The following is a 70,958-nucleotide window of genomic DNA, read 5'->3' as shown; positions in this document are numbered from 1 at the left end:
TTTTTTTTTTTTCTGGTTAATTGAAGATGAGCATCTTGTAGACTTTCCTGCTTAGCATGGCTTTGAACCTCAATTCCCAGATCTCAGCCTTCTGAATAGCTGCAGGAATAAGCTGTTGGCTCCTGTCTTATTTCCCATGAATTCTGTTCTTGGACTGTATCTGGAATCTGTTTTTCCTTTTCTTACTCCACACAGTTGTTATCTGACTATAGTCTAGTCTGCTTTTGTTACCCTCCCCTGATTCGTTACCAGTTGATTGATTACTTGCAAGCCAGAGCATTCCTCTCTTCTTAAAGATCCTTCAATGGCAGAATGCTGGTGGCTAACACCTGTAATCCTAGCTACTCAGGAGGCTGAGATCTGAAGATCCCTGTTTGAACCTAGCCAGTGCAGGACAGTCCATGAGACTCTTCTCTCCAATAACCTACTCAGAAAAGGCCAGAAGTGGAGCCCTGGCTCAAATGATAGAGTGCTAGCCTTGAACAAAAGGAGGGTCAGGGACAGTGTGCAGGCCTTAGTTCAAGCCCCAAGATTGGCAAAAAAAAAAAAAAATCAATGACACTTCCCTTTTCTTCCTCCTCCTTGTCTTGCTCTTCTTTCTTTTCCTCCTGTCTTTCTTTCTTTTTTGTTTTTCTTTTTTTGGGTCCGGTCGTGGGGCCTGAACTCTGGGCCTGGGCGCTGTCCCTCAGCTCTTCAGCTCAAGGCTAGTGCTCTACCACTTGAGCCACAGTGCCACTTCCGGCTTTTTTTCTTTTTGCTTATGTGGTGCTGAGGAATCGAACCCAGGGCCTTGAGCATGCAAGGCAAGCGCTCTACCACTGAGCCACCTTCCCAGCCCTCTTTTTTGTTTTTCTTTTGAAGCGTGATTTCATAGCATAGCCCAGGCTAGTGATTCTACTGTCTCCTAAAAGCTGAGATTATAGATGTGTACCATTATGCCCAGCTACCTACCTTCTTAAAATCCCCCAGAAGAAAGTTTAAACTCTATGATTTGGTGGCAGCTTGTATTTGCCATCCTGACTACAGGTGCTGTCTTCTTTTTCAACCTTCTGTGCTCTTGTTTCCTTTCTCCAATATTGGTTTGGTGACTTCATTCTATGGCCATCCACAACATCCTTTGATAATTTCTAACATGACACTAAGCCTATCTTGTTAGGAGATTTTCTTGGCTGGAGTTCCCAGCCAGGAAAGGCAAGTTCTCATAATGTAGCCCATGATGGCCTCAAATTTGTGATTCTCCTGTTCTTGCCTCCAGTTGTGTGCCACCATGCCTAGCTATATTTTCTACTCTGTGTGGAGGAAACCTAAGTTTCATGAGTATACGAATGTGTTTATTTTCATTTTTTTTCCTAAAATAGTGGCAGGTACAAAATAGAACTTAAATAATATTTCCGAAATAATACATTTTTCTGGAACAATTGAGTAGATGAATGTTCCCCAACTCTCCAGTGACATCCATCCTGTTTAACTCATTTCACGCATTTGCTCACATACTTACTTTATGCTGGAATGGGGCACACAGTCACTGCTTTCATGGAGCAATGATAGGCCATGAATGCATACATAAAGAAGTGGAGTATGTCAGGGACTCAGTATTCTGGTTGATGGAGAATAGTGCTAGCAGAAAGGATCAGGAAAGGCCTTTCTAAGGATGTGACTTAAGCTTAGATTTGAATGGTGAGGAGACAAACTATAGGATCACTGGCTATGATATTGATAATGATAGGAAGCTGAAGCAAAAGCTCTGTGGCAAAACAAACTTGTTCTGTTGTCTACACAGAGGAAGAACACCAAGGTGATGGGCATGATGGAGGAGAACTTAAGGAGCAAGGAAAACGGACAATGGCTGCACAGTGACCTTAAACAAGTCAGTGGGGTATGTGTGTAATGGCAGGCCTTTGAGGCTTTTCAGCAGGGATAATATGAGTTAAATCATACTTTCAGAAGTATGAATTAAATGGCACCTATGCAGAGAATAACTTGAAGTAGTGAGGGAAGAGAAGACCATGAAGTCCACTGCAGATTTCCAGGGTGATATGAACAGTGGCAAAGGAGGAGGAGGATTGTACTGAATCAAAATTGGAGATTTGCTCTTGAATTGGCTGAGAAGAATGAGGCAATATAAGCTTTTAAAGATTGATATGAGTCTAAATCCTTTACTCATCTTTGTTACCAGTGTTGTAATCAAAATAATAGCGAGAGAGAGAGAGAGAGAGAGAGAGAGAGAGAGAGAGAGAGAGAGAGAGAAGTGTGTACTGAGATGCAAAGACCTTGTAGCTCTTAAACCAGTTGATAGTTGACTTTAGATTGTGGCTGTCCCTGAGAATCTTGAGAATATCCTTAAGGGGGGAGAGTACCCTGGCTATTGATGCTTAATATGTCCAGTCCAGCAGGCTGGTAGGAGATACCTAATATCTGCCCCAAACAGCATTCTCAAAAGTAAAAATCCCACACAAAAAGATCTTCTTTCAGTGAATTTGTGACAAAGGATATGGCAAGACAATTCCACATGATTAACTAGTGTGTTTCCCAGCTGTAAGAGAAGATTATCAGGCTGCCACGGTAGTGTTTTACTAGTCAAATAAGGAAAATGTGAAAGCTCCAAGGAAAGGGAACTTTCCTTGAGCCACAGAACCACTTCCGGATTTTTCTGTTTATGTGATACTGAAGAATCAAATCCAGGGCTTCATGCACACCAGGCAAGCACTTTATGACTAGGCCACATTCCCAGCCCCGCTAAGAAACTTTATATATTTTATTTAGTGGCATTTTTTTCCAAGTATGTATCAACACATATTGGGAGGAGTGGAGGGATGAAATCACTGTAGAGTTAATGTTTTGCAAGTGAGTTTAAGTATTTTAAAATAAAATTAATATAATTATTAAGCAAGGAAAATTTAATTTTTGGTTGAAATTACAGTGTATTTCTTCTTTTTATTCTTTTCTATGAGAAGGAATAAAGTTATTTTAGAAATAACTTTGTAAGCCAGGTATGGTGGCTCATGCTTAAGATATTGATGAGACGTGACTGTAGTTTGAAGCCAACCTGGGCAGGTTAGTCCTTGAGATTTTTATTTCCAATTAACCACCACAAAGCCAGAAGTGGAGCTGTGGCTCAAGTGGTACTGTGCCAGCTTTGAATGCAAAAGCTTAGGGACAGTGCCTAGGCTATGAGTTCAAGCCCCAGTACCAGCACACACATACATACAATAAAATTATATAAAATAAAATAAAAGTAACTTTGTTGTAGAGGAATGGGAATGGGGATGAGATACTGAATGGCAGCTATTAGTGAGAGGGGTTTGGGCTAACAAAGAGGTGAAGGAGGTTGAATATAATTCAAATAGATTATTTGCAACTATGAAAATAAAACAATGCAACCTGTTGAGATTGTTTTTGGAAAAGGAAACAGGGTAGGAAGAGTGATTAGAAAGAATGAGATTGATTGAAATGTATTGTAAACATATGTGGACAACTAACAATAAAATCCTCCTGTACAACTAATATAAACTAATAAAAATTTTGTCATTCAAATAAAATATTTTTTGTAGTCTGTGAATTCAATGTAGGACCCTGTATACTACCCTACCACTAAAATGCTTTTTATAAAATGGAAAACTATTCTATGAGCTTGACAGAGGAATTGAGTAAAAAAAATAGTTCAATTAAAGCAAAATTTCAGGCCAATGTAAGAAACAACTTTGAAGAGAGAGTTTAGACATGCAATGGACATTTCTCTAACACTGATTTTGTAAATGAAGGCAGAATATTGGAATTTCTAAGGCCCATTGGACTGCAATGATTAATGTACAGTACTTCTTGGAATTTAGAGAGTCAGATTTGTAGACTGATTACCATCATGTTTTTATCCAAAGCGGGGTATAAGTGTGTTCTGGGGAAATTCATTCATTGTAGGAGTTGATCTCAGCAACAACAACAAAATGTTAATTCCATAATCAGAAGTCCTTCTCTTCCTTCTTCCCAATTTTTCTTCCTCTTCTTTGAATTCCCATATGAAGTAACTTGAGTTCACTTCCCACATAGTGATGGGAAGATCAGATATGCAAAAATCTGTTTTGCCTTTTTCGAAGATTCTAAATACAATATATCTTCATAAAGACAGAGACTAGTTTCACCTACATCTTTTACAATAGTACACAAAATCTCACACGAATATAATTATGTTAAGACAATATGTAAGGAAATTTACCATTAACCATTTTAAGTGTGTAATTTGATTGTATTAAATATATCTACAGTGTCGTGAATCATTTTTCCCACTCATCTCTAAATCTGTTCATTTTGATGCCTGAAACTCTATGTTCATTAGACAATTCACTCATCTCTTCCTCAAGCTCCTGACAATTACTTGTACTTTCTGTCTCTATGAATTTGATTCTTCTACGTACCTCATATAAGTGGAAGCATACTGCACTAGACATTTTGTGAATGACTTACATCACTTAATACAAGTAAACATTTATACTGGTACAAGGTTCATTTACACTGAAGCCTAAGTCAGATTTTTTTCTCTGAAACATAATAACCAGTTGGGGATGTACTAAGGGGAATTTAATTCTATTAAATGCATTCACTGCTGGGCGCCAGTGGCTCAAGCCTGTAATCCTAGCTACTCAGGAGGCTGAGATCTGAGGATCATGGTTCAAAGCCAGCCCGGGCAGGAAAGTCTGTGAGACTCTTATCTCCAATAAACCACTTGAAAACAGGAAGTGGCGCTGTGGCTCAAGTGGTAGAGCGCTCTCCTTGAGCTGAAGAGCTCAGGGACAGTGCCCAAGCCCAGAAAAAAAAATGCATTCACTGTATTTTGCTTATCCAGTCATCTAACTAAAATTTCTTGAGTGATAATCCTGTAATCTTTTGTTCTACTAAGGATTCTATTTGGAGGTCAGGAAAAGGAACACTGTACCACTTAGAAAGTTTCCCAAAATTTCCCAATTGCGTGTGTGTATGTGTGCATGTGTGTGTATGTGTGCATGTGTGCATGTGTGTGTGTGTGTGTGCATGTGTGTATGAGAGAGAGAGAGAGAATGGGAGAGAGGAAGGAGGGAGAGAGTGTATGCTGAAGCTTGAACTCAGGGTCTCACACTTTTGCTTTTTTGTTCAAGGCTGACATTCTACCACTTGAGTCACACCTTCACTTCTGGTTTTTATTGTCTAACTGTATATAAAATCGTATGGACTTGTCTGTCTGGCTTGACTCTGAACTGAGATTGTCAGGTCTCAGCATCCTGAAGGATTACAGTCATGAGCCAGTTCATTTCCTGATTTTCTTGATAGCCTATCGTTCTTTAAGATGTTCCTTATTCTGAGACATATCTGCTGTTCTCCCAGGGAGCAGAGCATGTTAAGGCCATGGTTCTAGCCATTAATATATTCACATTATCTAATTCAACAAGCTTACATAAATCACTCCTGTGAGAAGTACACTTCTTAAGTCGCTATGGTAGCCATTTTGTCCACACTGGCTAGATGGCCTTTTTAGTAGAGACAGTCTAGTAGACTGGGCCTTATACTGCTTAGATGCCATCTCCAATCCAAGATCAATGCTTAGAAAGAAGTTGTGCAGGTGTGGTTACAAATCAAGTCTCCCTCATCTCAACCCAACTTGCTGTTCTCAGCAGTGTGATTTTGAGAGTGTGTTGCAAATTAGCTGTAGGAGACAGGGGAAAATGCTTTCCCTAATATTCTTTTGTTGTGCTATCTAAGCCCCACAGAATCTCTCATTACCATCACAATATTTTCAGAAGATTGATCCACCTGTGATGAAGGGCGCCACACTTAGAGAATGATGAAGACTGTGAACATCTTACCTTCAGACACTTGCGTACGATCTCACAGTCATCATTGCAGACAAGAAATCAGGTTGCTGTTGACTCACAGCTGGTTCCATTGCACACACTGTCTCCTACATGGGTTCAGAGAACTGATGTAATTTCTGTAGAAATTTCTTGGAAAAATAATAACTTTTTTTGGTGTGTCTCCTAGCAATATTACTTTGGTTTATAGCCAGAAAAATAATAAGTTGGCTAAAATCTTAATTAACATGTGTTGAACTATTTCTTTTCTTATTATTTTCTTCTGGGGTGCCCTTCTGTGAAGCTTTGTGTGAGCCAAGCCCAGAGAGAATTCTCTATGGCAGTCCTCTGGCACTCTGGTTACAGCCTTTCCGATAGTTCAACTTCCATGCCAGCCAGAACTTGCAGAGAGTGGAAACCAATCCAAAGATGAATAGCATTTAAAAGTCTTTCTACTCCCTCCCCACAATACTGAAGTCAATCAGAGTGAAATATGAGAAAGTGTAATGTTTCTACACTTTCAAGTTTGTACCATGGCAGGGAAATTCCCTTATAAATAAGTTTTTTTTTCTTTCTTCCAAAAAAAAGTTTATTACAAAGTGGTATACTAACTGCCTGTGGGAGTTGGTGAAAGTCCCATCTCTTTGACTCATGTGTGTAACTCAGTGGGAGTCCATTTCTGCAGAGATTTGGTGGTGATGATTTCACTGTTTTTTAATCTCATGTCTACACTTTAGTTTATTTAGCAAGTTTGCCTAGTGCAAAAAGTCCCATCTATGACAAAGCCGTTCTTGCATTTTCATTTGTTCTTTTGTCCTTTGAGCTAGACATGATTCATACACTCCACACTTTGGTAGGTGGTACTTATGAGTTAGGCCAGCCAGTAAAAGATGGGTCCATTCCAGACTGTTACTGACACTAGTTTTTTGACATCCATCAGTGCAACTGGTCATGTCTGTGCATAGTCGAAACCCTCAGTCAGCAGTGCAGCCTTCTCAGTGGACACTGGTGAAATTTGCTGCTTTTCTGTCTCCCAGGGAGAGGCCATCGAAAAGCTACTTAGAAAAGATGCTCTAGGGTTAAAAAAAATCAGCTTTCCTGATATTGGAACCAAGGTCCACTCTTAGGTAAATGTTTTTGCTCCATAAATTTCCATTGAAACTGAGGTCTGTAACCCAGATTTCATGAGCTCCCAAGAGTCTTGAATGACTTAGGGGATAAATGAAACAATTGAAGTTTTATGTAGAGCTCTATGTACTTGTGGGTGTTTCTGGGGAAGAGAATTCCTAGTTTCCTTCAGAGTCTCAAGTAGGACTGTCTCTCAGTGATTTAGAATGGTTGTATTATGATATAAATTGTTACTAATTATTTTATTTTATTTTTGTCCATCATGAGGCTTAAATTCAGAGCCTGGGAGCTGTCCCTGAGCTTTTGTGGTCAAGGCTAGAGCCCTACGACTTTGAGCCACAGCTCTACTTCTGCTTTTTATTTTTATTGTTATTACTGGTGGTTACTTAGAGATAAGAGTTTCAGAGGTTTTACTGACTTGTGTGGTTTTGAACTGCCATCTTCAGATCTTAGTCTCCTGAGTAGCTAGGATTACAGATATGAGCCCCAGTGACCAGCATTGTTCCCGATTATTTAGTCAATCAATATCTAGTAAGAAATGAAGGGTAAATAATCACTAGAAAAAGACTATATTAATCAAGGTGTTTCAGAGAAAGTCTATATATACATGTTTATGTATACACACAGATTTATTATGAGAGATAAGCTCACATAATTATGAAGGTTGACAAATCTCATACTCCATCATTTAAAATGTAAAGGCACAGAAATCCAAGCTCAAAAGTCCTTAAATAAGGATCTCTAATGTCCAAGGTTAGGAGAAATTCATGACTTAGTTTAGAGAGAGAAAAATCACCCTTCCTTTGTCTTTTTGTTCTGATTAGGTCCTCCAAAGATTGGATGATTCCCATTCACTTTGGTGAGGGTGATCTTCCTTACTCAGTTTACTAATCAAATCCTAATTCTGTCTGGAATCTTTATTTATTTATTTATTTATTTTTAATTATTTATTTATTTTTTTTTTTGGGTCCGGTCGTGGGGCCTGAACTCTGGGCCTGGGCACAGTCCCTCAGCTCTTCAGCTCAAGGCTAGAGCTCTACCACTTGAGCCACAACACTATTTCCGGCTTTTTTCTTTTTGCTTATGTGGTGCTGAGGAATCGAACCCAGGGCTTCATGCATGCAAGGCAAGCGCTCTACCACTGAGCCACCTTCCCAGGCCCTGGAATATCTTTATAGACATATTCCAATGAAAATGTATCAGCTATTTGGGCATTCCTTAGTTCAATCAATAAAATTAACAGGCATTGTATTGGTCATTTTTTGGAAGAAACAAATATACAGTATAATCTTGTTTTGAAATGGATTAACATTCTCTAGGGGGAATGAATAATCTAATAGTTTTCTCCAAACAATGAACAGTGCAAGACTGCAAATACACTTAGTAGGTGGGACAGATACAGTGTACTAAAAACTTCCATGAGGAGTCATCATAGTAGCTTAAACTTAAGCCTGGAGATACATCAGCAAAGCCCAACTGAGGTGTTTGCTAGTGTAGTGTGGAGGTTTACACTAGTTGCTAAATAATGAAACCTTTTTGTAACTAAGTAGCATGATTTCTCCTGCCTCCATCCCAGTATACCTAGCCCTGGCCACCAGGAACACCCACCTCTTGTCCCCTCTACCTTCCTAGGATCCAGCAACTTATGGATTCTGCACTATGCTGCTGGAATGGGCCATTCTATTTGTATAGGCCAATTGTTAATATTTTTAGTATTAACATTGCAATTAAACTGTGCAGTCAATGCATGTGTGTTTAAAGTATTACTGAAGGATAGAAAGAAAAATGGTGAGAAGAAAAAGAGGCCCTGTTTGTTCAGAAGCTGGATAACTGACTAATTCTGTCAGATATAGAAAATAGGAGTAATGAGGGGCTGGGAAGGTGGCTTAGTGGTAGAGTGCTTGCCTTGCATGCATGAGGCCCTGAGTTCAATTCCTCAGCACTACATAAGCAGAAAAAGCCAGAAGTGGTGCTGTGGCTCAAGTGGTAGGGCGCTAACCTTGAGCTGAAGAGCTGAGAGACAGTGCCCAGACCCAGAGTTCTGGCCCCATGACTGGCAAAAAAATAAAAAAATAAATAAAGCTCAAAAAAAAAAGAAAAGAAGACTAATGAATTATAAAATTAGAAAGTCACGTGGAGCTATTCTGCATGGTAATGGTTTGGCATTGGGACTACAGGAAGGGCCAGTACATTTTAGAAGAGACAGTATATTTTAGGCTTTGGATAAATTTGATGTCTTGGATGCCATCTGCAAGTGCTTACCATGTGGAATGACATGATGAAAGTAGCATTTTTGAAGGATCATCTGGCAAGGGGTGTACAGGATGAAAGGAAGTGGGGAATTACTAGCAGGATGAGTTCCAGTTGTAAACTAGCCATCACAGAAAGTTCTGTGGGAATGAAACAATCAACTATGAATTTTCATGTAAGAGGATCTGGAGAAAAAGAGACACTGGCTATGGCAGAAGGATTGAACCTAAACATAACTGGATATAAATGGATTCTTTTTTTTAATTAGCATACATTAGTTATGTTAGAGTGAGATTTTATTGTGACATTTCCATACATGTATACCACGTATTCCAAGCAATTTCACCCCTCTGTCACTCTCCTTTTCCTGTTTCAATGGGGTTCATTGTTCTGTTTCCATACATGCAAATCATCTACTTTGATAAATTGTTTCTCAAGAAAACTGGACCATCTGGTCACATTGTTCTCAGAAGGAGGAGGACAGTTTAGATTAGGGCCCAAGAAAAGGCTCCAGGAAGATCAGGGACAATTAAGTGCTGTTTGGGTTATTTCAAAGCAGTAGGATAGATGCAAGATTGAAAAGAAAATCACTCCAATTACCTGTCCCTTTATGTGTACTTCATGATCAATATGACAAAAACAAGTACGTGTGAGAAGCAAAGAGAGAGGGAAAGAGAGAGGATACCAAAAACTTGTTATTTGATTTCCTTGTTCTTCCTTGCTCTATTCAATTCTAGATAAACAGCCAAAGAAGACTTGGCTGCCAGACTCCTTCTCTAGCAAACATTGCACAATTCTAGGGGACACCAGAGGGCATGTGTAGTGCACACCCATGTCATTTCATGCAGTTGCTTTGGTAAACTGACTCAGGTCCTAAATTTTATGAAGTCATTTAGTTGTTTTCTCCTATCTAACATCACCCCTTTAAACCTCTCTAATGGTTATTTAAACTCAGAAGAAAGTATTCATATTAAAATATTATTTAAATTTGCATTGGTTGTTTAAAAGTTTTTCTTTTCTCTCTCTCTCCTTCCTTCCTTCCTTCCTTTCTCTCTTTCCTTCTTCCTTTCTTTGCCGTTGTTGTTGGGTTTCTTTTCTTTTCTTTTTTTTTTTTCTTCAGAGTTGGCAATTGAACCCAGGATCTTGCATAAACTAGACACTCTACTACTGAGCTATATCCCCAGTCCCCCTAAATGTTATTGTTTTTGTTGGTCATAGGTCTTGAACTCTGGGCCTGGTTGCTATCCCTCAAGGCTAGCACTCTACCACTTGAGCCACAGCACCACTTCTGGCTGTTTCTGTATATGTGGTGCTAAGGAATCGAACCTAGGGCCTCATGCATGTAAGTCAAACACTCTACCACTGAGCCACCTTCCCAGCCTCCCCCTAAATGTTTTTATTTACATTATTTCATTTAATCATCATACACTGAAACTGTTAGATGAACATTATTATCTTCATTTTTTTTCTTCTGGTCCTGAGGCTTAAACTCTAGGCTTGGGTGCTGTCCCTGAGCTCCTTTTGTTCGAGATTAGTGCTCTACCATTTGAGCAACAGCACCACTTCTGACATTTTCTGTGATTTAATTGGAGATAAGAGTCTCACAGACTTTTCTGCCTGGGCTAGCTTCAAACCATGATCCTGAGAGCTCAGCCTCCTGAGTAGCTAAGATTACAGATGTGAGCCACCAGTGCTCAGTTTATCTTCATTTTTATTGCAGTGGTTTGGAAATATTCCCTGAAAATCCTGCGTGAAAGGCTTGCTTGTTAGTCTATCATACTAGCAGGAAATGATGGAACCTTTAAGAATTTGGGCCTACTGAAAAGACATTAAGTCATTGGGGAAGTGTGCCTTTGAAGGGACATTGGGATCCTGGTCTCTTTCTGACTCTCTTTTTGCTTCTTGGCTGCCAAGAGGAAAACATCTACCATGCACTTCCTGAACCCCAAAGCTATATGGCCAAAAAACATCATTCAATGACACCTATGGAACCATGAGCTAATATAATACTTTCTTCCTTTTAAATTGATTTTTCTACTCGGCCCCCAGAGCTGGTCCTGTGGAGCCGACCCGGGAGCCACGCCGACCCGGGAGCTGCCGCCGCGGCCGCAGGACGAGCCCCGGGATCTGTTATACCTATTGAATAACTATGGAAGACTATATCAAAATAGAAAAAATTGGAGAAGGTACTTATGGAGTTGTGTATAAGGGTAGACACAAAACAACAGGCCAAATAGTAGCTATGAAAAAAATCAGACTGGAAAGTGAAGAGGAAGGGGTTCCTAGTACTGCCATTCGGGAAATTTCTCTATTAAAAGAACTTCGTCATCCAAACATTGTCAGTCTTCAAGATGTGCTTATGCAGGATTCCAGGTTATATCTCATCTTTGAATTCCTTTCCATGGATCTCAAGAAATACTTAGATTCTATCCCACCTGGTCAATTCATGGATTCTTCACTTGTTAAGAGTTATTTGTACCAAATCCTTCAGGGGATTGTGTTTTGTCACTCTAGAAGGGTTCTTCACAGAGATTTAAAACCTCAAAATCTATTGATTGATGATAAAGGAACTATCAAGCTGGCTGACTTTGGCCTTGCCAGAGCTTTTGGAATCCCTATTAGGGTATATACACATGAGGTAGTGACACTTTGGTATAGATCTCCAGAAGTATTGCTGGGGTCAGCCCGTTACTCTACTCCAGTGGACATTTGGAGTATAGGCACCATATTTGCAGAGCTGGCAACTAAGAAGCCTCTTTTCCATGGGGATTCAGAAATCGATCAGCTCTTCAGGATTTTCAGAGCCTTAGGTACTCCTAATAATGAAGTGTGGCCAGAAGTGGAATCTCTACAGGACTATAAGAATGCATTTCCCAAGTGGAAACCAGGAAGCCTTGCTTCCCATGTCAAAAATTTGGATGAAAATGGCTTGGATTTGCTCTCGAAAATGTTAGTCTATGATCCAGCCAAACGTATTTCTGGCAAAATGGCACTGAATCATCCATATTTTGATGATCTGGACAATCAAATTAAGAAGATGTAGAGCTTTCTGAGAAAAAAGTTTTCCACGTTATATTGAGGACGGATAGTTGTGTTTTACTGTTGGCTATATTTTTGTCTTATATATGTTTCTTCTCTGTGTAAAACCTCAGCTGTATCTCCACCTTCTGATTTCAAAAGTATAACTTAAATGTAAATATTGTTGTATATGAATTTAAATATAACAATTCTGTACAAAAAAAAATAAATTGATTTTTCTCAGATAATTTGTCATAAACAGGGAAGACTAACATATTTACCTTTGAGAAAAGGAAATATAATCAACAGTAATGTTTTGAGAATCTTTAATATGTGAAACCTAGTACATATTTTCCAATCCACATAGCCAGTAAAGATCAAAGCAAAGGTTTATCTCAGTTCTGATTCTTAAGGTGGTACAGTTTCTATCATGAGCTAGCCTACCAGCTGTGTTGGTCCAACTCAGATAACTTTCTTTGAATATTGGCACCAAGACTGAAGGTCTTATTCTTCAGAAGGTTGAAAACAGCTGAGGTCAGCCTACCAAAAGGGGAGGCTGATATTATTTCCATTTCAATTCATAAAGTCCCCAAGCAATAAGATCTCAGGGACACTTTTTTTTTTGTTTTATTTTTATTGGGGCTGAAGCATGTTTTTATTTAAAATTTCCTTGGAGGAGTTTAAGCCCTGAGCAGGATAAATTAGCACTGACTTTATACATCAAACAATACTAAACTACTCCACGCAGAAATTCATGTTATTAAAATGAGTCCTGTGTGTGAGATCATTCTATCTTGTTACATTGCACACTAGGGCAAGCTAGTTGGAATGAATAAAAATGAATAATTAATGAAATAGAAAAAATATTCCTTTTAAGTTCCAAGATACGTCTGTCCTGTTCTTCTTTTCCTGGCTTTCCTTACTTCCTTTTTCTATGATTTTGTGACATTTTGAACCATCCATTCTCCTATAATGGCAGTCCAGGCATAGGCAAAGAGCTAGCACTCTCTGTTAGGACATGGCATAGGAGACCAGAACAAATGCTCTTCTTTCTTCAGTAAAGGGCAGCAAGGACTTCTAGAAATACTTTACTTTCCAATGATGGACCCACCAGTCAGGCTGGTAAACAGGAAGAAGCCCTGGAGCACCCTAACTGAGATAAGACAAAGTTTAGATAGAACCCTCCCACTGCAATGACTGTTTCTGGTTAGTCTTTGAGTTAGTATATGGTTAGTCTACAGCCTGTTAGTCATAGTACAGTCGAAACAGCACCATGGGCTGGAAACCTTATTAATAAAGAATCTCCAGGGGGCTGGGAATGTAGCTCAGTGGTAGAGTGCTTGCCTTGCATGCATGAGGCCCTGGGTTCGATTCCTCAGCACCACATAAGCAGAGAAAACTGGAAGTGATGCTTGGCTCAAGTGGTAGAGCACTAGCCTTGAGTTGAAGAGCTGAGGGCCCAGAGTTCAGGCCCCACAACTGACCAAAAAACAAAAAAGAATCTCCATTCTAAATCTGCAGGATCCCAACATGTGATTTAACAAAATGTTTGGCAGATTCATATGGACATTGAACATGATGGCCTTCCAGAAGTAAGTTTAACCCTTTTTTGAATCTATGGCACATGTTTCAAAGGAAATTAAAAGAGATCATATCTACACTAAGATGTGTATTAGCAGAAGTTCTGTTCTTATCTATAACTAGGTTCACTAAGTCTCAAATAGAAAGATAAAAGTAGTCAAGTAAAATGATTTCTCCTAATATTCTTTCTCCTCCTCTTTTTCCTCCTCCTTCTTCTGTGCTAGTACTAGCATTTGAACTCAGGGCTTCATGTTTTTCCTTGCTCAAGACTGGTGTTTTTTGATGGTTAAGTTGGAGATAAGAGTCTCATAGATTTGTCTTCCTAGGCTGGCTTCAATCTTCAATCCTCAGATCTCAGCATTCTGAGTAGCTAAGATTACACGTGCGAGTCTCCAATGCCCAGCTTCTTCTAACATTTCTTTACTGGCCATTCATACATGCAGACTTTCTTAAAAAGTAAACTCTGTGAGAGGTTGCATTGACTCATTTGGATACTTTGCTTGATTGTTCCTTATTAGGGATTTGTAGTGAGAGAACCACAAGAATTTGATATTCCTATTTTCCAGCATTTCAGGCTATCTTCTCTTTAAGCCTTAGAGACTCGAACTTAAGATTCTCTGAGCACTTTCTCCATAGTGACCTTAAGTTCAAACCAAATAGTTGGGTTTATGCCAACATCAATGCATCCTATGAGAGTTCTGTCATAAGCAGTCTAGAGTGTGCAATTATACATATAAAGCAAGAAAACCTCAGCATATCCTCAGATCTCCTTCAATTCTATAATATAGTATACTATAATATACTATAATATTGAGGTATATTACTTGGTATCTTATAAGCATGAATATCTAAGATCAATATTTAAGAAGTCAGATATGACTCAAGTGGTGGAATTTTAGCTTTGAATGGAAAAAAAACAACCAACCAACCAAGTAAGATTATGAGGCCCTGAGTTCAAGCCCCAGCATTGGCACAACAAAAGTAAAAACAAAAAAATCCTCAAGGATCAATGTTTATTTATTTATTTATTTTTGGTCTGGTTGTGGGCCTGAACTCTGGGCCTGGGTGCTGTCCCTCAGCTCTTCAGCTCAAGGCTAGCACTCTACCACTTGAGCCACAGCGCCACTTCCGGCTTTTTTCTTTTTGCTTATGTGGTGCTGAGGAATCGAACCCAGGGCCTCATGCATGCAAGGCAAGCGCTCTACCACTGAGCCACCTTCCCAGACCTCTTTTTTTTTTTTGAGGGACAGCTGGGCACTGTCCCTCAGCTTTTCAGCTCAAGGCTCTACCACTTGAGCCACAGCACCACTTCTAGCTTATTTCTTTTTGCTTATGTGGTACTGAGGACTCAAACCCAGGGCCTCAGGAATGAAAGGCAAGCACTCTACCACTGAGCCACCTTCCCAGTCCCTGTTTTCACACTTTTTTTAGTCCACTTGGTTGCCGTAACAAAATACCATATAATGGTTGGCTTTCATAAACAGCACACATCTATATTACACAGTTTGGAAGCTGGAAGTCCAAGATAAAGACACCAGAAGATAAAGTGTCTGGGGTGACTCTGTATATGTGTGGTGTGTGTGTGTGTGTGTGTGTGTGTGTGTGTGTGTGTGTGTGTATGGTATGTAGTCTGGAAGGAGTTCATTGCTATCAAACGAAGGAGAAAAATGTTATATAACATTTATCACGTATCTGTGAATATTTACACAAGATATTCAAACTATAGGGATAATGTATACTTGAGTATATGATCAATACTAAATAAGAATTTTTTATTTTCTAGTACTGGTACTGGGGCTTGAACTTAGAATTTGCGTGCTGCCCCTAGCTTTTTTGTTATATGCTTTACCACTGCTTCTGGCCTTTTTGGTAGTTAATTGGAGATAAGAGTCTCACCAATACCCTGCCTGGTCTGGGTCTGAACTGGAATTTCAGCCTCCTGAGTAGCTATGTTTACAGGTGTGAGCCACCCGTTTACCAATTACAATTAATAATAATAATATTTATAGGACTTTGGCTATTCCACTTTACTTAATGGTTTGCTGAGTACTGATTTCAAAGTTGAGTTGAATTCAGCTGTACTGTTAGCACATGGATTGTCAGCACATAGTTCAGCTTTAGAATGATTATGACCCACCCTAGTGTGATGTCATATGCTTGTGATCCTAGCACTTGAGAGGTTGTCTCAGCCTCAGGAGAGTTATGAATTTGAGGTATGGAGGCTATGTCTCCAACAAAACCAAATCAAAACAAAATGATAAAGAATGTTGATGGCCTAAAGGACTTACCCTCTACCTATGTCCTTTGCTCTCTTAATAGGATCTAAATCTGTGTTCGATCTGCTCTTTTCTAGGCATGTTTATAGGAAAAAAGTAGGCAGGTACCAGTGATTCATGCATAAAAGTGTAGCTATTAAAGAGGTAGAAATCTGAAGAACTGAGCTTTGAAGCTAGTCCCTACAGAAAAGTCTGAGAGATTCTATTTCTAATTAGTCAGTAAAAAGCTGGAGTGGAGATGTGGCTTAAGAGTGCCAGTGGTGAGCAAAACAAGCTGAGTGAGATGCATGGTCCTTGAGCCCTGAATTCAAGCCCTGGTAATAAAAAATAGAAAGAAAAGAAAAGAAAGAAAGAAGGAAGGAAAGGAAGAGAAAAAATGATATTGAACTAAATAACCTCGTAAGTAGAGTTATCAAAATCTTATAACATTCCAAGTTCTAACTGGCTTTGATTTGTGGTTCTAGAATCACATTTTTATTAGCTGATCTTATGAAGGATATTGGTTTTATAGGCAAAAACAATGGGAGATGAAAAATTGGAACAAAAAAGCGGGTTAGTCCCTTCAAAGTTACTTTTCTTGCAATGGTTAAGGCAAAGAGCAGTTTTTTTTTTTTTTTTAAAAAAAATCAGGTTGTTAATGTTGGTCTGTTTGGGGAATTGGCTATTTTCTCACCCGATTTCTTGGTGTCTTGAAATTTCAGCATAAACTAGTAACTCTTTTGGTCTTAATCTGATAAGCCTAATAAGGGAGATCCATTCCAACTAACAGACTCCTGGAAATCTTATTTATCGAATTCATGCTACCTCTAAAGTTCAAGTTACAACACATGGAGATGTGCTTTCTGATGGGGTTGATGAATAGGACTTTCTTAGTACTCCATATGGGATTTATTCACTTAGACAAGCCACTGTCAACTGAGTCCCATCAATCTTGTTGCTAGAAATGACTTTTGCTTCTGTTATGGGCAAGGGAAACCATTTCTTTTGCCAAGGCCATGTGGATATCTAGAACTATTTCAGGGCGGTACTAAATGATCAATAGAGGCAGCTAATGGAGAATCTTGTCCGAAATGATTTTGGAGGCCGGTTGTTCTCCACCCCTGTACCATCGGAGTTACTAGACACACCCACACAATAATATAACTTAGAATTTAGGCCTTGAAATTGTTTCGATACATCTCCTTCCTCTCACTTCTGTTAGGAAACACATTCCTTGAAATAAGCCAGATGTTTTTATCTTCAACGGAAAAGTTTACACCTAGTGAGCAGTTGTTTATAATCTTCACAACAAAATAAAATGTTTGAAACATTTCACAGATTTGGGTCATAGAAACCAAACCCAACAGCACAGCTTTCCCAAATTCATGGCCCTGGGGATGCTGGAAAAGTTGATCGTGGATGGACTGTAAATATTATACTCAAAGTGATGATATTCGACATATTATGTGGAGAGCTAGTAGGGGAAGAGAGATTCTGCTTTGAGCTCATGTGCCTCTGATCCATCTTTGCCATCCATAGGTTTTAGAGATCACATACACAAATGTGCTTTGTAAATCCAGCCCTTCACATTGTTTCTAGAAATAGAAGATTTCTAGAACATATAAACTTGAAAATAGAAACTATTTCCAGCAATACTTTCTGGGGCGCGTTGGCTGCAAAAAAAACCAAAGCGCTTCTTCCATCATCACGTTTCAGAAATCGAAAGTGAAATGAGTTATCAAGTCTTGCTGGTGGCAATTCGCCAGAGCCGCCCGCTTCGCCAGAGCCGGTGCTTAGGTTTGAAAGAAAAATCTCCACTTGAGCTTTTCTTCTCTTCTGCCTTCTTCCTGGCGAAGGCACCCAGCTGTGAAGGCCCTGGGATCTCCACGCAGGCAGCCGGACCGGGACGTCCTGCCCTGCCCCGCGCCCTCCTTTCTGCCCCGCTTCCCGGAAGGCCAGGCTGTTCCTGAGAGCTGCGCTCTCTCGGCTGCTTGTCAGGGGTGAGTGGGGCGTCCGGTCCCTGTTGGGGATCCCCGGGTGGGGGGACGCCGGGGGTGGGGGGGTCCAGGGCATTGAGATCACATGTCCCAGGGGCGCACCAGCTTCCAAGGCCTTCACTTGGCCGTCTTTGTGCCTTAGCGCGCCCCCCCCCCCGACCCCCGCCCTATAGTCGTCGCCTGTATTTCATTTGGAAAATTGAAACTTGATTTATGTCTCCTCACTGCTTCCCAGAGTGTCTCCAGAGAGAGTTCGTTCTTAGGAAAACGGAGCTTTGAGGGGGATTATGCTCCTTGGCTGCCCAGGTTTCTGGAGTCACGCCTCACTTTTCAGAATAAGCAACGTTTTGCTGGAAGTTGATACCCCAAAGAGAGCACTACTGGCAGTTAAAAATTATAGGACGTCATTATTTTGGCCCTAAATCCTGTACTCCCGTATTGAGTCCCAAGAAACAGAAAAAAACGTAACCTATGCTAAAGTTCTATGTCACCAAAGGGGGAGGGAAAGGGAGAAATATAACCTTTTCTTGATTATAAACTATAACCCTTACAGGAAAGTAAACTGATAGTAGCTAGTTCTGCACTTTCTGTTGTTTCTGCTCTATTCAGTGTTTTTCTGTCAATAAAACCAACTTCTGCTCAGCTCATCGGAACCCCCTCATCCTATTTTATAGAATGAAATATTGCCTGACTCTAGAATTGTAAACTAAAAACAGTTGAGATGTTAAAATTAAATCACTGTAATTTTGCCCATTGATTGTAATTTTGCACATTGATTCAAGTCTGAACAAGATGCATACATTCTATTTCCTTTCTTTGGCTGCTAGTCATGCATATAGAAAAATCTGATTTTACAAGATGGTGATAGATGAGTATCATTTGAGAACTAATTATGACAGTGATTTGTATTTTTTATTTTATTTTTGTGATTTGTATTTTTTAAGCTTAAAAATTATTATAAAGGTGATGTACAGAGGGGTTACAGTTACATAAGTCAGGTAGATTTGTACAATTTGTAAAATTTTTAAATTAATTTTTAAATGGAGTTAGTGAGCATGTGCGCTCTCTGTCTCTGTCTCTCTGTCTCTGTCTCTGTCGCTCTCTCTCTCCCTCTCTCTCTCTTACACACACACACTCTGTTCATTTTTAGATTTCTATAGATGAGAAATCCTATCCAAGTCTCCCTGGGCTAAGGTCAAACTGTTGCTTTCCTTTATGGGTTTCTAGAATCTGGCCACTCTTAGCTTAGTGTTCTTCTGCTTTGAAGTCAGTAGCGTGGTACTTCTGGCTATTTTTCTGTCCTCACATTGCCTTCTTTCTTTTTTTCTTTCTTTCACTTTTAGGGACCCTCTTGTTCATATTAAGCCTCCACCGCTCATTCAGGATAGTTTGTATTTTAGACAGGTTGTTGAATAACAACCTGAATTTAATTGGTGGCTTTAATTCTCCTTTGCAGTTTTATCTAGTTTTTTATTTTTTAAAAATCAATTCTCAGGGTTAGGCCACAGATATCCTTGAGGGGATTCTGCCTACCACATGATTACGAAAGAGGAAAGAATGATCATACATCCCCCTCACTACATGGGAAATTCTTCCCATGGACAAATATGCCAGACGTTTTCTAGGGGTATTTTCCAGTAGACAATTTATAAGGAGAGCCTTTTATACAGCTGATAAGAGTATTGGCATAGTGATAATAATTTTGAAAAGCTATTAAATATTGTTATTGCTTCTGTGTTGTGGAAATGTAATTAGGATTTCACATGTATGTGATCTCATATATGAACAAACACTCATGTGTTTGGTTTCCTTTTTTTTGTGGCAATCCTGGGGCTTGAACTCAGGGCCTCAAGCTATTCCTTCATGGCTGGTGTTCAAACCACACTTCTACATCAGCTTTTTGCTAGTTAATTGGAGTTAAGGTTCTCTCTGGTTTTTTTTTTTTTTTTTTTTTTTCCAGTCGTGGGGCCTGAACTCTGGGCCTGGGCGCTGTCCCTCAGTTCTTCAGCTCAAGGCTAGCACTCTACCACTTGAGCCACAGTGCCACTTCTGGCTTTTTTCTTGTTGCTTATGTGGTGCTGAGGAATTGAACTCAGGGCCTCATGCATGCAAGGCAAGCGCTCTACCACTGAGCCACCTTCCCAGCCCCTCTCTTGACTTTTCTACCTTGGACCTTTCTACTCCATGTGGCTTTAAATCACAATCCTCACATTTCACTCTGGAAATTTCTCCATCTTTCCTTGGCTCTCCTGAACTGGATACTTTTTATTTACTTAAAATATTATTTTACCAGGCACCTATAGCTCATGCCTGTAATCCTAGTGACTCAGGAGGCTGAGATCTGAGGATTACAGTTCCAAACCAGCCTGGGTAGGAAGGTCCGTGAGACTCTTAACTACAAAAATAACCACGGGAAAACTGGGAGTGGTGCTGTGGCTCAAAGTGGCAGAGCCTTAGCCTTGAAGAAGAAAAAAAAAGCTCAGGGTCAGTGCTCAGGCCTGAGTTCAAGCCCCACAACTGACAAAAAAACAACAGCAACAACAATGTGCGTGTGTATAATTATATTGCTATTATTAAGGTATTGTACATAGGAGTTACCATTTCATAAGTCAGGTAATGAGCCCAATTCTTCACTTCACTTTTCCCCATTTCCCCCACTCATGTCCCTGTTTGCAAGTTGCAGAGTTTACTTTCCACAGAGTATGATGACCTTTGTTCACCTTTCCTCCCTCCATTTCTGTGTACTGGATACTTTTTAAGGGGGACAGGGATATTAGACTGTGGAATGTGCCTCAATTTGAACTTGTCTAATGTTTCTTCATGAATAGATTTAGATTATGTGTTTTTGGCCGGGATATCTGTGTTCTGCCCTATTATATGTTATATGACTTTGATTTATTCCATTATTTACTTTGATTATCTCAGGATGGTAATGGATGCCAGGCTTCACTACAAAGTCACTCTTTTTCTTTGAAATTGCTCAGTATTTTGTGTGTGTGTGTGTGGGTATTTTGAAACTAATATACCAAGCCTGCCTTATTTGCAGATTTATTACATGAGGATTTGACCAAGAGAGTTCCAATAAATAAATAAAAGTTAAAAAAAGTCAAAATCCAACTGTTAAATTCCTTCATGTGCATTACACAGCCCGCTGAAATGGAGAAACTCTTGTCAGTTCTGCATTAGTATCAGTTGTGTTTAAACTGTCAAACAACCCCCCACCTCCCAAATAGGAAAAACCATATATAGGGCTATATGCATATATACACAAATGTATTAACTAAAGTGTGGTATATTCAGAGGAGGATTCCAATGATGGGAATCCTTTGAGCAACTTACAGTTTAACAAAATGAATGCTAGGAAGCTGAACTTGGGTGTATGTTGGGGGTAGGGGTCAAGGAGAGCAGTTGCAGATGAATAGAGAGAGGAAAGGTGTCTGAATGTAGCCATAATATTCAGTATATGCATATATGTGAAATACGTACTATTCAATATAGGCACATATGGGAAATGGAAGCAAGGAATTTGAAGGGATGGATGGTGTTGGGAGAGATAAAGAATGATGAAAGGGGTCAAAATGCATTGCACTGATAAACCCACGTGTTGAATTGAAAACCCTTTGTACAGCTATTTAAAGATAATAAAAAATGATTAAAAACAATCCTGAGCCAGGTGCTGATGGTTCATGCCTGTAGCTCCTCAGAAGACTGAGACCTGAGGACTGTGATTAGGGCAGAAAATTCCCGAATAAACCACTAAAAAGCCATAAGTGGAGTTTTAGCTCAAGTGGTAGAGTGCTAGCCTTGAACACAATAGATCAAGGATAGCACCAAGGTCCGGAGATTGAACCTCAGGACTGGTGCCAAAGAAAGAAAGAAAAAAAGAAAAATCCTGGTTCTTTGGAGAATATTATTAGATAGCAAAGCTGGGGTGCCAGGCTTGCTCACTACTGCCATCTCTACTTCCTACCTCCTACTCCCAATAGCCAAAACTAGGGTATGTATGTATATATACATCCACACAGTTTTTACTTCTGTTGCTACCTAGCCATCAATTTATAAACCATTCATCATGTATTATCTATTTATCATCAACCATGAGATTTCATTGATATATCCAGTTTCATCGAACAGGATTCATTATTATTTTCTTCCTTTCTATATTTGTATTTGCCTTCTCTGTCAGTGAAATCCCTGGTTCCTTCATCCTCTACATATTACTTACTTGATCAATTCCTTGAATGTATCCTTGGCACTAGGGACTCTTTTACTTAGATCCTGTATCTCTTTCACATTCTAGTTTATTTTTGTGGGTCATGGGGCTTAAACTCAAGGCCTGGGCTCTGTCCCTGAGCGTATTCACTTTGAACCACAGTTCCACTTCTAAGTTTTCTATTGGTTGATTGGAAATAAGAATCTCATGGACTTTCCTTCCCTGATTGGCTTCCAGCCACAATCATCAGATCTCAGCCTCCTGAGTAGCTAGGATTACAGGTATGTGCCACCAGAGCCTGGCAGGTAATTGTTTTTGTTTTTTTTTTTTTGTATTTTTTTAATGCTGTTCAATTTTCTGGTACCCCAAGCTTATTTTAGGCTTGTCTCAAATAATTCCTATTCCAATCCTAGCAGCCATTGCTCAAGGAGCAGATGAGAAACTAGGTGTTGGGGATTTTAAGCTTTATGAGAAGAATCAAAAGTTACAAAAAAAAAAAAGAGGAAGAACTTTGAAAAAATTTGGAAGATCAAAATAGTAGTCTTTAAAAATGGAGCATAATACTAGAAGTGGAATTTGAATTATAAAGAAATGTAATACAAATTATTTACTGAATACTATTGTATTTAAAGAATTTTAGAACCTTTTAACATGTTTATGGATGTAAGCATTATTTGAAATTCAAACTTTGGATGCATAATGCTTTGATGTTAGAAAAAATTATTATTTTCATGAAAGAGTAAATGGTAATTTCTTTATTCTTGAATTTGCAAATTTTCTATTTTAAAGTCTTCTTAAAAATAATTACGGAATATGGAGGATAATGGACACAACACATTCTGGACAAAGTATCTGAATAAACAATTAATGAAAGATGAAAAAAATAAGGTAAGAAAGAAATGATCAGATTATTATTAAAAAGTAACTTATAGTTATTAGTTTGAAGCTAAAGCATTCTTTGTATGCCTAAGTCCAACTTTATCATGAATTTTCAGGGTTATTAGACTTCTCAAAAGTGTTTAAGTTTTGTTGAATTTTTCCAGCTTTTTGTTTACATTAGCTATTTCTCACTGACTTCTTTCAGTTTTTGCATTTGTACCTGAAAGTTCAGAGATTAGTTAATAATCTTCTGATTGGATTCAAGAGGAAACAGAGGTCTGGGTAACAGACCTCTGTTATATTTGGCAGATCAAGACAGCTGGATATTATGGGAATCATGGCTAATTATTATATTCTGAACCATAATAACTTGTTCACAATCATAGTGCAACTTATAGTTTTCAATATAGCCTGGAAGGGAGTTTTAAGAACTGACCTAAAATTCAGAAGATAAGCATCTAAGTCCTTTCTGGAATTGTAAAAATTCCTGGGTGCTTGGTCATTGTGAAGTCAGCATATGCCTTTTCTCATATAATGGAACTATAAATTTGGTAGTGTTAGAATTAGCAGTTGATGTTCTAGAATATTCAACAAATGCATTCTTTTAAATTTTTTTTATTTTTATTATTTTTTAATTTTAATTTTTTGTGAACATACTGTACAGAGGGGTTACAATTACATAGGCAAGATAATGAGTACATTTCTTATCAAGCATTGCAGCCTCCTCCTTTGTTTACCCTTTTCATCCCTTCCCAGCCTCCTCCCGCCCCCTCTTTTAAAATTTTTTCAAAATATATTTTTTATTGTAAAGATACTGTACAGAGTGGTTACAGTTACATGAGGTAATGAGTCCATTTCCTATGGAGCATTGTACAAATGCATTCTGAATATGGGCATATTTATTCTTGGGGTGCCTTGCTCAGGAGGAAATTTGGCATCTTCAATTAACTTAGAAAAAAAGGGTTGAAGAGTTATTTAATTTTACCATACTATTCAATATTTCTTTTAGGAATCAACTGATGAAATTCAAAGGGAAAATATGAAGCTACGTGAGGAGATCCAAAAGCTGGAAGAAGAAATACAAGAGGCCACTAGAGACTTCCAGGTACTTTTACAGTTTTTTTTTAATATCATGTTTTTATAGACTTGCACTTTGTACAAAGTGATTTAATTATTCATAATACTTTAAGCATTTATAGCCATTTATAGCATCACTATATATAATAGGGTCAAATGGAAAACTACCCAAATGTTCCTTCCTGGTAGAATGAATAAATAAATTGGGGTATAATTTGCAGTTGAGAATGTACAGGCCACAACTGTGCACAACATCATAGATAAATCTCACAAAAACAATGCTAACCCAGTGAGACTGAAGAGGGTATACCATTTGCCTCCATTACAATAAAACCCAAATGAGCAGAATTTAAGAAGTTAGGACAGCTGTGATCCTTGGAGGTACATAAGAACTTGATGTACATAAGAGCCCAGGACCACTTCTAGGGTATTGTTGTGTTCTGCCTATTGTCTGGGTACCTATCACGTAACTGTGTTAGCTCTATAAAATTTCATCATGTTCTGTGCTTAGGAGTCATGTACTTTCCAATCCTATCATGTATGTGTATTTTAATATAACTTACCAAATTGGTAAACTAAATTAATTGCCAAATTAATAAAACTTACAAAGAGAAAGTTGGTCATTGGTGGCTCATGTCTGCAATCCTAGTACTTAGGAGGTTCAGATCTTAGGATCATGGTTCAAAGCCAACCCTGGACAGGAAAGTCCATGATGCTCCAATCAGTCATAGAAGCTGGAAGTAGAGCTGTGGCTCTACTGTAAGAAAGATAGCGTCAAACACCAAAGCTTAGGGACTGTACCTAGATCCTAAGCTCAAGCCCCAGGTAAACCAGCGCCTGTATGCATGCGCATGCACATGCGCATATGCACAACACAAAAAGTTACAGAGTTAAAGGAATTGGAGTATAATTCTGCAATTGAATGATACACAAATGCTCATTACCACTATGTTTTTAGATCACATACTTGGCCCTTCTCAGGGAATCCCCTTCTTATTGTCTTTATTAATGGTTCTAGACTAAATAAGTTTCACGGTTTAAAAAAATTGGACAGATTAACTCTCCTAAAATGTCTCCTAAACTTTCCTGTACTCGCATAAGACATAACTTGGAGCCCGGTTTCTTTTTAAAAACCTAGATTATTAAAAATAAAACTGTCACTTTTTTGTTATTGAATTGGGAGATAGGAAGTGATGTTTCCTGAGTTTAGTAGATAGGTGACTTCTGGTAGGAGAGTGTTAGACTCTGGCTACTTAGCACCCTGGGTCTTTGGAAAACAGCCAGTCTAGTGTCCACACTTTACAGAGGACCCATACTGAGATCCTTCTGAGCTTTCTCACTGTAACTCCAGAGAACTCTTGACTTCTCAGTTGTACGGTATATTTTTACATGATTAGAAGGCACTCTGCCTTTTCTCAGACATTGCAAACTGTTTTCAATTTAGCCTATGGTTACTAGAAATTCTACTGAAGTTGCATTACATATATATAATAGAGCTATGTGTGGCAGCTTATTCCTGTTACCCTAGGTACTCAGGAAGCCCAGATTGGAAAAGCCTAGCCTGGACAAAAAGTTCTCCAGATCCCATCTCAACTAATAGAAAGCTGAATATGGTAGCTTGTACCTGTCATCCCAGTGACACAGGGAAACTTAAATAGGAAGATCGTGGTTGAAGCCATCTGAACATAAGGAAAAATAGCAAAGGCAAAGGGCTAGAGGGTTGGGTAGGTGCAGGTGACTCATTTCTGCAATCCTAGTTAATCAGGAAACTGATAAATGGAGGTTGGAGAGTTGACCTGAGCTTGGAAAGAAGAGTATACTAGACTCCATCTTCAAAATAAACAAGTGAGGTATAATCACCTGTGTTTTATCAGATGAGCAGAAAAGCTCAAAAGCTATGTACATATGTGTAAGAAGATGCTAAGCGAAATGAGCCCCAAGGTATGGACACAAGAGATCATTCTTTGTTGTTTTTAATGTACTATGTAATTTTTTTGTTTCCTTGTATGTTCTTCCCCTTATGGTATATCCTCTGTTGTCACTGTACTTGATTTTGGTACCTTGCATCTTGTATATACATTTATTTAATTTGGGGAGGGGAAGGGGAATAACAAAAGGCTGAAACAAGGACACAGGACGACCCATTGCAACAATGGTACTCACAAGACAACTTTACAGCTTTGGGGAGGGGATGGAGTGAGGGAGGTGGGGGAAGGAAGGGATAGTAGGAGAAAAACAAAGGAGGAGGTAACAATGCTTGACAGGAAATGTACTCATTACTTTACTCAAGTAACTGTAACCCCTCTGTACAGCATTTTCACAATAAACTATCTAAAAAATATTGAAAGGCAGGTGTTGAGGAAAATGCAATTTAAATTTGACAAATTTGTATAATGCCCAGGGCCGTTCTTTTGGGATAAAATTATCTGAGGGTTATCAAGTATATTCAACTCTATATTTCATATTTTTGCCATGAAATTACGCGTAATAATGATTTCCTGATGAGACAGTGGGTGATTGATTCAGTTATTCAAAAGATACTTATCTATATGAGTAGTGTTGGCTTTGGGATCAAACACTAATTATTGAGCAGTTTAAACAATGATTACAAAAAGTGAGAGGATTACATATGTTTAATTCCATCTGTGAGAAACTGAAGGGTAGCATTTGATTAGCTTACTGAGTAGTTGCACGGGACGTGCAGTTGCTAATGTATTATTGGATGTCCATATTACATAGTCACTGGATGGAGTTATTTCTTGGCTTTATTTTAATTACATCTTTCTGTTTGAACTAGATTAAAGAGGATATTCCTGAAGCACAGATGAAATTCACCTCAGTAAAGAAGTCTAAGAATAACAGCGAGGTTTTAAATGCCTCCTGTTCATTTCAAGTTAGTTCACAAATTTTCTATGAGCTACAGAGAGGACAAGCGCTCATCACCTTTGAGGAAGAAGAAGGTATGACTCATCTTAAAAATAGGACCATGTTGGAAAGCACTTGGACTATCAAAGCTTTTTCATCTATACTTGGCTATCATGTTGTAATTTGCATTGATATAGTGTCCTTTTCACCCTTATAGGCAGATACCCTCATTTTGCAGATGAGAAACCTGACTGTAAGACATTAAGTATATAAGATTTTCTATCCTGTTAATTTCATGCAGCAGTGAAATAAAAGATCAGCCATTGAGAGAGGGATGTCTGAGACTAAAATACAGTAGTTAAGATGCCCATTTCTAGGCTCTTGGTACATGTTTCCTAACTGGTAATGAGAGCAATGCTGTTGTAAGGTAGAAGGCCACAGTTGTCAATGTGTTCTCAGAGACATCATCTCATACTCATACAACTCTACAAGCACAAGTGGGTAGGACTGATTTTTTTTTTTTTTTGGATCTGGTCATGGGGCCTGAACTCTGGGCCTGGGCGCTGTCCCTCAGCTCTTCAGCTCAAGGCTAGTGCTCTACCACTTGAGCCACAGTGCCACTTCCGGCTTTTTTCTTTTTGCTTATGTGGTGCTGGGGAATCGAACCCAGGGCCTCATGCATGCAAGGCAAGCGCTCTACCACTGAGCCACCTTCCCAGCCCCTAGGACTGGTATTATACATACTTTATAGTTATAAAAGAGATTAAAAAACTATGTAAGTGAATGGACAGAGCTTGGGACTGAGAGAGTTGGGGTGGTTTGTGATTATTTTTTGTCAGTTGTGGGGTTTGAACTCTGGGCCTGCGTGGTATCCCTCAGCAGTTCAACTCAAGCCTAGCACTCTACCACTTGAGCCACAGTGCCACTTCTGGTTTTTCTGGTGGTTTATCAGTGATAAGATTCTCATGGACTTTCCTGTCTGGGCTGGCTTTGAACCGTGATCCTCAGATCTCAGCCTCCTGAATAGCTAGGATTATAGGTCTGAGCCACCGGTGCCTGCTGGTGTGTGATGTTTGTCAAGTCTGAGATCTGAGAGCTCCTGTGCAAGGCTTTAGGAGAAAGGTCTGGCTTTCAGTGTTAGCTTTTGCCTCTACAAGTAAGTGTAAGTTTGTCTGAATTCTTTATTCACCACAATTTTTTTTTTTTTGTAACAGGCTTTGTGGTAGTCCCTACTTCATGGGCTGCTTTGAGTATTTAAAGGAGAGATGTGGATAGAATAATAAACAATAAACATTAGCTGATATTATTGCTATGTCAGAAATTTCCTACATAAAGAAATGGACTTTAAGAAGACTAGTAATCTGCCCAAGGTCCAGAGAGTTAATAGATTGCTAGGCTGAAAGGCAAACCCAGAATGTCATTTATTTTCTACTGGATCAACATGCCTCTAAGCAGGCCACAGACTTAGGCCTTCATTCTGGTATTTTGAAGGCCATCTGGTGTTGGGACCAGATGGCCTTCTCCTGACATCTACTCCATTATGGTAGCCTGAAACTAAATGTTCAAAGGAAGAGTCCAGAAGGTTAGTATATGCACAGATGTGGCCTACGCCCCATGTGCTTTCTTTCATCCTGGGGCCACCAATCTAGCTGAGAGGGAAGAGAGCTGGCCAAGAGCTGTGTTGGCAGAGGATGGTGGTAATGGTGGTGATGGTGGTTAGATGTTACTGGCAGACAGAAATGAGGATTTGGAAGCAAATTGTCACACATCACCTATCTAGGGAGGCTAGAATTCAGATTGTCTTCAGAAACAGCTATGTTATTGTATTTACCCTGTGTTTTTGAGGTCCCAGTCTCTTGGGACAACATTAGGCTTGCACACAGGAAAACAGGAGTTGGCTTTTGACCGTCAGAGTCATAAAAGTTGAGACACAAGTGGTCTTTCTCAGCTGTGTCACATCACCAGATGTTGGGGGGTTGGGGGAAGAGAGGGAGGGGAAAAGGATCATCTGAGTATTACTTCATTGATGTTTTCTGTTATTGTTGTCTGTTGCCATTAGCAAAGATTAAATTAAAAAATCCAAGTTCTAGAGTCACATTGCGGTACAGTGAGTCTGAATTCCCACATGGCAACGCCCTGCCTTCTAGCCCTGCTTCTCGTGCTCCAGCTGTGATGTGCTGACTGGTTGTCAAAAACACATGTCGGGTTTATAAGACAGAAAGTGAACATCTCTTATCTTCAAGATAAAGTAATCTCGGATAAGCAGCTCTATATGTCAACAGCTGAAGTACTATAAACTCATATTACATAATTGAAAAGAAATACCTCATATTGATTTTAAACTGACTTTAGACTTCTAATTGTTCTTAATTATATTACTGAATATCTCCCGTATGTCTGGATAAATTATACTTGATAGCTTTGTGATTTGGATATACGAAAGCCTCTAACTTTTTTTTGTGCCAGTTCCTAGGGCTTGAACTCAGGGTTTAGCCACTGTTTCTGAGCTTGTGTGCTCAAGTCTAGCACTTTACCTCTTGAGCCACAACTCTACTTCTGGCTTTTTTGGTGGTTAATTGGAGATAAAGGTCTTAAGAATTTTTCTGCCAGATAGCTTTGAACTAGAATCCTCAGATTTCAACTTCTGAGTAGCTAGGATTATAAGCTTGAGCCATCAGTACTTGGCTTAAATTTTTTTTTTTTGGAGGTACTGGGGATTTGAATTCAGGGCACTGTGCTAGGTAGGCAGGTGTTCTGTCATTTGAGTAACATCTCCAGCTCTTTCTGCTGCTTATTATTATTATTATTATTTGGGTCTGGTCGTGGGGCCTGAACTCTGGGCCTGGGCGCTGTCGCTCAGCTCTTTAGCTTAAGGCTAGCACTCTACCACTTGAGCCACAGCACCATTTCCGTCTTTGTTTTCTTTTTGCTTATGTGGTGCTGAGGAATCGAACCCAGGGCTTCATGCATGCATGGCAAGCACTCTACCACTGAGCCACCTTCCCAACCCCTGCTGCTTATTATTTTGAGGTAGGGTCTTGCTTTCTGTTTGGACCATGATCTGCCTTCCTGATATATCTGAGACGACAGACACATGCCAGCATGTCCAGCTCCTTCAGTCAAGATGGAGTCTCACAGACTTTTTATGCTCCAGCTGGCCCAGAAACTTGATCCTCCCCATCTCCACCTTCTAAGCCAGAATATTCCCTAAATCCTCACTCAATTATGTAAGCCAATGTAGTCTTTAGTATATAACCTTGGAAAGACAGCCAAAAATGAATATACATTTCTGTGGTGCTAGGAACAGAAATGGGTAAGTGATGATAAGATTAAATAAAAGTAATATTCAAATTGGTACTGACTCATGGAGTTTTCCTAGCTTATCACTGAGGAAAAATTTCTGGTTGAGCTTTAATGTCCTAAAGGAATTCTATGGTAATACTAGTAGTCAACAGTGGAAAGGAAGGGTGTGTAGTTGAGACAAGAGGAGCTAGGTGCTGCTGGCTCATGACTGTAATCCTAGTTCCCTAGGAGGCTGAGATGTGAGGATCCTGGTTCAAAACTAGCCCAGGGAGGAAAGTCTGAGACTCATTTCCCATTAACTCTCCAAAAGCTGGAGTGGTTGAAGTATTAGAGCACTAGCCTCAAGCAAAAAAATTCAAGGACAGTTTCCAGGATCTGATTTCAAGCCCCAGGAGTGGCACGCGCGCGCGCGCACACACACACACACACAATCCATGCCTTCACCATCTGGATTTATCTCCTTTGTTGGCAAGAGGGTTAATACTTTGAAATCCCAAGAAAAATGCTGGAATTTAGATCTTTGAAAATTACAAAATTTAAACAGAGAAAAGTACATTCTTAAAGAAAAAGATATTCTAGATGGTAGGGGAAAAACAAAGGAGGAGGAAACAATGCTTAATAGGAAATGTACTCATTACCTTACTCATGTAACTGTAACCCCTTTGTCCAGTATTTTTTTTTTAATTTTATTTTTTGATGGTCATGTGGCCTGAGCTCTAGGCCTGAGCATTGTCCCTCAGCTCTTCAGCTCAAGGCTAGTGCTCTACCACTTGAGCCACAGCACCACTTCTTGCTTTTTCTGCTTATGGGGTTCTGAGGAGTTGAACCCAGGACCTCATGCATGCAAGGCAAGCACTCTACCACTGAGCCACCTTCCCAGCCCTTTGTCCAGTATTTTTATAACAAAAATGTATAAAAAAGAAAAATATATTCGAAACTAATAATCTGCCAATTATTTTTCAGTTGCACAACAGGTGATTGCAATTGGGAGACACTACGTGAAGATAGGGGATGTAAATTTGGAAGTCATAGCCCAGCAAGTCCCCCTGAACACAGGAGTCAGATTCCAGGTAATAGTTATCAAAGCTGCTTGGAATTTAGTTGAGCGGGTGCAGCCTTCTTATCTGTTCTTCTGAATGTGACACCATTTCCCAGGTTCATGTAGATGTTTCTAAAATGAAGATCCGTGTCACAGAGATTCCTGATGAGTTGCCTGAGGACCAGATGCGAGACAAGCTGGAGCTGAGCTTTTGCAAGTCCCGGCTGGGAGGAGGCGAGGTGGAGTGTGTGCATTATGATAAGCAGTCCCACAGTGCTGTCATCACCTTTGTAGAAGCTGGAGGTACTCACCCTTGACAAAGTCAGCACTGCAAGAGAAGCACTCACAACCCATGGGAGGCAGGCTCTGTGATTATACCCATTATATGGGAATGGGAACAGAGGCACCCAGCAAGATACCCAAGGCCACATAGGAAATAAGCAGCAGAACCAGTACCCAGACAGGGAGAGTCAACTTAGATCCTGCACTCTGGGTTTTTTTGTTTGTTTGTTTTTAGCTGTGATAAAATACTGTACCAGGAGATTGTACCATGGTGAAATTGTTCCTACCCTCCCTCCCTCCCTCCCTCCCTCCCTTTCTTCCTTCCCTCCCTTTGTGTTTGTAGTGGTGCTTGAACTAGAGCTTCATGCTATCATTGCTTTTTCCTCTCAAGGCAGGAGCTCTACCACTTGAGCCACATCTCTACTTTTGGCTTAGTGTGTGTGTGTGTGGTTAATTGGAGGTAAGAGTCTCATGGACTTTTCTCCCTAGATTGTCTTTAAATTGTGATCTTCAGATCTCAGCCTTCTGAGTAGGATTACATGTGTAAACTACCAGTGCTTAGCCAGAATTTCATTTTTTAAGGCTTAATACTATCCTATTGTGCTATTTGTGTGTGTGTGTGTTGTTATCTCCTTTGTATGTATAACTGGAAGCAGAAATGCCCAATAACCTGGTCATTCTTTACTGAACACGCTGAGGAATTGTTGTATCCACTTTACATTCCTCCCAGGTTCCATCTCTCTACATCCTCACTAACAAGGGCTGCACTGAACCATTTAACCCCACTGCCCGTTCATCATGGATTACCGAAAGGAATTTTTAAAAATGACTGCATGTTCTCAAAAACTACTTTGTTAAAACAGTTCAATCTTCACACACTGCTTTTATACTCCAGGAGAAAAAAAAATGCTGCTATAAAAGAAATCAGCAGATTGCCTGTGGCTTATGCCTATAGTTGTAGCTGCTTAAGAGGCTGAGATCAGAAGATCTTGGTCCAAAGCCAGTTTAAGCAGGAAAGTCCATGAGACATTTTTCTTCAATTAACCACCAAATAGCTGAAAGTTGAGCTGTGGCTCAGTTGATAGAGTACCACCCTTTAGTAAACAAGAATGTCTGGACTCTAAGTTAAAGATCTAGGACTGCGCGCGCGCGCACACACACACACACACACACACACACACACACACACATACACTAAAAACCAGACTGTTGTTTGCTTTGGAGAAGATGGATGAATATTTGTTATTTGCCTTCATTTTTACCTCTTCCATCCATGTGTCCCCAACCTTACTGGTTAATATCATTACTTTAGTAACTGAAATAAATTAGCATCATTAAAATATCACTGTAATTATATATACCTATATATTATATTATATAACTATATTATATATAGTTATATAGTAACATATAATTATAGTATATATAATTGGGACTTGCATTTAGGGCCTTATGCTTGCTAGGCAAGCATTTTACCACTTGAGGCATAGCTCCAGCTTTTATTACTTCAATTTTTCAGATAAAATCTCTTCCTGCAGCTGGCTTCAGCCTGCCATCCTTCTATACATAACTCCCATCTAGTTGGGATTATAAGTGTGTGCCACTACACCTTGTCAAAATACATTTATGGTTTGTAATATATATGATATTCTAGCTCACTTTTGTTTACATAGTACCTTGAGAAAGTGAAAGCCCTCTAGTGTTGCTAGGATGTGTGGAGATGATCATGTCTTCTCTGAAGCTCAGGATAGGTCTATCTAAGAACATCACTTTCTGTGCAACGATTGGTTGCTCTGAGTAGCTTAGGACAAAAGGAACTGTTTAAACTTGTTTGGTCTTGTGTTTAAAATCATGTACTATGAAGTTTTCAATATGGACTGTAGCATGTTTTAGAAATTCATCACTCAATTCAGTGTTTACTTTGATATTAGCCTAATGGAAGGAAGTTTTAACTTTGGTTTCTGATGTTAAAGGAGAACTTTTCTTTTTGTTTACTTTTAGTTGCTGACAGAATTTTGAAAAAGAAAGACTATCCTCTTACTATAAATCAAAAGTGCCATAGAGTTACTGTTGCTCCATTCATAGAAAAGCACTTGAAAAAGTATCAGGTAATTTTTTTTTCCTTTTCTTTCATTTTGGGAACTCACTGTCCAAACCTAGGCTGCAAAAACTAAAGAATAATTTCTGTCTCCTACTGCTTCAGACTTTAGCAGTGAGGGAGCTCAAAAATTGTTTCTTTCCTCTCCCTCTCCCTCTCCCTCTCTCTCTCTTTCTCTCTCTCTCTCCCCATCCCCCCTCCCCGTCCCCCCTCCCCCTCTGTCCTGGGGTTTCAACTCAGGGTCTTGGCACTTGCTAAGCAAGTGCTTTATCATTTGAGCCATGCTCCTACCACTTTTCCCTTCAGTTATTTTTCAGCTAAGGGTGTGTGTATGTGTGTGTGTGTCTTTTCCCTGAGCTGGTATTGGCTGTAATTTTCCTGCCTATACTTCCTCTGTAGTTAGTATTACAGATGTATACCACCATGCCCAGCTTGTTCTTGGAGATAGGGTCTTGCTAATTTTTTTTTTCTGTACTGACACCATATCTGATCCTCTTGTTTCTACCTCATAAGTACTTGAGAGGACAGATATGAGCCACCATGATGGGCTTGGTTCTTCATCTTGCAACTTCCAACATCCATTTGGTTGCTAAATCTTGTCAGTCCTACCTGACTATTCCTTACCTGGTCTTGCTGCTCCTCTAGCTGCCCTGCTGTCTGTCCTCTGTCTTTGTAATACCACCAGAGTTTCCTTGCTGAACCTCAGATCTGCCTCTGATGTTCCCCTGCTCAGAGAGGCTAAGACTCCCTATCTCTCCTAAAATAAAATGCAGAATATGTGAGTGCAGCTTTTGAATGGGAACTTTTGTAATTCAAAGCTTTTCGATTTTTCTAGTTTACTTTTTATTCCTTCCTAGATCTTTTCAGGAGTGTCTCAGAAGACGGTGCTTCTGACTGGGCTGGAAGGCATTCAGATGGATGAAGAGATGGTGGAGGATTTGGTTAGCATCCACTTTCAGAGGGTGAAAAATGGAGGCGGAGAGGTGGATGTGGTGAAGTGCTCCTTAGCTCAGCCGTATGTGGCATATTTTGAAGAATAGACCAAAGGAATGATGAAAACTATTGCTTTTGAGTCCAAATCACTACCAGGGGTAGAGAATCTTTTTTTTATTTTCCCCTGAAAGGGCCATTTGATGTGTGATGTTAGCTGTTATTGATGTTTATGTTGCTATGACAAAACTCCCTAAACATACTGAATAGTTGCCTTGACAAGGCAAGAGCAAATGATTTTTGTGGGTCTTAACTTGCAAGCTGGACATTCCTCACCCCTGAAACATTTGACAGAAATGATGATCCTTTCTCTTAAAAAATAAAAACTTTAATTCCTTTTTTTGTTTTTTACTTTATTTGAAATATCTTTTTTAAATGCTTTTATTGTGAGAATACTGTACAGAGGAGGGGTTACAGTTACATGAGCAAGGTAATGAGTACATTTCTTAACAAGCATTGTTGCCTCCTTTGTTTTTCCCCTACCATCCCTTCCCTCCCATCTCCACAACTACATTCCATTCCCCCACCCCCCAAGTTGTAAAGTTCGTTTTTTGACATAGCATCTTGTACATCTCATTGTTGCAATGGGTCCACCTGTATCCCTGTTTAAACAGTAAGATCTTGATTCATAGCCCAGGCTGACCTCACATTTATGATCCTCCAGATTTCTAAGTGCTAAGATTATAGCACAACTCTTAAGTCCTCAGAATTGAGCCTGGTATGCTTTTCTTCTTCCAATTCTCATCAGTTGGAGTGCCAAATGTCCTTCCTGTGAGTGTACCAAGTATCCTCTCTTTCACTAGATCTTATATACATAAAAATAGTATACGGAAACTTGCTAAAAAGTGTTAAAAATAAAGAAGGAAAGTGGAAACACAGGGGCTAAGAAAGAATCATGTGAACTTTATCAGCATGTATTATATGCATGATGTAAATATCAAACAAAAGTTTTCTGTATAATTTATGCTAATAAAAATTTATAAAGGTGTGTGTGTGTGTGTGTGTGTGTGTGTGTGTGTGTGCACGCGCACACACTGGTCCTGCGCCCTGAACTCTGGGCCTGGGAGCTCACTGTTTCTAATCTTCTGTGCTTAAGTTTGGCTCTCTACTAGTTGAGCCATAGTTCTGTTTCTGGCTTTTTGGTGGTTAATTGGAGCTAAGTGTCACATGAACTTTTTTTTTTACCTGGGCTGGCTTTGAATCATGATCCTCAGATCTCAGCTGGGATTACAGACATGAGTCACCAGTACAAGGCCAAAACAAAGAAACAGGACATCATTTTTAAAAAAGTGTTTTTTCCCACACTTTGGTTGGAACTAATCCAACAAAATGAACACCAAGAAATGGACACAAATGTTTTTTATTTTACTTTTTGTGTTATTTTCCCCTCTGCTTTCCCCCTTTTGTCCCTGTTTTTGATTTCAGTATCTTTTGTCTTGTATGTACAAGTTTATCTGATTTAGTCAGGGGAAGGGAAAGCATGGAAATGGTGGGACAAAGGGTGAACCAATTTAGCAGTAAGTGTCACTAGACCCTATGTTGAAAATGAACGGTACAACTTGGGGGGGAGGGGAAGGGGGTTGGGAGGGAAAAAACTGGGAGCAAATGAGGGAAAAGGTGACAGTTAAAAGAAACATACTCAATTCCTGACTTATGGAACTCTAACCTCTCTGTACATCACATTACAACAACAACAACAGAGATTAAAGACGCTGGAATGCAGAGCGAGGTGAACACAGTGCTCATCAGGAATTTCCCTAGTTGCTGGGGGAGGCTTGAAAGAACAATATAGGTCCTGCCCTTTGGGGTTAAAATGTAGTGGATGGGAGATTTAATTTAATAGAAGCTCCTTAGTCTAGAAGAGGAGAATCCCCAAATTTACGCTGGGGAATCTTCCGGCCTTTTACCAACGTGCTTTCAAAAGTTGCAAAACTACCCTGGGGTGTGTGTGTCGGCGCCGACAGCAGCCGGCCTACACCGTCCTAAGCCAGGGCTCCCACCGCGTCCAGGCGCGGAGGGACCGAGGCCAGGCGCGGAGGGGCCGCCCCCCTCTCCTGGCTCGTCTCCCGGGGAAGCAGGAACCGAGAACCGAAAGCAAAACCTGCCCGCCCGGTCCTCCGCGCAGCGAAGGCGCCTTCCTCTCCGCCATGGCAAGTTGCGCTTGTTTTGTTTTTGGAGTGTTTGAGGTGCAGGGGCCGTGCCCCTACTGACCACCACGCTTCTCTCCCCAAATAGCGCACGGTCGGGTGAGGTTGGCGGGATGCGGGCGGGGCGGGGCCGGGCGGGGATGAGATGCGCAGACCGGCCCTGGGTCTTGGAAAGCCACGCGCCGGGAAATCCAAGCCGGGGCGGGACTCGCTGCACCCGCCGCACGACAGACACCGCTTGCTCCCGAAACTTGCATCTGGCGGTGCGCGACTGGTCCGACCCACTGGGGTCACCCCGCACCGAGCGCGCGCACCGCGCACCCCGCGCACGCCCCCCGGCCCGCGGGGACTCACTCCGCGCTTTCGGGCAGGAGTCCCCTCGCAGGCCCGGTTAAAATTCAACTGTGGTCTTCCCACCGCTAGGGGTGGAGGTGAGGGTTGGGGAGGGAAGCGGACGGGCGACCTAATAACGGAGGGCCACGGCTTTCTTTTGAACAGAACTAGTGGGGAGGAATCGGAACCGAGGACACAAGTTAGGAATGTGTCCTGCGAGCTCTCCTCCGGTGGGTTCTTCTGTCGTCTAAGTTTTATTTCTGCAGCGACACAAAGGGCTTTCTTATGTTTCCACCATCTGTGCTGGCCAGGAAAAACAGCAAATTCAAGATTAAGTCTCATGTCGCGCGCCCAGCCTGTGGTTTGAAATCCTCAAGTGGTGAAATGCCAGTGCCAATGGGTAAAGCAAGATATGGTCAATGGGAATAAATGTATGGTTTTAGGAAAACAACTAACAACTGCACAGAGTGTGGGTTCGAATTAATTTCTCCTTAGTGTCTTGCTTTAGAGAATAAAATTTTTCTTGTTTCATACCTTTATTTGCTTTCAGACAAAATGGTCAATAGTGCCTTAGGATGTACCGTTGATACATCTTCCTGTCAATTTGCTAAAAATCCTATTTTTGTTTCAGAATCGACTTTCACAGATTGATTTCAGTAAAATGATGTGTGTTAGCCATACATCTCAAACATATGAAAGTTAAGGATGAATAGCAGCATACCATTAATAACTAATCAGATAATCTATAAAAATTAGTAAGTTCTTGCAAGCTTCTGTGTGTGTGTGTGTGTGTGTAACTAGGGTTTGAACTCAAGGCCTTATGCTTGCTTGGCAGGTGCTCCCTAACATGGGCACACTTGCAGCCTAGGCTCTTTGGTTTCAGTGATAAATTACATATTGACATGTGAATTAAGAACTATATTAATATTGATGGTAACATAGAAGTAGACTAAGATTTTCTGGATTTAAATTGATTGCAAGTTTTTCTTTGACAGCGATTCACAGCAAAAAGGAAGATCATTCATCAGCCAGTTATTCACTGAGGCTGGTGTGGCTGTCAGAACTTTATCAAGATAAATCTAATGAAATAAAGATCCTGGAGAATCAGAAAAATGTCTTTGCTCATTCCCTCCCCCCCCCTTGTATGGGAGAATTCACTTGGGAAAATTACATTGTATTAGTTGGAACTGGAAGGTGGGAGCTTTTAAGTCTTATGTAGTTTTACTGTTTCACTCTGCAATCTAGACAAAATTATTTTCCTCCACTGAGTGTCTCCTGTAGCAAATATCCACCCAATTTGTATGTACATTTGTTTTGACAGAGACATTGCCTTTGTTTTATGTCTGTATGAACCCAGATATTTTAATGCCCCACCCCATTTTGTATTTGCTACAAACTTCTTTTTTCTTGCTACCTCTGCCTTATCAAATTCCATTCCAAGTCTTTAAGCCAATTAATCCTGCTTCACAATCTGGAGTGGCATTTATTATAGTTTTAGGATTTTTCTTTTATTGTGGTCTTTGTCTTTTTCAAATGATGTGTTGGCCTGTTTCTCCAATAGGGCAGTAGCCCTCCCTCTTTCATGAATGCCAGGCTCTTTTGAAATGATTTATTTATGAGCCTGTCTCTTTTCACTTCTATGGATAGGACCCCAACCCTCATTATGAAGCCTGTTTGAGAGTCCCATGCATAATGAATATATTTTTGCTGGAGAGTTGGATTTCAGAACAAGGGATGTATACTTTCTTTTCAATAGTACCCAGAATATTACTAGGCATAAAAAACATAATTAATGCAATATTTGTTCTTTGGTTAAATAATTAGAAGATATATGTTCTAATAAATTCTAGTGTACATTGTAATGAGTTTAAAAATACCATCTCACCAGTTAAGTACATTTTCAGTACCTTCTTTTATTAGCTATCAGCTGAATCACCAGAGAGATGATAAAAGAGAGCTGCATCATTTTCTGTTGAATTTTGCTATGATAAAGGAAGATAAATTCAGGGACATTCTCACTGCTTTGCTTTTCAAGTTTGATAGTAGTACTGTAATATTAATTTAAAATTTTCTTTGAGTTATTTTTGTGACTGATAAAAATTTCATGTGTGGATATTGCATGATTTTCTGTAGGAGATTATTCTTCCTTTTATCTTTTTTTTCCCCCTCAAGTTCTGTTAGCTTTTCTTTATTCTTACATTGGCAGTTGATTACTATTTCTGTTTTATTCTCTAGGCATTATTTAAGTCTTTGGTATTTTAAAAACTTAGCAAGTCTTTAAAACTCAAAAGTCAAAAATCAATAATGTTCATGTAAACAGTAAATACTAGGTACAACAGTGTCTAATTATGTGCTCTAATTACTTTTTCTTGTTTTGGTCCAATGTCAGGTGTAATTTTACTTTTCCACTTACAGGAAAATATATTCAGCAGCTGGGACAAATGAACTTTTCTTTTTCTTTTGTATTCCATAATCTACTCAAAATCATGCCACAATTTAGTTTGCTTCTGATCTTAGGCTGCCAGAAAAGTGTAGAGGATTTGCTCAGGGATGTTCAGGTGTTCAAATCAAAATTTCCCTAGAGAAGTAAAATGACCCTTAGTATCTTTCCATGAAGTTCTATGTCATCAACCTTCACTGTACTATGTTTATGTGAGCTCAAGCTTATGTGGGGTGTAGGCAGCCTTTCAAGTCCTGCTCCTCCTCCTCTTTCTCTTCCTCCTCCTCCTCCTGTTCCTGTTCCTTCTCTCTCTTCCTCCCTTTCCTGTCTTTTCATTTCTAGCAGTCTGGAGATGGTCATCATTTTCTGCCAACTCCCTTTTGTTTATTCTAGATGAATGGTTTCTCTCTTTTCTTTTCCTTCCATACACTGCTGAATACTTTCAGTCTTCCAGAAATTGAAATCTTGAAATCTCCCATTCTGTTTGCTTTTCTTATCTGGCTTTATATAACTTTTCATTTTAAGGGGCTTTGGGTTGGATAGGACTCTGTATGTGTGCTTAAGCTATCATCTTGTCACTCTCTGAGAGGTGGAGGTGGAGGTAGAGTCTTGTTCTAAGTTCAAAGTCCTCTTCCTCTGGATGGATGGACAGCCCAAAGCTCCTCTATGGTCAGTTAATCATAACTTGGGTCCCAGGAGACTCATCACTGTAAGTAAGACAGCTTCTGCCTGAACTTTGATGCAATTAGGCTGGACTAATTGTATAAGCATTGGAAAAGTGGAGAGGCCCACTACCTTAAATGGGTCAGGAGACAAGTGGAAATGTTTAAATAGAAGCCCTTTAAGTGGATAATTCTAGAAAGTTTAAAGAGGATGGATCCAGAGAAAAGATTTCATAGTTGGTGATCTGCACCTAGCCTGAGGGCAGAATTGGCAGTATCATGTTCTCTTTGTGGTTGAGTTTCACTTCTGATACCATGCTACAAAGTGGGACTTACTTTACTGCAAGTAGTCTCTACGCTATTGCCAAGGAGATATATATATATATATATATATATAGATATAGATATAGATATAGGATATATATGTATGTATATACACATACATAACACATATATGTACATATGCATACATACACAAGGAGATATATGTGTGTATATATGTGTATGCACACATATGTGTATACACATATATACACAATATATACATATATCCACATGTATATATGCATGCATGCATGTATGTATATATGTATGTAAGTGCTTGAGCCACTTGAGCCAGTCCTCAGCACTTTTTAGTATCACCATGCCCAACTTTTCTTTTTTTTGGGGGGGGTCTGGTCGTGGGGCCTGAACTCAGGGCCTGGGCGCTGTCCCTCAGCTCTTCAGCTCAAGGCTAGTGCTCTACCACTTGAGCCACAGCGCCACTTCCTGCTTTTTTCTTTTTGCTTATGTGGTGCTGAGGAATTGAACCCAGGGCCTCATGCATGCAAGGCAAGCACTCTACCACTGAGCCACCTTCCAGCCCCATGCCCAACTTTTTATTTCAGTTAAGGCTTCCCCATTCCTCACCCTCCTCAGGCTGACCTAGCTTCAGTCCTGATTTCAGACTCCTGAGTAGCTAGGCAAGAAGCTAGTGCTTAATAAAGAGTATTATCTTTCTTGAAGAATAAATTACTGCTTTTCTTACAGGCATCAGCTTTGAGAATCAAGGAATTCACAGCTTCTGAAAGAACTATAGTAGTTGCTGGTCTTCCTGAGAACCTTGTTAGTAATCAATTATTGGCCACATTTGTGAAGAGTCACTTCCAAGATATTAAGAACGAGGGTGGTGATGTTGAAGCGGTGATCTATCCAACAAGAACCAAAGGAGTTGCATATGTAATATTCAAAGAAAAAGAAGGTATTTCCAAATAAAAACTTCATAGTCTGAGAAATATCTCTTCAATGAAACTAAAAGTTCATTTTGTTACGATGAGCCATAGGATTGGTAAAATTTAATGTAGCTTTAAAAATTTTATTCTCTCATGAAAATGGAAGCAACAAGTATTGGATTAGTCCAAATGTACAAAAATGATAAAGCATTAGCTACTGGTGTGATAAAGTTGTTAATGACTGGCAAATTTTGAAAACTCTGTTTTAAATGTATTTTTGCATATATACGTTGGAACATAGGTATTGTAAAAAATTTGTAAAGAACAGAAAAAAATGAAGCAAAGACCCACATAAATGATAAAAGGATATCATAAGCAACATAAGCAACATGCCTACTCCAGCCTTCTTATAGCTTAGTGGCTGTGGAATAGACTGCCAGGGAAAGACCCATCTTCACTGATATGTATTTATGTTTGTATATTTTTACATTTAATATAGGAGTGCTATTTAGAAATATATAAGGAATAATAGAGGGACAACATTAATGGATGGGGCTGTTTTATTTTGGTCTGAGATCCTCTGATCTCAGGTAACCAAGTAGCTGGCATTACTGGTGTGCATTACCATGCCTGACTGGAAAACACTAGTGGTAGTAGTAGTGGTGGTGGTGGTGGTGGTGGTGCTGAGGTCTAAGGTCACAGAAACTGAGATCATCAAGTGGATGGATATTGATTAGCAAAGAAGTCTAGGACCTGAGTTTTGAGACCTGTCAGCATGTAGAGAATAGGAAGAGATGGAGGATTAACAAGGAAGACTGAGCATCCAGTCTTCCTTGGATCATCCAAGAAAAGGAAAACCAGGACAGTGAGAAATTCTGCTTAGCAGAGGTAAAGTCTCCAGAGAGGGGGATTTACTGTCAGGTTTTTGTTTTCTATTCATGTGTGTTTAGAAAACACCTGCATGTGCTCTTAAAAATATGATTAAGGACCTATTAACATAAGCATTGAACTATTAGTATACTGTGCCACAAACACTATTGATGCTAATGTTTCTACCTAGCTGCAGAGAATGTTGTGAGAAAAAAGGAGCAACGCCTAGGTAGGAAGGCCGGATACGCTCAAATCACAGTCTCTCATCTAAGTGAAAAGGTAAGGTGAGACTGGAAAGGGATGTAAGTCCTGAGTCCCATTTCTTTGATGAAGTCTTTCCCATATAAGAGACACAAAACACTTAAACTAACTATGATTGCTTCCTTCCCTTCCCTTCTGTTCCCTTTGGTTTCCTGCCCTAATCTCCCCTCCCTTCCCCTCCTTTTCCCTTCCTTTTCCTTTTGTGCTTGCCTGGCAAGCATTCTACCACTTGAGCCATGCTGCCTGCTCTTTTTATTTTTCAAATAGGGTCCCGTGCTTTCCCTTAGGACCAACCTTGGACCACAATCCTCCTATCTTTACCTCCTACATATCTGGGATTATAGGAATGCCCTAGTTTACCATTAGGGGGAAAAAAGCAAATCTCTTCACCTGATGCAATGTTAAAAGCCAAATTGTCTTTTGGAATTAAAAATTTTTCCCCCTGTATTCTTTTTTTTTGGGGGGGGTCCAGTTGTGGGTCCTGAACTCTGGACCTGGGCACTGTCCCTCAGCTCTTCAGCTCAAGGCTAGCACTCTACCACTTGAGCCACAGTGCCACTTCTGGCTTTTTTTTTTCTGCTTATGTAGTGCTGAGGAATCGAACCCAGGGCCTCATGCATGCAAGGCAAGCGCTCTACCACTGAGCCACCTTCCCAGCTCACCCCCCCCATTCTGTTTGATATTTTTAAGGTGACTGTGAGCTTTTGTGCTGTCACTAATGAATGATGCATCATTCTGAAGGTTTATTTTGGGAGAAAGATTTAGGATGGACATTAAAAAGGAGCTTTGAATAGGCAGTAAAGATAGTAATAAGAGAAAAGAAATTAAAATGCCAAGTATTGGTGTATCCATTGTATTCAGTAAGAAGCTCCAGCATCTGCACTCTGAACTTCACATTGGAACAGACAGGCAGGGATGAGTGCAAAAGAGCCTGTGTCTCTACAGACCTGGAGCAGTTTATGTCTACTGAGTCTGAGCAAGACTTGGTTTCAAAACAGCACTTTCTGTCACAAAATTCTTTGACCACCTTCATTTGGAGATGTAGGATGAATGACCATGACCCGTGTGGTCTCCTTTTAAAGGGATGCTCTGGCCCAATATGCCATGCATCTGAAACCTGGCTAATAATTGCTGTGGTGGCAGGAGGAAGGAGAGAAAAGTCATTTGTTTATGTTGTGTGCTGTTTTCATATTTCCCACTTTTTAATTACAGGTTTTCAGCTCTATAAAGGCTCTCCTGGATCTCTCCATTTTTCAGGATCAGTTTGTACTAGAAAGGCTGGTCATGGATCTAGAAAAGGAAAACCCTACTTTATGCTTCAGTTCTTTGGAACCCAGTGGAAGGATCTACGTGGAAGGATCGCTTCTCGCTCTCAAGAAGCTCCACGAGTCTCTGCTAACAAAAGCCCTTTCTCTTTTAGAAAGAAGTAGGAATTTCTCCAAGGCGGGGAGAAAGTGGAATACTCAGAGCCCCCAGAAGCTTCCCGAGAAAAATGCCAACTCGGTGGCCACACTCAAGACTCTCATTCCTGTGTCTGTAGGAAACAGAGAAACACTCGTGCTGGACACAGATATTTATCTTTACCTCAAACAGAAGTGTGAGCTTTATGAAAACACCCTGCGAAGATTTTGTATTCACATTCAGGAGAGGGTGAGTGGTGAGCTCACCACCATTCACCTAAGAGATGCCCAGGATGGGTCCAAGCCTGGCAGCGCCCAGCGAGGGAGGCAGCTCATCCAGGAGTTGACCCAGAACCTTCTCCTGGAGCTCCGAAAAGAGACTTTTATTTTGGAAGGAAAGACAAAGAGAGAGAGAAACGATCTTACACAGGCATGTAAACTACTATGTTCAAAGTACCCAAAGGTTCTGGTTAATGTTTACAGCACACGCATTGACATTATAGGGTCATCTTCTGACACTTACCTGTTTAAAAAAGAGGTCGTGAGACAAACGGGGCATGTTCTGTATGCGATGCCGAAATCAGATCTAAAAGACACTGGGATATGATCAATGACACAGGATTCTAGACATGCGCACACAGTGAGACCAAAAGAGGATACTCTTAGGAGAGAAGCACAAAGGTGCAATGCCTAAATGCTCTTCATAGTTATATAAAATAATGTACATTTTGAAACGAGCTCCAAGATATAGAAATGAGATCTCTCTCCCTCTCTTTTTTTCTTTTAGTTTTTAGTTTTTGATGATTCTGTCTTCTTACCTTATGTATGGTGTATTCAAGTGTACATCTTCAGAAGGGTTGTGGAGAGGGTACAGAACTAGAGGGAAAAAGGGTAAAAAAGTGCAACATTAGAGCTCACTGGACACTGATGAAAGTGAACTATACTATAAGTGAACTATATATATGTATATATAGTTTTATATATGTATATATATAGTGATATATATATTTATATATGTATATATATGGGTGGAGATGGGAGAGAGGGACGGAGAGCAAGGAAACAGAAGACACTGTAAGAAAGGAAATATACTCATTACCTGACTCACACAATTGTAATCCCTCAGTATGTCATCTCTATAACAATAAAGTAAATTAATAATAAAAAAGAAAAAAGAGATCATGAGTTAATAGGGCAAATGGCGAGTTTGTGAAATTTCAGCCATAGTGACAATAATAGCTGCTTTCTGTATTGAGTAATGGCAGTGGTATCAGCTGATTTCATCCTTAGTGGCTGTCTTCATTGTAATGATTGTTGTCTCTATATTATAGAGGAGAAGCAAAGAGAACTTAGAGAAACTAAAGCTCTTACCCAAAGTTAACTAGCTGATAAGGAATGATAGTTTAATGTAATGTATCTGAAAACAAAGATACTATGTAAATAAAATTTATCTAAATAGTACTACCTAACAATGTTATTTAAATCTAATAATAGTATTTATCAAAATAAATAATATCTAAATAAAATGTCTTTTTTCTGTAACTCCAAATTATTAGAAAAAATAACTTCATTGTAACAAGTGGGAACTTTGGATGACGATTATTATATTGAATGTTTACACAGTTTGCTTTTACTCCATGTAAAATTAGAATGCTGGAAAAGAATCACCTGGAAAATTACTTTGATAATAGTATTTCTTTTTGTGTGTGTGTGCCAGCACTTGAACTCAGGCCTGAGCGTTGTCTTTTAGTTTTTATCTTTAAGGCTGGTGCTCTTCCACTTGAGCCACATCTCTACTTCCAGCTTTTTTGCTGGTTAATTTGAGATAAGAGTCTTATGGCTTTTGGGGGGGCAGGGCTAGCGTTGAACTTGAATTCTCAGATCTCAGCCTCCTGAACAACTATGAGTACAGGTGTGCGCCATCAGTCCTTGGCATAGAAACATTTCTAACATAGGTAATATTCCTAAACTAAAATCCAGTGTACAAAGCTGCTGGGCACATGACTATTTTTGTTGCTACTTATTTAGCTTATGTGGTTACATTATATTAGGTATTCTTTCTTCTGTTGTAATTATGAGAAAATTTGGAAGAAATCTGTAAGATTGCTCTTGAAGGTGCTTCTCGGTTTATATGGCATTACATTCAGATAAGCTTTGCAAACCGAAAATCCTGTGAGTCAGAAATGTACCTCCTACCTGTGACTTACTGGGTTTCCTGGCTCAGCCACACAGCACACTGGACACTTCCCTGTACCATCACCAGACTGGCTGGGAACTGGTGCTTACTGTCAATACTAAGCATTGGTGGAGTGTCATTGTACATCATTAGCCTTGGAAACAAAGTCCAAATGCAAAGTACAATTTCTACTGAGCAGGTACTGCTCGCTTACTATAGTGAAAAAAGGTGTAGAAAATTGGCATTAAGAGTTTCAGTGCATGAATTATGAACAAACACATTCACTCCATAACATTCTACTCCTGATCCTGATTCCTGTCTTTGTTGAGTGTCACATGACTTCATTTCACACCAGAAACCCCAGACATTTTTTTTTTTCCTGTTTTGGGTTGTATTTGGGTTTGAGCTCAGAGCTTAGTGCTTGCTAGGCAATGCTCTACTATTTGAGATATACCCTCTTCCTTTTTACTTTTAGGTTATTTTAAAATAGGATCTTATACTTTGCACAGAGCTGTCCTGGACTGTGTTTCATCTATTTATGGCCTTCATGTGTTTGGGATTATATCTGGGTACCACTATGTCTGACTTATTTGTTGAGTTGGAGGTCTCACTAATTTTTTTTCCTGAGTTGACCTTGAGTTGGGGTCTTCTTGATCTCTGTCTCCAAGGTAGCTGAGATTATAAATACAAGCCCCACCTATACAAGCCCCACCCCCAGCCGGACTTCATATATCTTAACTCATTCTAGCATCAACTCCAAAGGAATCTAAAATTCAAAATCAGGTACACTATAGTCTATGGCAAAATCCATCTCTAGCTATGAAAATTTGAAACCAAGGGAGTTTTGAGTGTTCAAAATAGAATGTTGGGAAAAGAATAGAATGGACATTCCCATTCTTCAAGGGAAACAGGCGTTAAGGAAGAAGCTATGGGTTCAGAGCATGACCTTGCAAAGTACATAAGACCTTAAGGCTTGAAAGACTCAGTCCAATGTTTTGCTCTCTCTCTGGAGGGGCTCACCAGAGCCCCCAGATATAAGCTGTCACTGGAGAGCAAATCTGCCAGTGATGATGTGGGGTTTCCTACCTCCAGAAGACAGAGCAATACATTTCTATTGTTTATAAGCCACCTACTCAAGTTTTGTTCTAGCAGCCTGCACTGACAGAGACAGGGCCGAGAGTGGAGTCATATAGCCACCAAGCAAGGAACAACCAAGGGCAGCTGGGGTCCCCCAGGGGTTGCAAGAGGCAAGGAAAGAGATTTCCCTGCAGCCTTCAAGAAGAGCATGGCCTGGGGCTTGGAAGGGGCTCAGTGGTAGAGCACCACATAAGCAGAAAAAGCCGGAAGTGGCTGTGGCTCAAGTGGTAGAGCACTAGCCTTGAGCTGAAGAGCTGAGGGACAGCGCCCAGGCCCAGAGTTCAGGCCCCATGACTAACAAACAAACAAACAAACAAAAGAAGAACATGGCCACCCTGACACATTGATTGTAGATTTCTGGTGTCCAGAACTGTGACAAAGCAAATTTCTGTTGTTTTAAGTCACTGAGTTTTTGGTAAGTTTTTTCCAGCAGCCCTGGAAACTCATAGATCTGGCTTTCTTGGAAAAATCCTTAGGACCTCCATGCTTGCAGATGGTTTTGGGTGTGGGCCTCTGGTGTTCATCACCCTTCTCCTTGAGGGCAGGAAGTTTTCTTTTATTTCATCCATTCCCAGTTTGTGACAGAGTTCCTAGGCCTATGGAAACATTCCACAAACTCTTAGGAAATCTATGAACAATGTTCATAATCTTTCAGAATGTACAACAGAGCTTTGCATTTAATAAGAATTTAGTAACTATGTGTCCATGGGTACAGGAACTTGGTGTCTTTTGGTGCTGAGTTGTCTTCCTCTTCAACATCATAATATTCATTTCTTACTCTTAATAGAACGCGTGCATTTTCTACTTGCATTGTTTTGCAAGTGTGGGAAATTGTCTCTGGCAAGACAAACTCAAGTAACATGAGTATCCTTCTCTTATATTCCTATCAGGCAAGCTGGCCCATAATTGTTCCTGGCACACAAGGTCAGACACAAGGCATGTTCCTTGCGCTTGCCTGAAGTGTTTTTCTCCATTTACCTGTCTGTTGCTTAGGTTTTCCAGTGGGGTCCAAAATCCCTGTACTTTAATTTGAAGATGGTGAAAGTTTTTTTCTTGGTCCATCTATTCTGGTATCTGTTTTTTTTGTCAGCTGTAAGGAATTTTCAGTATCTATTAATTCCTGACTTATTACAATATTTTAATCAGTAGAAAATAGTAGGGAGCTTGTAGAAGTGTGTTAGGAGTGTTCTGCCATCAGCATTTCCAGTAATGCGGACAAGAGCAATAGGGGAAGAATATGCTGCCTTTTGAGTTTCATGAAACTCAATATCAGAGGAAACTAGCCTAAGAAGCATTTTACTGGTTTGGATGCTACCAAGGCATTATGCACTCATTGCCTGTCTTATGAAATGAAAACTCGGTACAACACCTTCATAATAATAAAATTATATTTAAAAGAAGAAATAAGGATGGATGGGAAGAAGGATACAAAATTGTATACCATATTTTTTCAAACTTTTTTTGTCTTCTTCCAAAGTTTTTTTTTCCCTTTAAGTGGAAGAAGACAGAATCAGAGGGAAGAGGGGAAAACATACAACAGAGGGGCCCAGCAGCTACATTAGATATTGATGAAAATGAACTTAGTAACTCAAGGGGAGCGATGGGAGGGAGGGAATGAGAGGGAGGGAGGAAACAGCTAACACCAAACAAAAGGAAAGAAATGTACATATCACCCAATGTGGAAGAAATAGTTGGATTGTCAAGGCTCATAGAATCCACAAACTTTATAGACCAGGATAATGACAATTTGCCTTGTGAACGTTAAAATGTGTTTGTGACTTGGACTAAGAATCAGTATCTCCCAATACTGTGAAATTTGTGAAATTTATGTAACCACTTAATCTCAATAAAAATTATAAAAAAAAACAATGGAGTGGAAGCATGGTTCAAATGGTTGATCACCAGCTGTGAGCAAGAAAGCTGAGCCAATGGTGTGAGAACCTGAGCTCAAGCCCTTACTAAGTAAGTAAATGTTTAAAAATAAGAGATTTTTTAAGAGGAATAAGTAGGAAATTATATCCAGAGGGTATATTTACAGAGGTTGAGGGAAACAACGCAATTCTGATGACACTAGTTCATGGTGTAGGTGTTGATAGTTTGGTAAGCATGCTTACCCTTCTTGCCCCCACCAGCCACCTCTTAGAGTAAAAACTGCACTTTCTACCTACTTTGCCAAGCATTTAGGAGTCTGTCTTCACACCATCCCTTGTATTTATTTATTCCTTTTCATTTTCTAGGCCATCTCTACAATATTCCTTTCACTGATCTGTTTGCCTTGACTCTCCTACCCATGTCCTCAATTCATCCTGTACATCACTAGAAAATTAATATAGGTCTGGGAAGGTGGCTCAGTGGTAGAGTGCTTGTCTTGCATGCATGAGGCCCTGGGTTCGATTTCTCAGCACCACATTGGCAGGAAAAACTGGAAATGGTCCTATGGTTCAGATGGTAGACCGCTAGCCTTGAGCTGAAGAGATCAGGGACAGCGCTCAGGCCCAGAGTTAAGGCCCCATGACTGAAAAACAAAGAAAGAAAAAAAAAGAAAAGAAAAAAAGAAAATGTATCTGAAACAAATAATAGTAGTAGGGGAGGATTAAGCTGACTGGCTAGTATTCATTATCTTACCCTGAAATTTCATTGCAACATATTTATTCTTACATTTTTTTCTTATCCACCCAGGCATGTGTTTTCTTTATGCTTATGAAAGATGTAGAATTTCATCCTGTGTTAGCTGATATATTCTGGTTTATTGATCATTTACTTTTAACTTGGCAGTACTTGAGTTTGAACTCAGGGCCTGAGCTCTACTACTGAGCCATACCTCTAGTCTTGGTGTGATTTTTAATGTCTAGTTCAGATGTGAATTTTTATTCCCCAAGCTTATAAGCGTCGCTTCCTTAGTGGCTGCTCTATGAGTCAGGACACTGTCAATGTGGTAGTCACATGGGGTGGGAATGGAGAACAGGACGTTGTAGCTTTGTAGGTTTGAGATTCAGTTTTAGCAACATGATTTACTTACTGGCAGTGACTTTGGGCCTTCAGTTTTCACATGTACAAGATGTGGGATAAAATCTATGACCGCCTAAGAATTTGTAATAATAAGATGAAGTCTTTAGGCTAGAGCATTGCTTTTTACTAGCTGATGGTAAGCTCAGCTGGAACGTGATTATCAGGCAAGAAAGATCAACAAGTAGGCAGATTACAAACACTGAATTTCTTAATAATGAGGACCAACTTCACCTAAGAGGAGAGAGCTCTAACTGTGAAGACAAATATCCCAGACACACGGAATGTCCTGAGGATCTGCTCCCACTCCTCTGGTTTGTAGTAAACACTGGTGAGGCAACTAGAACTGCCAGTCTATTTTCTTCATCTACAGAAACTACTACCAGATCACTGATGGCTGCTGGACTTAGACACCTCAAGACAAAAAGCATGTGTTAATGACAAGTCACTGAAAATGATTTATTGAGCACATTGGTTTCCATGGCAAACTAGGCAGACAGGAGAGAATTCTTCCTTTAGGCATACCTTCTTCTAATCAGAAGATCTTTCCAAGATTTTAGAGAGGAGAGATCTCAAAAAAGAGAAAGGTCTTTTTATAATTGGGGAAAAAAAGATAAGCAGAAATAGAGTCATTCAAATGGTAGACAAGAATGTGACTCACATGCTCCAGTGTGATAAGAGAATAGATCATTTAAGATTTAAAGTACTTTTCTGACTCTATGCCACAGTTTATCACGTACAACAGACTGCAGAAGTATACCCTACCAGGGCTGGGAATGTGGCTTAGTGGTAGAGTGCTTGCCTAGCATGCATAAAGCCTTGGGTTCGATTCCTCAGTACCACATAAGCAGAAAAAGGCAGAAGTGGTGCTGTGGCTCAAGTGGTAAAGTGCTAGCCTTGAGCAAAAGAAGCTCAGGGAAAATGTCCTGACTTTAAGTCCCAGGACTGGCAAAAAAAAAAAAGTGTACCCTACTGCACTGCCGATCTGCTAAAGAAAAAAAGTAGAGGAAAATTTGAACACTGAAGGATCTATTCTAAACTGGTCCAAAGCACACAGGAGGTTTTCTTAGTAGATAACAGCTCTCTCCCAGGATGAAGAAATAGAATCATGTGTTTTTTTCATGCCCAGTAGAAAACCCTCCTCTTCCCTAAGCATGGAAAACATCAGAACAGAATTCTGATATTCACTAGCAAAATGAGGGTGTGGAACAATGAATCTTGCTTGGTTAATCCTCTATCTCCTTGAGGAGACCTCCAGGGAGGGCATTCTCTTGGAAAAAAGGTGTTCCTTACCTTGGTCTTCTAACTACAGAAAAAGTCCTGCAGCAAAAGCAGATCATGGCAAAATGCTCATGTTCTAGTTGAGGTGAAACAAGGTGGCTCTGCCTCCATGACCTTTCTTACTGTGGATGAGTGTCTTTTCCATGTCTATTTATGACTGTTTTCACATTTTTTTGTGAGCATTTCTTTGGCCATTTCATTTTTTAAAATGGGACCTAAGATTAGGGTTAAAGTACTGCATAGGATTCCTAGACTCCAAATGGCTTACATGCCTTACAGAGAACATATTTATGTTAGATCAGCTTCAGTCAGGCATGACTTAATGCTGTTGCCTGAGACTTCACAACTGTCTAGCTCTGTGTCTGTCTGTCTGTCTGTCTTTCCTTCCTTTTACCTTCTTTCCTTTCCTCTGTCTGTTACCTGTCTCTCTCTGTGTCTTACTATATGCTCACCGGTCTCTATTTCTATCTGTGTCTTTGAAGGTGGAAAAGGGGTAATTTTTTTTTCTGTACTGGTGTGTGTGGGGGGGAGTCCTGAGTCCTTCTAACTACCTTCAGACAGTTAGAAAGAGAACAGAAACCCCTCAAATCACTTCATGTGACTTCGACATTCAGAATGTCCAAGCAGAGTGGCAAAGGAGGTGGGGCAAAGGGAAGGAAGGGGGAAAGCTGCAGGAAGCCATCTCTTCTAGTGCCAGGAGGGCTGGAGGGAAAGCCTCAGCCCATGGGAGAGGCAGGTCATGAAGAAGGGAGATGTAGGCTGAAGAGCAAAAGGGAGAAGGGCGTTACTACTGCCCCTGGAGAATGGAACCGAACACCTAGGAGCAGTAGTTTTCACAGACTATAGACACTTGCAATGCTGTGGGCAATGTACTCAAAGAAGCCTTCATGGTGCTCCTGGTACAGCTGCACCTCTTCATCCTTAGACTTTACCCTCCTGAAATACTGGCGTGGACTAGGCTGAGAAGCAACCTATATTAAATCAGGTGTCCTTAAACAGAAACTCACATAAAACAAGGCTATGTATTGATCAGTTTCTGCAAATGTGATCAGAGGCTCTAGGATGTATGTCTCAGGGGTTCTGATTTGGTATTCAGGGGTCTTGGTGACTTTGGGGAGCATGGTACCAGCAATCAATAGGACAGACCATCAATTACTTCAAAAGGATGAACCCACTAGGTCACAGACATGTCACAGCGGTCAGTGGTCCTTCTGTGGGAACTTGCACAAGGACCAGAGTGCTAGTTCTTACAGGGTCTCCCAGCCTCAGCAAGCTGCCTTACACATACACCCTTGACAAGGGCGCAGGGGAGGGCTGGCAGGGGAGATGGCACAGGTGGAACAGTAATGCGCACTTGTGATGGTGCCATGCTCCCGAGCCATCTACCACAGACTTTTACCCTTGGTCTTTCTTTTGTCCAGATATATAGAAAACTGCTCATGCTAGCCTCAAAAAGATTTGTAAGATTTTCTACTTTCTAACTCTCATCTCCCCAACATATAATGGCAAAAATAAAACAATCTGACACTGGTACATTTCCCAAGGCCTAAGCTGTCTCCTTAGAGCCAAGGTTGCCTCGATAGGAGTGATGTAAAACACGGAAGCAGTTATCTGGGGCTCCCACTCGGGCCATTCCCAGAATAAAATCCTCAAGATTCATGGGGGAGTGAAGAGTAAATAACATGGTCCACAGTCAAGTCAGCTTTTGCTGAGTTGCTTTTTAAGAATGTATCTATGTAATGATTTAGCGCCAGGTAATGATTTATTTTAAAAACCACAAATACAAAAAATAGGTTTGCTATGTGGCATTGTAGCAGAAAATGCTTGTAGTTCCAAATGCTCAGAGATAGAACTTATTTCAGGCATACAACTCTTATCTTTGGTTGAGATGGAGAGTCTTATGAACTCTGTACCTAGGTTGGCTTCAAATCTTTTTCTCTGCTGAAAAAAAGAAGCTATGATTACAGGTGTAAGCCATTGTGCCCCGGTCATGTGTTCTTTTTAAAATAAAAAAATACTTTTTTAGATGTGGTCTTTCTATGTAGCCCATGCTGGCTTTGAATTTGAGGTTTTTTTTTTTTTTTCTGAACTAGCCTCACAAGTTTTGGGATAAGAAGTGTGTACCAGGAAGTGGCGCTATTATAGGTCAAGTGGTAGAGCACTTGCCTTGAGCTGAAGAGCTGGGGGACAGCGCCCAGGCCCAGAGTTCAAGCCTCATGACCGACAAAAAAAAAAAAAAAAAAAAAAGTGTGTACAAAAGCAATTACTGGACAATATTTTCTTTCAAACTTAATATTTATAAATAATTGACATATACCAAATTCACATATCATAAAACAATATTATATAAAGTGTCATAGCTGATATAAAAAATAGAATGTAAGAACATGAAAAGACATACCTAAACAAGGAAGACATATTTATCATGAATAACCTTCATCTTTCAGGTTAACCTTAAATTCTAACCCAAATGTTGTAATGAATAAAATTAAAGAGGTATTAAAGCAAGAGGGATACCTTAAAATCAGCAGCAAGGCAGTCTAGCATAGACAATAGTAATGCTATTTTTGACTGATAGGATACGACTTTCCCCATGATAGAATGTCTTAGTGAGGAAATAAGCCCTTAGCTTTTGTCTGCGCTTGGCATACAAGAACTTCTATCTCTCAGGATTGAAAATACTCAGTGTTAACTAGTACAATGGTAGAAATGCTCAGCTAATAGGGTATGTGAGGTATGTAACATTTGCATCAGGATTATTTCTGTATTTCTAAATGGGCTTGAGCATCAGAGACAGTTAAATTCTAAGTGAGCACTAGAGGGCGCCAGATCCCTATGTGATGAATCCTCCTTTGTCCAGGAGCTGAGCCTAGCTCCAGCCCTCACTTGACATCCCCTGTAGACCTGTGAATTGAGGGCTCAGCCAAGTCCACAGACACAATTATACACAGATTATAAATTCAACACCCACAGACTTTAGGATAAACTGTTTCACATTAAAAAGGATTTAAGAGATCTATTATCTAACCACCATGTGTGAACCTTGTTTGGATCATGATTCAAGCAAGCTAGCCTTTAAAAAGGTATTTGTAAGACAACTAGGGGAATTTGACCAGAAACCAAGTATTGTATTTTATTTTGAAATTATTCTTTATTTTTTGGGGTGTGATAGTATCTTGGTGATGCTAGCTTTCTTCATGTATTGGAGATATACACAGAAAAATTGTGTGTGTGTGTGTGTGTGTGCGTCAGTCCTTGGGCTTGTGTGTAGGATCTGGGTACTATTCCTCAGATTTTTGCTCAAGGGTAGCACTCTAACACTTGAACCACAGCTCCACTTTTGACTTTTGGGTGGTTAATTGTAGATAAGAGTGCCAGGGACTTTACTGCTCCAGTTGGCTTTGAATTTCGATTTTCGAATCTCAGCCTCCTGAGCAGTTAGGATTATAGGCATGAGCCACCAGCACTTGGCACACACAGAAGAATTTCTGCATGAAATTATATGACATTCTAAAATGTTCAGGAATAGGGCTGGGGAGTGTAGTTCAGTGGAAGAGAACTTGCTTAGCATGGGCAAAGATCTGGATTTGCTCATGGTACTGCAAAACGAAGTAACAACAAATATTTCCCATCCCCTTCTAATTCCCTCACAATAAAAAATACTTTCTCCTTTCTCCCCCCATCTCTGTCTGTCTCTGTTTCTGTCTCTCATTTCCCTCCTACTCCATCATGTGTATGTGTGTAGCAGTGGGAATGACAGCAGAAGAGATAAGATAAATAATAATTGATAATTATTAGAACACAGTTCATTCTACCATCTCCTCTGCTTTTGTATCTGAATTTTCCACTAAAAATGAAAAGAGAAATAAGTACTATGTTCTTACAAGGTTTATAGTTTTGATTATTGTCATTTATGGCAGATTATATTTTCTAGTTTGTAAACTCAGATGTTTGAGAATATTTGACCCTTTCCCTTATAATCAAATTTAATCTAGTTTGAGCCTCTATTCTGTTAGACATCTGAGTAAACATCCTTCAGTTCAGAATGGTCTTGCATTGAGTTGTCGAAGACTTCATTTAGGATAATCTGGTACCAGGAAGCTCAAATGTGTTTTTTTTTTGGGGGGGGGTCTGGTCGTGGGGCCTGAACTCTGGGCCTGGGCACTGTTCCTCAGGTCTTCAACTCAAGGCTAGCGCTCTACCACTTGAGCCACAGCACCACTTCTGGCTTTTACTTTCTGATTATGTGGTGCTGAGGAATCGAACCCAGGGCCTCAGGCATGCAAGGCAAGCGCTCTACCACTGAGCCACCTTCCCAGCCCCTCAAATGTTTTTTGAGTGAGTGTGTGTGTGTGTGTGTATTAGTGGGAAGGGATGGGTGAATGGAAAAAGGAAAAGTGGACTAGTACAGTCATAATACTCAATGTATGTGTGTGAAAAACTGAAATGGGAAACAATGTGACGAGCGGGGACAGGGATAGGTGAGGGGGGATGGAGAGTGATAGAAGGAGTGATTCTGATCAAGATCTGTACACTTAATTTGACCCATTAAATGGTAGCTCTCTTATATAACCATTTGAAGATAAATAAAGAGTGAAAAAGTGAAAAATTGAAAGCAAAAAGATAATCTGGGTTTTCCCACCTTTGCCTAACAACAACAGAGTTGCTGAGTCAAACCATTCCTCCCTCCATCCATCCCTCCATCCCTCTCTTTTTCTCTTTCTTTGACTTGGTAGGTGCTCTACTATCGGAGCCACACCTTCAGGCTTGGTTGCTTCCGTATCAGTCAGATGACCGCTGCAAAGCCCCTGATCTTCCTATGGGCCAGTGTGCCATGACAGCCAGATTGACTGACAAGGTTTCTCCAGATCCAGCTCCCCAAAGCACTGCGGAACCTTTCTTGGGCCAGGTAAACATGCAGAGCTTCCCCTTGGGCTTTCTCAGCCCTGTTGCTTAGTCCTTTCTACCCACTGCTCAGTCATCAGATGTGTCATGGAAGGCTAGAGGAATTCCACAGGACATTTGCTACTTCTGCTCATCTGGAGCAAGCACTCACTGATTTCAATTTCTTGACAAGTCTGGAGGCATTGGGGTTCAAGCCTCAGGAGAAAGAGACACATTTTAGCCTCTTTTATTATATATGTATATATACACAATATACACATATGTATATACATGTATATATGCACATATATACATGTGCATATATGTACATATAAATATACATTTATATGTATATAAAAACATATACATATATGTATATATTTAAATGAACATTTATATGTATATATGTGCATATATGTAGACATGTATATACATATACATATATGTTTGTTGTAGAATGGAGGTGATACTCAGGGTTTTGTGCTTGCTAGGCTGATGCTTCACCACTTGAGCTATTCTTTCAGCCCTGTTTTTGCTGGTTATGTTTGAGATTGGGTTTCATGAAATTCTTCTCTGGCTGGTCTCAAACTATGATTGTTCTGACCTTTCTGATCTCAGCCTCCCAAGTAGCTAGGATTATAGGCATGGGCCACCAACACCCAGCTTACAGGGCACCTTCTCAAGAGAACATTGAAGTGCCCACTATCTGTCCTTGTAGCTGGTGGTGTCCCTTTCTTGTCTGGGGGAGGCAGTTTTGACACATAAATCTTTTATAAACTTTTTTTTTCTTTTATAAACTTATGATATCATCATGCTAAAGTCCTTCAGAAGTCTGGAGGTTGAGAAGATTCATGGGTTCACAGAAATTATGAAAAAGACTTTCTTCAACACATATAATAATAAAACATGATTCTACTGAACAACTACAATTAAAAACGGAATTTTTCCTCCTCATAAATGAACAAGCTAGGAAAGCAGTAGTCAACAGAGGTTAAGAATGAAGGTAGGGGGCTGGGAAGGTAGCTCAGCGGTAGAATGCATGCCTTGCAAGCATGAGGCCCTGGGTTCGATTCCTCAGCACCACATAAACAGAAAAAGCTGGAAGTGGTGCTGTGGCTACAGTGCTAGAACGGTAGCCTTGAGCTGAAGAGCTGAGGGACAGCGCCCAGACCCAGAGTTCAGGCCCCATGACAGGCAAAAAAAAAAAAAAAAAAAAAAGAATGCATGAAGGTAGATTGCACCTCTGTATATCACCTTTTTAATAACAGTCAAAACAATCTAAAAAAAAAGAATGTAGATTGTATATATCTCCTATTTATAGAGTTTTGCTTGCCTTTTTATTTCTTTTTTTCTTTGGTGCTAATCCTGGGCTTGAAATCAAGGCCTGGCCTGGGCGCTATCCTGAGCTTTTTTGCTCAAGGCCAGTGTTCTACAACTTGAGCCACAGCTCCACTTCTGTTTTTTTTTTTTGGTGCTTAATTGGAGATAAGAGTCTCACATACTTTCCTGCCTGGACTGGCTTTGAATGGTGATCCTCAGATCTCAGTCTCCTGAGTGGCTAGGATTACAGATGTGAGCCACCAGCATCTGCCTTTGCTCCTCTTTTTATAGCATTTTCTTTTGGATATCATGAGTTCTGAAAAAATAAATACCATTTCGTCTTTTGAGGAATTGCTATACTGCTTTCCAGAGTGGCTGAACATATTTACATTTCCACAAATAGTCACATCCCTGCCAGCATCTATTTGTTAATTTTCTTGATAATGGCCATTCTAACTGGAGTGAGGTGGAATCTCAATATTGTTTTGACTTGCAGTTCTTTTATTGCCAGAGATGTTGAGCATTTCTTCATGTGTCTATTGGCCATTTTTATTTCTTCTTCACAGAAGTCTCTCTTTATTAATGGGGTTGTTTCTTTGAGAATTTGTTTTGGGGGTTTAATTTTTTTGATTTCTAAGTATATTCCCTATGACCCAGCAATCCCACTCCTGGGCATTTGTCTAATTTTCCACAAACCATGCCACATTAAAGCTACCAGCACAACCATGTTCATTGTAGTATTGTTTACCATAGCCAAGATGTGGAATCAACCCAGATGCCCCTCAGTGGGCAAATTGATCAAGAAAATAGGGTATATACAACAATGGAATTCTATGGTACCATCAGAAAAAATGATATTGTCTGGTTCATAAGTAAATGGGAAGACTTGAAAAAAATATTAAGTGAAATAAGCCAGACCCAAAGAAACATAGGTTGCAAGATTTCCTTCATTTATAGTAATTGGAATATTCCTATAAATCATAATGGAAGGTAAAAGACAAAAAATTACACTTGGACATGATATATTAAACAGGACTCTAAATATTCACACAGTGACACCAAAGGAGGATATTCTTAAGAGAAGATCACAAAGGCTCAATAGTTATGTGGATATGATCATAAAAAATGATGTTTATTGAACTGAACTCAAAGCCATGGAAACAAGAGTTTTCTTGCACTTTTACTTTTGTCCCCCTTTGTCATTGTTTTTGATTTCTGTACCTTTTGTCTTGTATGAAGTTTATCTGTTTTGGGGAGGGCAAGGGGTAGCACAGAAATTGTGGGCAGAAAGTGACGCTGTGGCTCAAGTGGTAGAGCTTTGAGCTGAAGAGCTCAGGGACGGTGCCCAGGCCCAGAGTTCAAGCTCTACAACTGACAAAAACCACAAAAAACAAAGAAATGATGGGGCAAAGGGTGAACAAATGCAGCAGTGATATTCACTAGACAGTATGTTGAAAATGAACCATACAATGTGTGGGGGATGGGGGTCAAAGGGGAAAAACAGGGAGAAAACAAGGGAAGACATGACACTGTTCAAAAACAAATGTACTCATTACCTGGCTTATGTAACTGCACATAACCTTTACAATAAAAATAAATAAAAATTAAAAATATAAATTTAATGTTTTGTGTTATTTTAAATTCTTTATTGACTTTAGAAGTGGGATGAAAAATACTTAATAGAAATATGTCCAACATTACTCTGTCCTAGTGAAATAGGTTCAACAAATTATGGCACCAGCATATTTGTTACTTTGGTTTGTTAATAGTAAGATGTACTTTTAGTAAAACAGATGTTTTCCAATAGTTTTGGGAAAAAATACACAGAAGATAGGTTCTGAGCTAATCTTGAATATATGTCTTTTCATTTAAGGGTGAGGCATAAATTTAGTTAAGGTTTTTAAACTCTAAATTTTCTTATTAATAAAAGTAGCCAACATCTACTGGGCAATGCTTGGGGAAGGTTAAATAAGAATATTTATATAGGGGCTGGGAAGGTGGCTCAGTGGTAGAGCATTTGACTTGCATGCCTGAGGCCCTGGGTTCGATTCTTCAGCACCACATAAGCAGAAAAAGCCGGAAGTGGGACTGAGGCTCAAGTGGTAGAGCGCTAGCCTTGAGCTGAAGAGCTGAGGGACAGCGCCCAGGCCCAGAGTTCAGGCCCCACGACCAGAAAAAAAAAAAGAAAAGAATATTTATATAAAGCATATAAAGAAAATTAACCCTTTGTATGAAACTTATACATGGCAACCATTTTTGGTATTAAAAACACCAAAACAAACAGAAAACCTTTTATGTGATTTTTGCATATAGCTATTGCTTTCTTCTAAGACTTTCTAAGTTATTAGCTCATGTCTTAAAGGGCCACAGGGAAATCTGGATTCAGCCCCAGGCACTGAATCTAACACAACTTAAAAAAAATTCATTCTTTGGTGTTTATTCTGAGGTATCTGGGGTCTAAATTCCTTTGATATGTGAAGAAATAACTGCTTTTGCTTTTATTCTCAGTGTGGTTCATCCTTTATGAACTGTCAGTGGAAAGGAAGCAGATGAAAGGCGAAAATTCAAGCCCATAATATCACCATGGCCTCACGAAACAGGAAAAGAAACCCAAACAATTTATAGTGGACAAGCTTCCAGATGTTGATTGCCAGGGCCTTCTGTTCAGATTGAAAAGAAAATCCAAATAAATGCCATGTTCTTCTCCTGCATTTGTCCGAAAAAGAAAAGTCACTTTCCTCATCCCTCTCTGCCTGGATGGCTTTGGCATTCTGGATAGGAGAGGAAGAAAAATCACTGCTCTACTTCTCTCAGATAGTTTGACAGTGATTCCATGCTGACCTGGCTTCTGATTCTTCTTTGCTCATAGATATTTGATTTCAGCTCCCTGGGTAGCAATGTCCAGCTTTGCAATCATCCTCCTTCTAGAGGTGGTAGGGTGTTGGTCAGGTACCAAGAATTGGCTTATAGTAAGAAACTCCAGTCTCATAAACACATGCTTCTCTGTCCAGATGCAATCTGTTAACTAATCTTATGCACCCAGAGAGTTTCATTATGGTTTAATGCATTATTTTTTTTAAAATGGCTCTGTTAAAAAATATCATTCCTTCAGAACTCAATTGATCTCACACTACTATTTAATGTAAACCTTTGAGACAGGGAATTTTCAAAACATAGTTTTGTGGGCACCAATATTAGTTTCCAGTTGCTTCTATAAACTGTATGATTACATTAGATTCTCCCAGATAACCCAGATAATCCCCTTATTCCCAAACCTTAACATATTTATATCTTTAAAATCATTTTTTTTAGATAAGGCAATATTTTAGGGTTTTGGGGATTAAAATGTGGATGTCTTTGGGTGGCATCATCTACCTGTCCTCTAAAAATGTCCATCTACCATGTAAAATGCATTCACCTCATTCTATATATTCCCCAAATTTCAACCCATTATAATACCAAATCAAAGTCCAGTCTCGTCTAAATCTCATCAGGTAGAGATCCCAACTCTCATCATGTATGGATGATGCACAGGTTCTACAGTCCATTAGTAGGCAAGACCCCTCTCCATCTGTGTGCCCGCGACACTCAAGAATCATGCTATCCATTCTCACATAGGATTGGAATAGGGATAGAGTGACCAATATAGACATCTTACTTTTAAAGGGGAGAAAATGGAAGGAATAATAGCTCCAAGCCACTTTAAAACCCAGCTGGTCAAACATCCAGGTTCAAAGCCTGGAATCATTTTCTGTGTTTTGCAGCTCTGCCTTCTGGGATGGAGGCTCTGTCTTTAGGATCCTACTTCTTTTTTCATGAAGGGTAACATGTGTTTGCAGATGAATAATTTTCCTGCCTCTGGAATTGGGAATGCTGACAGTCTTTTTTTTTCTACATTTCCTCTCTGTCTCTGCAGCAAATACCTAAGGTAATCAGCTTATGAAGAGACAATATTTGTTGTGGCTCAGAATTTCTGAGTGCTTTCAGTTTGTGTACAGTTGACCTTGCTGTGTTTGGGGCCTGTGGTGCAGACTGAATGGCAGAGCAAGCAGCTCTCATGGCAGCCAGGAAACAAAAACAAGTACAAGGTGAGAGGGTCCCTTCATTCTCTTCTAAGAGAAGGCTCCACTGATGTAGGCCCCTACCTACTGCCATACCTCTCAAAAGTTTCACCACCTCCAATAGTACCATGGACTGAGGAACTCATCTTTAACATATGGGCCTTAGGTAAGGGACATTTTAGCTCCAAATGACAGCTGTCCCTTTAGATTGAGGTGGCAGTATTTCTGTTACTTTAATATTCTGAAGAACTTTGTAGGTCTCCCACACATGGCATAGGAATTTAATCCATTAGATCAACGTCTCCTCTGCAGATATTTCCTGACTTCTGCTGAGAGGGCTGAGAGGGAGTCATGAGTCACATGGGAGGCTCTTCAGATAATCCTTTCTGTGACTGAACAGTCTCACCTTTGCTTCTTTCTAAACACTAGCAAAAATAAAATTGCTCAGCTACAGCCTCAACTTCCTTTTCAGAGCATGGTGACTAATGGCAGTGTCTGACTAAGTCGGGCCTCCTAAAACATCAAGAACTGGCTTTTCTTTAACAAATCCTTCTTCAGTTTAGCTTTTTCCTCTTGCATTTTACCATAAAAAGCACAAAACAGGTCACTCCTTCAGCACTTTGGAAATCTCTTGACTTCATCTTGAAGCTTATTGTTGTAAGTGTGATCACTGCACAACCACAGGACCCAGTTCACTGAAGTTTTCTGGTACTGTATAAAAGGATTCCTTAGCTGAAAGCTGGTGGCTCGTGCCTGTAATCCTAGCTACTCAGGAGGCTGAGATCTGAGGATTGTGGTTTAAAGCCAGCTCCGGCAGGAAAGTCCATGACTCTTATCTCCAATAAACCACCAGAAAACCAGAAATTATGCTGTGGCTCAAGTGGTAGAGTGCTTGTCTTAAGCTGAAGATGCTGAGCTCAGGACAATGCCCAGGCCCAGAGTTCAAGCCCCACAACCGACAAAAAAAAACAAAACAAAAGGCAAAAAAAAGGGAATTCCTTTTCCTGTAGTTTTAAATAATCATCTCCCCAGTCTTTCTTAAATGTTCATGTTTCTACACACTGTCTCTTCACATCTTAGGTGTCACTAGAGATTATAGCGTTTTTCACCTCATGTTCCCTACTTTTTTCCCGAAGCCTCGCTAGCAGAAGTACTAATATCTACATTTTCAGGAAGTGGCACTGTGGCTCAAGTAGAGCACTTGCCTTGAGCTGAAGAGTTCAGGAACAAGGCCCAAGCCCAGAGTTCAAGCCTCACAAACCCCTCCTCCCCTACCAAAACAAAACAAAACACTAGCTACTCAGGAGGCTAACATCTACAGGTTTGCAGTTGGAGATCAGCCCAGGCCTTAGCCTCTCAAGTTCTGGGATTATATTTCCAGCAATAGTTTATCAGAGGTGGGGAACCTTTCAGCCAACAGCCATTTGCATATTTATAACATTATTCAAGGGCTATACAAAATTGTCAATACAGGCAGCTCAGCTAAAGGCAAATGACAAGAAGCATAATTGTCTGTCCTGTCATGGAAAAAATGATTTTGGGGGCCTTATATGGTCTGCGGGTCTTATATAGCCCAGATGCCAACCTCCTCAATCCTTGATAGGCAATGCAGAGTTTTTCTATTATGTCCTTCATATTTTCTCCACCCTGTCCATTACACAATTCCAAATCCATTTCCATGTTTTAGGTATGTGGATAAAAATATGTATTCATTTTCTACTGCTTTTGGAATGAATTGCCAAAAAACTTAGTGACTTACAACCAATATACAAGTTATTATGTTTGAGATCAGGAGTAGGAAAAGTATCCTGAGGCTAAAAGCAAGGTATTATGAGAGCCGGGCAACGGTGGCTCATGCCTGTAATCCTAGCTATTCAGGAGGCTGAGATCTGAGGATCATGGTTCAAAGCCAGCCCAGGCAGGAAAGACTGTGAGACTCTTATCTCCAATAAACCACTAGAAAACCGGAAGTGGTGCTGTGGCTCAAGTGGTAGAGCACTCGCCTTGAGCTGAAGAGCTGAGGAACAGCGCCCAGGCCCAGAGTTTAAGCCCTACGACTGACCAAAAAAAAAAAAAAAAAAAAAAAGCAAGGTATTATGAGACTATGTTTCTTCTGGAGGCCTAGGATAATCTTGTCATTAAAACACTAGTAAATTGGGGCTGGGAAGGTGGCTCAGTGGTAGAGTGCTTGCCTTGCATGCATGAAGCCCTGGGTTCGATTCCTCAGCACCACATAAGCAAAAAGAAAAAAAAAACCGGAAGTGGCGCTGTGGCTCAAGTGGTAGAGCGCTAGCCTTGAGCTGAAGAGTTGAGGGACAGCGCCCAGGCCCAGAGTTCAGGCCCCATGACCGGACCCCTCCCCCCCCAAAAAAAAACACTAGTAAATTAATCATATCTTCAAAGTCTCTTGCTGGTAACATAGTCCTACATTCTGAGGATCAGGGTATGACATTTTAAAGGAGTTATTATTACTATTATTTTGCTGGTCCTGGGGCTTGAACTCAGGGCCTGAGAGCTATCACTGAGCTTTTTTCACTCAAGGCTGGCACTTGAGACTACCACTTGAGCCATAGCTCTAATTCTGGCTTTTCAGTGGTTAATTGGAGATAAGGGGCTCATGAACTTTTCTACCTGGCCTGGCTTCCAACCACAATCTTCAGATCTCAGCCACCTGAGTAGCTAGGATTACAAGCATGAGCCATCTGCACCTGGCTGAGGAGTTATTATTTTGTCTACTAACTATCTCATCTTAACTATCTTAGGTTAGATTCTCTCCAATCATGCACTGAATTTTGGTCTGGACTGCAAAAATGTGTATTAGGAATTAAGGCCCGAGGAAGGAAGCCAAAAAGAGCAAAGGAAAAAGTTGTATTGTAGGACAGACTTGATCTAACCTTGGCTTTGGCTAACTGAAGGCCAATTTCTGTCAAAATTGTACTGTGCTGAGCCAGACTTGTTAAACTTGTATACTCCTATATTGCTTACTTAGTGCTAGTTACAGCAAGGTACCTTTCTGTAGTAGAGACAGACTCTAGAAAAGTCCATAGTGGGAAATTGTTTTTGTTTTTTTGGGTCTGGTCATGGGGCCTGAACTCTAGGTCTGGGCACTGTCCCTTAGCTCTTCAGCTCAAGGTTAGCACTCTACCGCTTGAGCTACAGTGCCACTTCTGGCTTTTTTCCCCCTGCTTATGTGGTGCTGAGGAATGGAACCCGGGGCCTCAAGCATGCAAAGCAAGCGCTCTACCACTGAGCCACCTTCCCAGCCCGGAAATTGTTTTCTGATTGTTTATATTAAGTGAAGTAAGTAATACTCAAAGAAACATAGGTCTCATGGTTTTCCTTATCTGCAATAACTAGTATATGTCTAGGACAAGCAGAAGAGGTCAAAAGCTATATACATATGACCATATAACCTGATGCTAAGCGAAATGAATCCTGAGATAGGGACACAAGAGGTTTTATCTTTGTTGCTGTTCTTTATAATGTACTTATAGTATGTGGCTTTTGTGTGTGTGTGTGTTTCTTTGTATATTCTTCCCCCATGGTACAATCTTTGTTGTCACTTTATTTGATTCTGGTGTCTTGCATCTTATATATACATTTTTCTAATTTGGGGAGGGGAAGGGCAAAAACAAAATGCTGAAATAAGAATACAGGATGACCCATTGGAACAAAGAGATGTACAAGATAGTATGTTGAAAATGAACTTTACAACTTTGCCATGGGGGGGGAGGTGGAGAGGAGGGAGAAGTTGGGGAGGTGGGAGGAAAGGGATGATAGAGGAAAAATAAAGGAGGGTATAACAATGCTTGATAGGAAATAGACTTATACTACACTTGATCTTAGCAAAAAGGCCAAGAAGCGATAGGAAATGGACTCATTACCTTGCTCATGTAACTGTAACCCCTCTGTAAATATATATCTATATATACATATATATGTATATCTGTATCTATATCTATATAAAAGAAGAAGACACTGTTCTTTGAAAGAGGATCTGGATTGTGTCTTTGGGCATTGTCACACATGGTGTGGATCATGATGAATACAAAGGGATTGAAGGGTTTAGACCTATGTTTCTGTGATCTTTGAATATTGAGTTGGAAGCCTCTCCTAGGCCACTTTCAAGTCCTGAAACAGCAGTGATAGAATTATCACAATCTTTCCATTTCCTAACAAATGGGGCAATGCCATTCTTTCTGATGGAGGCATAGAATTCCATTGTGTATATATACCACATTTTCTTGATCCATTCATCTACTGAGTGGCATCTGGGTTGGTTCCATATCTTAGCTATGGTAAATAATGCTGCAGTAAACATAGTTGTGCTGGTAGCTTTAGTATGGTCTTGTTTGTGATCATTTGTGTAAATGTGGGATTGCTGGGTCATAGGAGAGCTCTATGTGGAGTCTTTTGAGGAACCTCCATACTACTTTCCAAAATGGTTGAACAAGTTTATACTCCCACCAACAATGCAGTAGGGTTCCCTTCTGTCCACATCCCCTTCAGCATCTGTTGTTTAATATTAGAGTTCTTGATTATAGCCATTCTAAATGTAGTGAGGTGGTATCTCAATGTTGTTTTGATTTGCATTTCTTTTATGGCTAGAGAGGTTGAGCATTTCTTCATGTGTCTTTTGGCCATCCTTCTTTCCTCTTCAGAGAAGTTTCTCTGTAAATATTTAGCCCACTTATTTATTGGGCAGTTGTTTCTTTGAGGATTTGTTGTTGGGGGATTGAATCTTTTGAGTTCCATGTATATTTTAGATATGAGACCCTTGACGGTTGTATGGCTAGTGAAGAACTTCTCCCAATCTGTGGTCTTTCTATTGATGTTGCTAGCTATGTCCTTTGCCATGCAGAAGCTCTGCAATTTCATGCAACCCCATTTGTTCAACCTTTCTTTGATTTACCAGGTCCAAAGAAACATAGGTCCCATGCTTTCCCTTATTTGCAATAACTAGTATATGTCTGAGACAAGCAAAAATGGTTAGATAAGTTGATGTTAGGCAAAATGAACCCCAAGATAAGGATTCATATGTTTTTTCTTTCTTGCTATTGTTTCTAACATATTTATAAGATGATTTCTTTGTTGTTTTGTATGTCCCTCTCCCACGATATAACCCCTTTCACTATATTTGATGTTGGTATAATTTGTGGAGGGGAAGGGAAAAAACAAATTGTTTAAATAGGGATACAGGTGGACCCATTGCAACAATGAGATGTATAAGACGTTGTGTCGAAAAATGAACTTTACAACTTTGGCACAGGGATGGGGGGATTGGGCGAGGGCGGAGGGTGGGGAGGAAGGGGGGAGGAGATGGGAAGGGATGGTAAGGGGAAACAAAGGAGGAGGCAACAATGCTTGATAAGAAATGTACTCATTGCCTTGCTCATACAATTGTAACCTCTCTGTACGGTATTTTTACAATAAAAAAGAAAAGAAAAGAATAACAACAAGGAAAAAATTATAATGTTTAGAGCATTCGGTTAAATTAGGAAAGAGCTCAGTTGGAGTCCAATGACCAATATCCATCATGGAAGCTTCTTCTTCATAGGCTTAGTTCATTCCTTCTAGTCAAGTTTATTCAAGGCTCAGTCATTACCTTCTGCCTCTGTGACAATATTCATCATCATTATCATTATCAAATTTAACATTGCTAATTATTTATTGAAACTTTTGTTCTGTGTCAAGCACTATGCTAAACATTTCCCATGAAACATTGTGTGTAATTATTTCAATAGGTGAAAACAATTGAGGGAGCAGGCGTGGGATGTGTACATGTGTAAGCCCAGGGATTCTTCTGGAGATATCACATCTGAATATTTCAATCAGCAATAACAGGCATTTTCTGGCAGCTCTCATTTTGGCTCAAAGTCCAACACGTAACCACAGCATTTTATTCATAGCATGAGATGCATTGAGACCAATTGTTCAACTTAGTGCTAGATACTGTGTCGCCAGTATGTTCTGATGTTCATCTGGGAGTATTGGATGTTTTGATTGTCTGAAAATTCAGATCTGAGTCTCTTTCTAGATGGAGCTGTGGCTAAATGAATAAAATAGGATGAGAACTTTGAAATGAGGTTTGTACTAATAAGGTCTGATTGCAAATTAAAAGTGACATTAAGGTTGGAAAGATAAGTCAGATAGTCTAGGAACTATAACCAAAAGCAACTCTCCCAGTTTCCCCTCACACTATGAAATTTTGTTTGTGTATGAGTGTTTTCCAAGCCCAGTGTTTATGATGATCAGAAAACAAGTCATCTTATTTGACACATTGTATATAAAGATATTTGCAAACATGCTCATATTTTATGTATAACCTAATGTCTCTTTGAAGTTCTGGGCTGAGCATGAAAATCTGTCCCTTTCTTGTAATTTTGTGAAACCAATGTTTGACTCTTTGTAAACAATGGCAGAGTATCTGTGAAAGACAAATTAAATCCTCTCATTTTGTAATTTTGATTTCAAGTTTTTAGGTTACAGGATTCAAGTCTCTCTTGCATGATTGTAGACTGAATGCATACATTCTCAGTGCTATTCTTTTCCGAATTCTCTGTTTATCTTTGACTTCCTGAAGTATGCATGTGTAAACATGATTTCAGATTCTAAAGATGTATGAGCTTTTATTTGGTCTTCATGAAGATTTTGAGTTTTCTGGTAGCAAGTAAACTTGAGAGAACAACTTAAAAAATAACTTTATTGTTATTATAAAGGTGATATACACAGCGGTTACAGTTACATGAGCCAGGTAATGAGTACATTTTCTTTCATACAGAGTCATCTGTTCCCTCATTCACTCCAGTCCCTCCCTCCCATCTCCACCCACAAGTTGTAGAGTTCACTTTCATCAATGTCCAGTGTGCTTCGCTGCTGCACATTTTATCCTTTTCCCTTTGTTTCTGTGCTCTGTCTACCCTCCCCCAGATATTCACATGAGTACACCATATAGATGGCAAAGAAGGCAGAATCATTAGAAAAAGAAAAAAGAGAAAAAGGTCTTTTGTTTCTATATCTTAGCAGTTTGTTTCAGTATGTATATTATTTTACATAAATATGAAGTGGCACTTGGGCATTGCATCGTTGTGACTCTCTCCTAAGACTGTCCTCTTTTTTGTCTCACTGTATGAGAGTTTCCAGAATCTTGTATAATTTGACATTTCCCAGTGCATCTTAGATCTAACTTCCACCTCTCAGAGAGAACATGCACTGTTTGTCTCTCTGATCTTGGCTTACCTCACTTAACGTGACTTGTTGTAGTTCATCCATTTTCCTGCAAATGACATTATCTTATTCTTCCTAATGTTTGTGCAAAATTCCATTGCATATAGGTAATACAGTTTTTGGATTTTTTGGATATGCAGGTGTCCTTCTCCTCCCCAGGCCTACTTAGTAAAGGCAGTAAATAATCAGCCTCCATCCCCCTTTACTTTGAGATGGTATTCCTTTGCGGGCAGCCACCACCCTATAAGGCAGCATGATCCCCGTAGAGTGACCTTCAGGTCTGGGCAGCTGCAAGACCCCTTATCTACTACTTGGGCAGCAGCCATAGATTCTAGTCTGCCATGATAAAGCCCTTGGTCCATACATCCACACTGGAGTCTTTGCCTCCTACTCTCTTCTAGCTCCTCCTAGCCTCAGTAGGTTATATAGGTCACCTCAGACAATAGCTGGCACTTCTTCTCACTTCTCTCTTGTGAGAAGGGGTCTTGCCAGTCCCTTTACTGGCAATAAAGCTTTTCTTTGTTCTTTGTACTTGGATGTCTGTGTGGCTTTCTGGCAAAGTCTAATATACTCTAACAGTCCTTATCATATCCTGGCTCATGATGTGCCTGGTAGAAGCCTAGGAGTGGTATGACTGTGTCATAGGAACCTTTCAGAGTGGTTCTACTAGTTTACATTCCTACCAGCAGTGCAGTAGGAGTTCTTTTCCCCCATATCCCCACCAGCATTTGTTGCTGAGAACAGCTTTCTTATAGAAATAGAATTGCTCATTTAAATAATTAATCCAGTCCTTGGGAGAGGAAGTAGGTACCGATAACTCTATATGTGTCTTATGAACATATGTCTTAAGAACAATACTTTACAGCTAATGGACGCATTACATTACCTAGGTAAAAGCCCTGTGACTAACCCTTTCAGTTCAGCCTTTTATCACTTTGATTACAACAAATCACCATCTACGGGGTGGCTTAAAGCAACGCAAGTGTATTCTAGTTCTGGAGGTCATAAATTGAAATATATCTTACAGAACTACACCTAAGCTAAAATTCTCAGGTGAAACCTCTTCTTTCTGAGTGTCAGCTTTGGAGGCTGCCTGCATTTGTTAGGCCACAGCTCTGGCCTCTGAGTCTTTTTTTGGGTACAGGTCCTGGGCTTGATTTCAGGGCCTGGGTGCTGTCCTTGAGCTTTTTTGATCAAGGCTAGCACTCTACCACTTCAGCCACAGCTCTACTTCTGGCTTTTTTTGGGTGTGTGTGTGTGTGGAGTTGTTTAATTGGAGCTAAGAGTATCATGGATTTTCCTGCCCAGATTGGGTTTGAACCACTATCTTCAGATCTCTGCCTCCTGAGTAGCTAGGATTACAGATGTGAGCCACAGGTGCCCAGCTGAACTTGAGCCTTATAGTGACAGGCAATCCTTTACCAAATACACCCTAAGATGCGTCACCTCCCAACACCATTGCTTTGGTGATTAAATTTCTAACAAAAAAATTTTGGAGGGGACATAAGTATTTAAACCATAGGGGAGGTGGCCTTTTTTTTTTTTTAGTGTATCTTGGGTCTGTTCACTACATACTCATTTACACTGTACCTTCCAATTACACTGGCTTCAGTTAGACATTTTAAGTAGTTCCCACTTCTTCCCACAGCAAACTTATGTTTACTGAAATGCTTTCCAAAGCCTCTGTCTTTGGAACCAGTGCTTCATTCTACTTTTAGCTCTTGCTTCTTCCTTATGTCTATTCTCTGTCA

The 70,958-nt window shown here is 39.9% G+C and overlaps 3 protein-coding genes across 4 annotated transcripts; all 3 read left to right on the top strand.

The window, feature by feature from the left end:
- Positions 1–11,259: 11,259 nt before the first annotated feature.
- On the top strand, positions 11,260–12,423 carry LOC105996339 (cyclin-dependent kinase 1). Its single transcript, XM_013030389.1, has one exon. It carries the CDS (start codon positions 11,344–11,346, stop codon positions 12,235–12,237), a length of 894 nt encoding a protein of 297 aa, XP_012885843.1. The 5' UTR covers positions 11,260–11,343; the 3' UTR covers positions 12,238–12,423.
- Positions 12,424–17,779: 5,356 nt separating this feature from the next.
- Nmi (N-myc (and STAT) interactor) lies at positions 17,780–35,131 on the top strand. Its single transcript, XM_013030377.1, has 8 exons — positions 17,780–18,048; positions 23,048–23,146; positions 24,147–24,242; positions 27,012–27,174; positions 31,346–31,452; positions 31,538–31,724; positions 33,705–33,811; positions 34,659–35,131. Exons 2-8 carry the CDS (start codon positions 23,072–23,074, stop codon positions 34,839–34,841), a joined length of 918 nt encoding a protein of 305 aa, XP_012885831.1. The 5' UTR covers positions 17,780–18,048; positions 23,048–23,071; the 3' UTR covers positions 34,842–35,131.
- A 1,748-nt stretch (positions 35,132–36,879) lies between these two features.
- On the top strand, positions 36,880–45,792 carry Rbm43 (RNA binding motif protein 43). 2 transcript variants are annotated; one of them, XM_013027070.1, is made up of 5 exons: positions 36,880–36,941; positions 41,403–41,613; positions 42,645–42,733; positions 43,928–44,545; positions 45,447–45,792. In XM_013027070.1, the coding sequence occupies exons 1-5, from the start codon at positions 36,939–36,941 to the stop codon at positions 45,498–45,500; spliced, it is 975 nt and encodes a 324-aa protein (XP_012882524.1). In that variant the 5' UTR covers positions 36,880–36,938; the 3' UTR covers positions 45,501–45,792. The 2 variants fall into 2 exon arrangements, with proteins under 2 accessions (XP_012882524.1, XP_012882518.1); XM_013027064.1 differs by lacking the exon at positions 45,447–45,792 and having other exon boundaries at positions 43,928–44,803.
- Positions 45,793–70,958: the final 25,166 nt, after the last annotated feature.

This window comes from Dipodomys ordii, unplaced genomic scaffold (assembly GCF_000151885.1).
Source record: "Dipodomys ordii isolate 6190 unplaced genomic scaffold, Dord_2.0 Scaffold5, whole genome shotgun sequence".
Lineage (NCBI taxonomy): Eukaryota > Metazoa > Chordata > Mammalia > Rodentia > Heteromyidae > Dipodomys > Dipodomys ordii.
Note: the sequence above shows the minus strand (reverse complement) of the source record. Positions and strands in the feature narration are given on the sequence as shown.

Bases quoted from the DNA above. Each gene is read 5' to 3' on its own strand.
- LOC105996339 (XM_013030389.1), top strand. From the start codon at position 11,344: ATGGAAGACTATATCAAAATAGAAAAAATTGGAGAAGGTACTTATGGA.
- Rbm43 (XM_013027064.1), top strand. The intron at 41,614-42,644 runs GTATTTCCAAAT...GTTTCTACCTAG, and splicing joins AATATTCAAAGAAAAAGAAG to CTGCAGAGAATGTTGTGAGA. The intron at 42,734-43,927 runs GTAAGGTGAGAC...TTTTAATTACAG, and splicing joins TCTCTCATCTAAGTGAAAAG to GTTTTCAGCTCTATAAAGGC.
- Nmi (XM_013030377.1), top strand. From the start codon at position 23,072: ATGGAGGATAATGGACACAACACATTCTGGACAAAGTATCTGAATAAA. The intron at 31,453-31,537 runs GTAATAGTTATC...ACCATTTCCCAG, and splicing joins ACACAGGAGTCAGATTCCAG to GTTCATGTAGATGTTTCTAA. The intron at 33,812-34,658 runs GTAATTTTTTTT...ATTCCTTCCTAG, and splicing joins AGCACTTGAAAAAGTATCAG to ATCTTTTCAGGAGTGTCTCA.